General features: G+C 37.9%; 1 protein-coding gene across 1 annotated transcript; it reads left to right on the top strand.

Annotated features, from left to right (window-relative positions):
• Positions 1 to 20,400: 20,400 nt before the first annotated feature.
• RASSF9 (Ras association domain family member 9) lies at positions 20,401 to 48,277 on the top strand. Its single transcript, XM_074901481.1, has 2 exons — positions 20,401 to 20,511; positions 44,621 to 48,277. Exons 1-2 carry the CDS (start codon positions 20,465 to 20,467, stop codon positions 45,894 to 45,896), a joined length of 1,323 nt encoding a protein of 440 aa, XP_074757582.1. The 5' UTR covers positions 20,401 to 20,464; the 3' UTR covers positions 45,897 to 48,277.
• The last annotated feature ends 23,812 nt before the right edge of the window (positions 48,278 to 72,089 follow it).

Genomic DNA, 72,089 nt, shown 5'->3' on the forward strand with positions numbered 1-72,089 from the left:
CAGGGGCGGGAAGCGGCTGCACCTAAACCTGCGCACCGCGCGTAGCGCCGCCGTCCCCGTGCGGTCGCCAGCTGATGCGCTTTGTCTGACATCTGTTTTACCATCCCCTCAGCGAGGGGGAAAAACCGGGGAGAGAACCGCACACTGGTCACGGGCAGGGGTGTGACACCGGGCAGGGGCAGGGGATGTGTGACAGCGGTCACGGGCAGGGGTATATAACGCAGGGCATGGGTAGGGGTATGACACCGGGCATGGGTAGCAGGAAAAAAACAAAAAAAAAACCCAAAAAAACCCAAACAAACCCAAACAAACAAAAAGCCCAAAACAACTGTGTATGAGAGAGAGAAAGATAACGGGAAAGAAGGAAAGTAACTTGATAGAAATTTTTCATAGATGCGCAAAAATTTCTGCTACCCGACACGGCGAGGCTTCCTATCACTTCTGAAGAGCGCTGGCCATAAGCCAACAGCTGTGGTTTCGAGAGAGTCCGTGCTCCTACATTTGCCTTAAGATGTACTTTTCCTGGTTGAATTTTACAATAGATCTCTTTCCTCAGCGACCAGCACAGGCCGGGCTCCGTGACCACCGTCCCGAGCTCAAGACCCAGTAACACACGCAGGGGACCCGAGGCGGGAGGCAGCTCGGCGGCGGAGCGGGCGCGGAGCGGGCGCGCAGAGCCCCGGGGCGGGGTGCGGCGCCGGGGGGTACCCGGTCCCTTCCCCGCACGCCCTGCCCTCCGTGCGTCCCCGGGAGCCCGTATCTGTGCCGGGCTCGCCTTCTGCCTTTTCCATCTCGGCTCCTGAGCCGTGAAAACCACGGACATTGTCCGACGTGGTGGGGAGGGCAGGGCGATCTTTGAGTATATAAACGTAAAGCTGGAGACTCGCATCGGCCTCCATCGCGCTACTGCTGTTACTGTGATTTTTTCTCTCAGATACAGGCAAATGCTCCATCTGTTGAATACATATACTACAATGCAGAACATTCTGATCTCTGTGAATACATTTAAGGACAGATACACATGCCGCACATAGCAGGAACGCACTCCCTGAGCGGTAGATTCTGCTGGCGTGGATGTTCTCTTCACTGCAGAAAGTTTCCTTTAAAATGCAAAGAGCAGGGTGCTGCTTTCCTCCGGGGCCCTCTGTGCCTATCTATGTGACTGAATAGATGCCACAGAAACAGAAAACACGCAGAATTTTCAAAATCATGCCACAAGGAACACCTGGTGAGAAAAAATTAATTAAGTGAATTCCTTCTTTCCTGAATCAACTTTTGCAGCACAACAAAATTTAAATTAGAATGTTGTTTTGGTTTATGGTCCAAAAAATACATCCAGAAATAAAGTTGAGTGCATTCCGGTGATATTAGGTGTTTTAAGAACATGGATTTTTTGCATACAGTTGGGAACACATCTTTCTTTCCTACTAAGAATTTAAAAAGAAGCAAGCAAACAAACAAAAGCCCCAGAACATGTTTATCACATTGTATGGGGTGTGCTAGCCTGCCAGAAAGTTTCAGCTGTCGCACATCTGCCTTAGCACAGAGGTTAGATTAGATAGCCACTCACACTCCCCTCTAGTCCTATTTTCTATTATTTCCATGATAGAGAAAGATCAATCTGCAGCTGATTTTGCTCTGTGGGTGTTCTGCAGTTTAGAAAGCTCTATGAATGAGAATCATATTTCATAGATATTTTCTAGTGCCTACTCTCTGTCACAGATTTCTTCAATAGTGTAATTGCCCATATTCTTACATAACTGGAATTTATAGGAACGAAGGGGTTTTTTTCTCACAGGAAGAGAGTAATGGCTATTTTTCCTGACATTAAAAATCTGTGATCACCTAATTGTTGCCCATTTCTATACATATATATATATATATATATATATATATAATGCTGAGATACTATTTATTACTGATTTCAAGAGGATGGTAGGTTATGGGCCATAATCTTTTTTATCATTACTCTGTTTTCACCTGTTTTTTGTGTTGGTTTAGGTTTTTCGGGTTTTGTTTTTTTTTTTTTTTTTTTTTCTGGAAAATGACAAGGCAGAAACTTCAGTGTTAAAAATCTTCTTTGCTTTCTTATCACGTTGAATGCTCTTGACATATTATCGTCAAGTCCCCTGGATCAGGCGCAACAGAGCTTGGACAATTGTATTTTTTTCTCAGTAGAACTGAACTGTCTTCTTTCTCAGATGCTCCTTTACTTACTTTTCGTAACTTTTTCCTACATCTGTAGCTTCTACTGCTCCATTAAGAATTTCATACTAGGAATGTTAACCCTTTCAACAATTAATTCCCTACATCACCTTGACTTAAGTCATCTTCATGTCACGTTTCTACTAATGAGAAATGTGCTCCAGATAAGCTTTTATAAGCAGAAAAAAACCCCAGACCACCTCTTTGCAGATGGGTCTCTCTCTTTCTTTTTAAATATTCCTCAGCTAAAGAAAACATTTATAACTATTCATTAGTTCCAGTCAGCTTGGGAAACTCAATTTATCTTTACTTGCCCTCATGTGATCTAAACAGCCTGTCCAGGCCTATAAATCAGCTCCATTCACAGCTGTGAGACATGAAGATAGTGAAACAATCAGGCAAATGGCAGATTCATGAAAGAACATATACATGAACCTCCATTTACTTTGTCATTGGAACATAAAACTACCATCATAACATATGGATGACAACCAAACACAAAAGCTGTAATCACCAAACAGACGGAGAAAACCATTCTGCTAATGATCCTACAGTAGAAGGTACTGGAGACTATAATAAGGAACAGTTGATGTTCCAGTTTGCAGTCTTATGCCTTGGGAACAGAAATAAACACAGTGAGAATGAATGGAAGGCAATTCAAGCTGTTCAATCTTGTCATTAAATATATTAATGTCTGAGATTTTTTTTGTGGATTTTTAAACAGTTTTTTTGCCAAACCTTGCAGTAGTTATAGAAGTATGGAAACTAGAAGAGGAATCATTCTGGAGATGGTCAGCAAGACAAAATTTCATGGAGCGAACTGGGCCAGGATGCTCACTCACAATCTCAAATTTGAATTTAGTTGTGATGTTTTGCCCTTACAACAGTTTGGTTATCAGCAGTTGAGGTTAACATGCTGGGCAGAAAATTGGTGACTCAATTTGTATCATATCAGCTCAAGGGACAGTAAGCTCAAGCTAAGCAACAGGACAGAGAGAGAACAGTATTTCAAAGCACATTTTAAAACATAAAGCATAGTCAGAAACTGCAGTTGAATTTCCTAGGCATTAGAGTTCTCAGCATCTCTTTCTCTGAGCTTAAAATATGTCTGGGGTTTTTGTTCTGTTTGGTCAGGACAGTGATGCTCATAAATTGATTGTCTATTCAACTGATGAATATCCTGGAGATCATCTGTGCAGCAGAGCATATCAGAAAAAAAAAATCAGAAGTAAAAAGGAGATGAAGCTTAACACACTGGATCATTCCTAAGTAAAACATTAAGCATCCTCTCTACTTGAAACCCAATCTCTTTTAGCCATTCTGTGACTCGATTTTTTAGATTTGTGAGGTTGTGCACTTCAAGGAAAACTTGAGGACTCAACTGAATAATATTCAGGAACTTACTGCTGTAGAAAAAAAAACCAAAACATAAGCAAGCACATTACTATCTGAATCAAAAATATTTTTTAATAGGCAGCAAATCTATAACACATTTTGTAAGGAGCTGCAAATCAACAGAAACTTTCTGAACATCTGATGAGCTATTTTCTTTATGTTTTAAAGTTCCAAAGTCTGAAACTGAGAAAGTGGCACTCTGTGTAGCCTATGAGGTCTACATGCATGGCAGAGCTTTTTTTCTTGATGCTTTGACGTTTCAAAAAGCAACAACATCTCAGTACCCCAAGGGATCATGATTCTGAAGTCACAGAAAATTTTGAAGTATCATCACAACAGAATGATCTGAAGTATCATTTCTTCTTTTGAATTATCTTCTCTTTCCCATTAAAGCACAATTGTTACATTTTTCTGGACTCTGAGATTCTTTAACTCTTCTCATGAAAAAAACAAATTCTCTATTTCCATTACTATAAAGCAAACACAGCACATATGCACCTACACACCTAGAGTTAAAACAACTAAAAATGTGAACCTTTTGGTCATATATATATATATGTAACTCTTTGGAAATTGTTTAGGAAAAGTGATTTTGGATTAAAAAGGCCGTACAAAACAATCTGCTCTCCTATTCCTAATATCCATTTCCTTTTTTTTTTTTTTTTTTTCTTTGACTAGAATCCTCCTATCTGAGAAAGCAAATAGTGCAGTTAGAAGTGCCACCACAGTGTGTCATGGGAGATATGCTTTGGGCACCTCCTCCTTACTTTCACCTCTCAGCAAATGCATTCCCAGGCCAGACTGCATCTGTCACATTTCTCTGATTACATATTTTCCCCAATTACCTAAGTTAATCAATTTTTCATTTCTCTCCAGTGAGCTATGAATATTTTAATTTAAGTTTCAGGATCTAATATATACAATGGACATGGGTGAAAAGCCTGATATAACTTTCTTGAAGACTGCATATTCATGTAATCCACTGTTTATCAGAGTGATCATGTGTTAAACAAATGAAATAGTTACAAGATGCAAAATTACTCTTTTAATAGTGTTACTGTTGGACTGATCAGATAACAATGATTATCCACAATTCCTGAAAGAGCAAAATGCAATTGATCTGAATTCAGAAGAGTGACTCTCTTTTCCCCGTGATATTCAGTTTTTGTGTGCAACTATTCTTCAGTTTTCCTTGGAACATGGTAACTGAAGACATGCAGTATGCACGATTACACTTGTTTAATTACATCACATACATAGGAATTGGACTCCACACTGAAACCCTTGAAATCATTCTATTTTGTCTTTCCTGTCACCTTCACAAATTTCTTAAACAATTGTGCTGTTTCCTTGTACCCAAGAGACAATTTCATTAACTAGTCATTTAAAATCACATAGACATGAAAATATTTTGAGTTAAAAATACAGAGGAATATTTCTTCAGTGCACAGTAGAGAGGCAACATCTTATTAGTACTGTAAATCACTGAGATTATGCTGAGACCTTTATTTTGGCCAGATACAGGTTCTTCCCCAGGAGTCCTTAAGAGGTTTCCTATCAATGAGTAACCGCTTCTATTTTTTATTTTATTTTTTTTTTTTTTTTTAATAAAAGGGAGCCTCACAGTCATGGACAGTCTTCCACAGTTCTACTGCAACATAAGACTAAGAATCACTGCTGCATTTCATAGAAGTGTTTCCATTATTCAATTTGTTAGTTATTTTTCCTTCTTTAGAAAATTTCATTAAGCAGGACAGAAGCACTAGTTTTAAATTTATTCTTCATATACAAAGTGCTCTGTTTGACCATTTATGAGTAGGCCATCTAAAAATAATTGTTAAATCTGACTGGTTTTGATTTAGGAGTAATCCTCAGAGGCAAAATATGAATTCAAAGAGCTGTGGTTTCAGTACTGTGCCAGCATGCACATTCCAAGTATACACCCCTTCTGCAACTTCCAGCCTTTTACCTATGAGGGATGGAAAGCATCTATGTAATTTGCACATCTGTAAACTGAAATTTGCATGCATAGTATTTAAGAAATTCCTTAGAGATTGAAAAGCAGACATCCCAATAAAGGCAGACAAAGTGGTAATAAGAATACATGTTACAACAGCAAACACAGGCAACCAATCATTTACAACATAAGAAAAACATAACTGACAAACAAAGCAAGCACCCTTTCTGAAAAATAAGGGTTTGCATCTGAAGAAAATTTTGCATTTGCATAACACCATTCAATTTCAGTGCTTTACAAACATTAATTAACTATAGCTATGTCTAAATGAAAATACAGCTTATAAATATACACTGCTCTGGAAAAAAAAAAAAAGTTTGTCATCTGTGGCAACCTACATCAGCCTTGTTTTTACTGGTAAGGCTTATCCCACGGAATGCTGAAGAGCTGCAATCTTTACCAAAACCATCCAGAGCAGTGCATCCTCCTGGACAGGTGTCATGAACAGTAGTTCCACATCTGTGATTGCCATCCATATCATAACGGCATCAAGTCTTGGTTTGCTCACTTCTCTCTCTCTCTCTCCCCTCTCTTCCTCCCAACAGAAATATGTTAGACTGGCAAGAGAACAGTTTGCTGTTATAACTGCAGGTAAACTAGGGGATTCAGCAAGCACAAAGCGCTCACACCCCAGATTAACATGATGATGTCAGCCGTGCCTTGTGCTGTAGACATGATCTCAGCTTCAAACCACCCCACTTGGTGCATTGATTTGTGCTACTGGAGCCATGTTTAATTGGGACCCAGAGGGGAATGTTTTCTAATCACTTGATGATGTAGCCCCAGTCCTGCAAACACCTCCATACATGCCTAATTTTAAGAAGATGAGTAGCATGACTCAAATGCTAAAACTTAAGCTTGTCTGTATCTGTATATTTCATGTACCTACACTGAGAAACATGAACAGTTGATTTAAACAGTGAGGCCTGGGTTGCAACTCTTGATTTTAGTGAGATATCTATGGAATACTTTAGGCATCAACTGAAAATATGTTAGCAGTCAAAGATTACAAGTAGGTTTGAAAGAGATTTACCTGGTGGTGCCCTTGTTGATTTAGGTAAAACTGAAATTTTTTGAAATCAGGAATAAATTTTTAGGGCAAAGAGACAAACTTCAGTTTCTTCCTCCTTTGCTCCTCATTGTCCCCAGTCTCTCCTGGATGAACAAGTGCTCCACCTGTATTCACTCGTAACTGGTGAGACTGCTTGTTATTCACTGATAGGGCTAACAAGTTGTGGAGGTTTGAACTCAGCAGGCAGCCAGACACCACATGTCCGGCCCTTCACCTCCTCCTCCCCCCTCTGGTAAGACAGGGGAGGGACAAAAGAAGAGAATTTGTGAGTTGAGTAAAAAGAAAGAATTTACTAAATATAAGAAGAGAACAACAGTAATAATAGTGAGTTCAAAAAGAAAATGGGTAAAATGCAGCAGTGGCTTACTGAGCGTGGCAACCACCTCCCCCAGCAACAACACGGCCTGACGAGCAGATGCCCCGTGCGAGCCCTCAGCGAAAAGCCAAGAGAGAGCGAGCACTCCGCCTCCTTGGGCATAACATCCCATGGTATGAAATACTCCAATGAAAATTAACTCCATCCTGGTCGAAACCGGGACAGTCTCCACCCCTTATTCCACACCATTGACATTAGGCTCAGGTTTCCAAACACATACTAAGGAATCATCACCCACTTTTTTTTTTTTCCAGGTTTCACAGATATCATTCCCTTAGTCTATGGGCCATCCTTCCACAACGTTTGCTGAGTTCATTTGACCATAACTTCGTGTTCTATCTGTTATGACAGTCTATAAGGCTGAGGAATGAGGCAGAGTTGGCTCAGTCAGTGGAGCAGGAGGCTTTGGATGTGGCACGGGGATGCTGCAAGGCACTAAATGCAGTAACAGGGTTATTGACAGTCTGGTTCATTGGCTATTCTCACCTAAAATCAAATCTCCCTGAGGCACACATCGGACCTCTCCATCCTTCTGCATCACCCACCAAGTGCATCCAGGTCCTTGGGCAAAAGTAATCCCACGCATGGGTTTACCTTTACCCAATGCAGGGGTAACCCAGACTGCCTTCCCCAACATATTCCTAATGTGCACTATGGGGGCTTTATCCCCATCCATGGTATGTAGGAGATTTGATTGGGCAGGGCCAGCTTGCTTGGCAGATCCTCTGGTATTGACTAACCAGGTGGCTTTTGCTAAATGCACGTCTCAGTGTTTGAAAGTTCCACCACCCATTGCTCTCAGTGTCGTTTTCAGCAATCCATCGTATCACTCAGTTTTCCCAGAGGCTGGTGCATGGTAGGGAATGTGATATATCCAATCACTGCCATGTTCTTTGGCCCAGGCATCTATGAGGTTGTTTCAGAAATGTGTCCCATTATCTGACTCAATCCTTTCTGACGTGCCATGCCACCATAAGACTTTCTCCTCAAGGCCTAAAATAGTGTTCTGGGCAGTGGCATGGGGCACGGCACGAGTTTCCAACCAACCAGTGGCTGCTTCCACCATTGTAAGCACATAGTGTTTGCCTTGCCGAGTCTGTGGGAGTGTGATATAATCAATCTGCCAGGCCTCCCCATATTTATACTTTGACCATCGTCCTCCATACCAAATGGGCTTTAACCATTTGGCTTGCTTGATCGTAGCACATGTCTCACATTCATGGATTACCTGTTAATGGTTAAGTCCACCCCTCGGTCACGAGCCCATCTATATGTTTCATCTCTTCCCTGATGGCCTGAAGAGTCATGGGCCCAGCAAGCCAGAAATTGTTCACCCTTATGTTGCCCGTCCAGATCTACTTGAGACACCTTAATCTTGGCAGCCTGATCTGCCTGTTGGTTGTTCTGATGTTCTTCAGTGGCCCGGCTCTTGGGTACATGAGCGTCTACATGCGGTACTTTCACAGCCAGATTCTCTATTCGAGCAGCAGTATCTTGTCATAATTCAGCAGCCCAGATGGATTTGCCTCTGCACTGCCAGTTGCTCCATTTCCATTGCTGTAACCCTCCCCCCAGCGCACTTGCCACCATCCATGAGTCAGTATAGAGGTAGAGCACCGGCCACTTTTCTCACTCAGTGATATCCAAGGCCAGCTGGACGGCTTTCACCTCTGTGAACTGACTCGATTCACCTTCTCCTTCAGCAGCTTCAGAAACCCGTCATGTGGGGCTCCACACAGCTGCTTTCCACCTTTGATGTTTCCCTAGAACACAACAGGACCCATCGGTTCTCAGGGCATATCGCTTCTCATTATCCAGTAGTTTATTATATGGTGGTGCCTCTTCAGCACATGTTACCTCTTCCTCTGATGCCATTCCAATATCTTTGCCTTCTGGCCAATTTATCACTTCCAATATTCCCGGATGTCTGGGGCTCCCTATTCAAGCCCATTGTGTGATTAATGAGACTCATTTACTCCATGTGGCATCAGTTGCATGGTGTGTAGAGGGGACACTCCCTTTGAACATCCAGCCCAGCACTGGCAGTCGGGGAGCCAGGAGGAGCTGTGCTTCAGTCCCGATCACCTCTGAAGGAGCTCGGACCCCTTCATATACTGCCAATATCTCCTTTTCAGTTGGAGTGTAGCGGATCTTCTGATCCTCTGTATCCCCGACTCCACAACCCCAGGAGCTGACCCTGAGTTTCCCCTGATGCTCTCCGCCAGAGACCCCAGGTAGCGCCATTCTTCCTGGCTGCAGTGTAGAGCACATTTTTAACATCTTGCCCTGTCTGAACTGGCCCGAGGACTACTGCATGAACTATTTCCTGATTAATTTGTTCAAAAGCCTGTCGCTGCTCCAGGCCCCATACAAAATCATTATTTTTCCAAGTCCCTTGATAGAGAGGGCTTACAATTTGGAATGTGCAGTCTCCAGAAAACCCACAACACCCAAGAAAGCTTGCATTTCCTTTCTGTTAGTCAGTGGGGACATAGCTGTTATTTTATTAGTCACCTCTATTGGAATCTGATGACGTCCATCTTGCCATTTCAAAAACTGGATCCCTTGTGCAGGTCCCTTGAATTTACTACGCTTTATGGCAAGATCGGCTCTCAGAAGGATTTGGAATATTCTCTCCCCTTTCTCAAAAACTTCTTCTGCTGTATTACCCCATATAATGATGTCATCAATGTACTGTAAATGTTCTGGGGCTTCACCTTGTTCCAGTGCAGCACGGATCAGTCCATGGCAAATGGTGGGCCTGTGTTTCCACTTCCACGCAGCTAATTTGTGGGTTGAATAAAAAGAAAGAATTTACTAAATATAACAAAAGAACAATAGTAACAATAGCTCAAAAAGTTCAAAAAGAAAATGAGTAAAATGCAGCAGTGGCTTACTGAACGTAGTGACCACCCCCCCCCCCAGCAACAACATGGCCCGTGTGAGCCCCCAGTGAAAAGCTGAGAGAGCGAGAGCGCCCCGCCTCCCTGGGCATGACATCCCATAGTATGAAATACTCCAATGAAAATTAACTCCATCCTGGTCGAAACCAGGACACAAGTAAAGGATAGCTTTGCACAGATGTAGTTGCAATGGTCTCACTCCATAGGGCCATATCTTTACGAGCAAGGTAAATCACTGGAGTTGATCCTCTCTGCCTCTATTTCAATGAATATCACCAAAGGGGAAAAGTTTTTTTACACAAACAAGGTCTCTTTGCTGTGCAAAATGCCAGTTGAGGTCTTAATGCAGAAAGAATAATGTTAGATAGCATACCTATAGAGCTAAGGGGTATTAGAAGGTGTGAAGGAGTTCAAAAACTTAGTAGGTATGGCGTGTTATCTGTGGAGGCTTACACAGGTACATCAAGTGGAGCTAGCTCCTACTCCATACAGTCTAAAGCCGCAGAAGAAAGATGTGCATCACAGACCAATGCCTCAGTTAAAGTGGCAGATTCATTTGATTAACCCTCTTTATGGGTTTTCAAATATTCAGCTCTTACTGACCTTAGTAGAGAACACCGAACACTGACCAACTTTATCACTCTCCAAAGTTTCTCAGAAACATAAACATTAGAGCTAAGAAGTCGGCTATTATTTACACATTTGTTTATAACCGGTATTTCAGATACACTTCATCAAATTGCCTGTGCTGGGTGATCCTGTATATCTTATTTTCATTGAATAGGCTTGAAGTTGCGTTTTAAAATGCTTACAGTGTGCACACACCAGCCCCATCATAACACAACCTACAAGCCCTTGTACCAGGGTCAGATTCAATATGTGTTTCTAACCGTAATTTTCACTATGGAGGAGAGAAGACAATAGGACACTTCTCTGCCTTGGGTAACAACCATTCCATCTCCTCTGGCCATCACACACTGCTGCTAGATGTCATTCATATTTGCAGTGCTGAACCTGTGCTTTTCAATATACAATTCAATGGCAGCAGCTTCTTGCCAGATTATACCCTTTGTAGTTACATAGCTGATTGTATACCAGTCTTGGCCACAGATTTATGCACCCAAACAACTAACATGTTTTTTGAGTAAGGCCTCCAAACCATCACACAGGCCTGCAGAGTCAGTCACAGTCAGTCAGGGATTGACCATCTTCCCCCTAATGCTACATCTTCTAGCACAGTGTAACTAGGCTTAAATAGTGGAAGTATCCCTATGTATTACAATCAGTGAGAATTAATTATCCAAACAACTTTGCGAATTTGGACTGAGTCAATGCTAAGTCAAAAGCTGCTATACCTTTTTATTAGATGGCTATATTTTCTTTATAGTGCTTCAAGAACTACGATACTAGCAGCCAGCAGGATGGGGTAGAAACCAATGGAGTATATTCCTTTTATCCTCTAGAGTTTAGGTACCTGGGCCTTGGGCAATTTTCTTGCTGAAATAATAATTAACAGATTACCTGGGAAAAAAATAAATACTTGACCAAGAGGAACAAAAAAGTTTCACATGAGCAATCATTAATGAGGAGGCAAGTATCCTCCATTGTGAGGAATTATATCCCAGTTTAAATCATGATAACATCTTCAGGAGATGTGTGTCTTGATATACGTACCTCTGCTATGCAAACTGTCTCATCCTGTTGCTTCTTTTTGGTCTGTCGGATGCAAGCATGCATCCCATATGGCTTTCTGCCCTTTGAAAATCTTCCTGATATTAGTTGGTCTGGAATGACATCTCTGGCATCTCTGTCAGAAACATTCAGGCATGTAAAATCCTCCTAAACTTTTCATTAGAGACTTATATTCGTTATTGAAACTAATGCTAAATCTGTGAAAGAGCAAATGTGTCTTAGAGTTCTGAAGGACTCAGACAGTTTTGATTGTATTGTTATATTTGAAATAGACAAAGACTCCAGAAAATTCAATATAAAATATTCTGCCCCACCTGGAGAGTAAGCTCAATACAGTTTTATCTTTTATTTTATTATTATTATTTCTGTCTTAAATTGGTCCTATCTGAATTGCTTTATTCTGAAGTTAACACCAGGTTTATTCTTAAGTTAATGTTCTGTGCAATAAATCTGCTTTCCAGCTAGGATGAAAGTAAGAAATTCTTTTGAGTATGAATTACTAGACAGTCTCAAGGGGTTTTTTTTTTCTTCTTCTAAAGGAGACAAAACACTTGTGATTCACTGTCCCAGAGATCAGTCTTTCCTAACACATTTGCAGTTGTTCGTTTGTGTAAGAAGGCCTTGATCAGACAAAACTCCCAGTGGCTTCAATGCAAAAGCTTCAAAAAAAAGGACACAGAAATGTGAATTTAATTGTCTCCAGGTATTACATCATATGCAGATTCCTACCCTGCCGACTTTTTTTTAATAAGAAATGGAGTGAGAGAAAGATTTAGAAGCTGCTTCAGCCTAGAATTTTCATATGTTTTGTATTAGAAGAATTCTTATTCATGATGCCCTAATTTCCTTTAAAAGTAATTCATGAACTGGCAGCGTGCCAGTATAAGATTATAAACCAGCAGCTTTCTGCCACTGTGGAATTATCTGTGATACTTTCCATGTTCTCCTAGATGAGATGAGATGGGGGTAGGGGGTGTAAACACTGGTTTCTGTCCTTCACAGAAACAGACTACAGGGATGGAGTTATTGTCCCGTTTAGGTAGGGTTTGAGTATTTTCCATGCATGGCTGGAATATAGCAAGGGGAGAAGACTTGTATCTTAATATGTGTCTGGTACATGCATGAGCCAACATCTGGAGAAGATCTCTCTGTGCAGGAAGACGAGAACAGGCATGCTGGAAGCATACATCAGGAAAGCAATATCAAGGGTTTTGTTGTAAAGTTGAAAAGTGATAGGTTTAATGAGTGCAGGTACTGACAGGATCTCAGGGACTGGCATTAAAGACAAGCATGAGAACTGTCTCTGTAATGACTGGAGTAGTGCACACCTCCAGGGGGCATTTGTTTCAGATGTTTATTCTAAAAGATGTTCTTCTCATTCAGTAGACAAGAGCACAATCAGTCTGGTTTCTTTCTGAAAATAATTTCCAGAAGCAAAGGTCCGTTCTTCTAAATACTTTAAAATCTACTTAAATTACCTAAAAATGAGTTCCTCTTTTGAAATATTAAATAATGACCTAAAGTTAAATAATGAACCAATCGATCCAGCTCAGTTTAGCAAGAGACTTCTGAAATACAACCACAAGAAAAATGTAATATTACCTCCATATATGTGTGTATTTGAAGAACCAAACCTGGCCATGAGCATGTAAACAGTTTAATTCCAGTGAAAAGGTATCACTCTGTTAAGAAGCAATTTGAAATAAAACATTCAAAAAAAGAGGTAAAATCTGTAAATAGGGCATGAAGACTCCTTATATCTAAGACTGTCTGGTGGATAGATGATCCTTACCCTTAAAGCTTACATGATTAAAATTTGGGTAGGAAGAGGAAGAACAATAATGTTATTCTCCAGCTTGTGCTTTGAAACCATTTATTCTCCTACTGAGTGAACCAAGGTCTTGGGAAGAGCTCTAACTAAACATAAACCTCAGAAAACCATGAAATAGGAAATGAATGAGACATTATCATTGCACACCACAAGGCATACGCTTAATATTCCCTTTATTAATCACATAATGGAGTGCAAAGCATGCCATCATTAACTGAGGTTAAAAGTCAGGAGGACTGTTTTGAAAATATTTCCATAGATTCTCCGTGTACTCCTTTACTTTCTATGTGCTTAAGTCTTCAGATCATTGAAAATAATACTGTCAGTTGCTTATCTACAAATCCTATGCTCATCTTTTCTCATTTATGGGGCATTCTCATGCTGCAATGACTGTCACTGCTTATCCTCGGATGGTAGGCAGCATAAGAATAAGCATCTTTTTTCAGAACATGTGAGTAGGTTATAGCACATTATGCAAATTTAGCATGACTTCTGAAAGAAAAGATTGTTATATAGAAAAAGTCTTATTAAAGGTATTGAGAACCCGATGTTATATTTGCATCAGGAAAGTATTTTTGTCATATTTATAAATAAGGAAAATTATTTTAGTTGTTTCTCTTCTCTTCAACTTCTAAACCCTTCCAGTAGTAGGAAGTTTCATTGGTGTACCTGTATTTCCAATGTGCCTTTCACAACGGATGCAGTTTGAGCTAAGGCTCCTGGAGGTGTGCTCAGATCAGGTTTAGGTTTTGTGATAAATCCTCTACACCAATTATTGGTGACTGAGGTATGGCATTTTGGAACACAGCAGTTCATCTAAACTGCTCTCTTTTACTTAGATGACACAATAGTCAGAGCTGTTACACTAAAGTCAGGCACTTAACACTAAAGAATATAGCCACAAAAAACTACTGCAGTATGCTGCAAAAACTGTTAGGGAAAGTAATAATATGATATTATTTAAAAAAGAGAAAAGGAGGATATTATATAGATCATTTAACCCTGTTTGCTGTTTCCATCATTACTGTGCAAATCTGTAGGAGCTGAGAATTTAGTCCATGTCTCAACATACTTTACTCAAAATTGCAGAGCGAAGAAAAAGGACTGCTAGAAAACTGGAGAAAAGACACGAGGAGAGGAGTAATTGTCATGTTACAGCCAATCATTAGCAGAAGAGCTGCTCTACTAGATCACACCAAATGCCTTGCTGGCATCATATCCTGTCTCTGATAGGGAGCACTACCAGATATTTGGGGAAGAGTATAAAAGCAAGGAAAATATGAGGTAGTGTTTTTACTCACAGCATCAGGTAATCAGAGATTCAAAGATTTTCAGAGCTGAAAGCTTATTTGGGCCATTATATTTAATAGTCCGTGTGATAAACGAAAAAGATGTTCTTTCATAAACCTCGATTGCTCTCTTAATTACCTCCAGCCTCTTCATTGCAGACTGTTCAAGTACCTAACTGACAAACATTTACACCATTACAGAAGGACTGTGAACACACAGGGAGGAGAATGTTGGAAATGGAGAAAACGGTAAATTCAGTAATTAGACATTGTCTCGGTACCTAATGTAAACAAGGAGAGAAAGGGATTTGGGGCTGGATGAAGAATGTGCTGACTGGGACAGTCATGTGCAGACAAAGAACTTGACTCTGAATCCACAGATTTGCTCCTTGCTTATGCTTAGGAGTACTTGGGGCTTCTAGAATATAAACAATAGCTCTGTATCTGCAGTATGGAATAAAAATCTGCTTACAGGGGACAAGCTGCCTGTTTTGTTGTGTTAAAGCGCAGGGAAAATCCTTACATGGAAGTCCTCTATAGAAGTCACAGGACCTGAGGTGATGCTACATCTAGACACAGTCTGCAAGTCAAAAGTAACCTGTGAGGTTTACTGTGCTTAGGGCTATGCCAGCAGCTAGTGAGCTGTAGGGGAAGGAAAGAAAAAGAGGTTTGATAAACAGCTGAACTGAGGTGATAAAGACCCAAGAACACAGTGATTTTGGTGACCTCTATTTGCCATATGCTCCAGGGTTTTACCTAATCTCTTTTTTAACTCATTCATACTTTTGTTCTCCCTGACACTTGCAGTCAGAGGGCAGTTTAGTCATTTACTTACAAGTACAATCTTTTTGTGTGTGTTTATTTTAACTTTGCTGTCTGATTATTTCTTTCAGTGGGCCCTTGTACTTACACTGTGAGGAATTATTTTCTCCATGATATAGATTATTGTAGACCTCTCTTATGATGATCAGATATTAACCTTTCTTCAGATTCAAGAGTCTTATCTCTGTACTTAATTTATCTTTGCATATTAAGCTATTTTGTATATTAAAACTCTCTTGCTACCATTTGTCCTGCTCCCATTATATCTTTTTTCAGATGGGGTACCGGAGTATTCAAAATGTAGTCTCAGAATGAAAGTTTACAGTGGCATAATAAGCTTTTCCGCTTCATAATGTATTCCTTTCTCATTAATTGTTAAATCTCTTTTTTGTTTGTCTGGTTTTGGTTTTGGTTTTACCAGTATAGAACAGTGACCTAAGGCTTTTCATGAACTGCCCCAAATAAATTATGTTTCTGAGATGTGACAGTTAAAGGTTTGGCTAGAATTTCTTCTCAGTGTATTGCTCTGCACTCATCAACATGACATTCACTTGCCAGTCTTCTGAGCCCCTTCTGCAAATCTTCTCAAGCAAGTTGAGCATCACAAATCCACAACCTTCCTGAAGATGGATCACCCAGTTTGCTGCCTTTTAACCAGTTATAATCCCAGCACTGACCTTTCCCTCTTAGTCTATTGGCCCATCTAGTCTAGTGCCTTGTGTTCATATACTTGGCTGCACTTAAAGCTGACATAAATATTTATGATGGTTTAATGAAGGAGCCAAGGTACCAGAAGCAGACTATGCACAGTAATACAGAGCAAGGAATGGGCAATTTTTCCTTTTCCTAAGGTAACTTTTGTTGCCTCCATCGAGCTGCTCACTGTTGCAGCCAGAATGAAGTTACACAACATGGCTGAGCCAATCCAGCTGCTCAGGGCTGCTCAGACGAGACGTCTTCCTCCCACATCTCTCTACCCACACGGTCACGGTTCTCTCCTCACGTGCCAGTCCTGCCAATTGTCTGACACCTCAATAAACCAATTTAACTTGTCAGCCCAACAAAAAGCTGTTTATTCACCTTCCTATGTCAAGTCCATTTTTCATCCATTTAAAAAGTTGAACGGGGTGAGCACAAAGACTGTTGACAACCAAACCTGGCACAAGGAAAGGGTCAGGAGTTTGTGGCCAGTGGGAGAGGGATGAGACCTCCTCAATTTTAAGGACAGCAAGATATTAGATTAGATGAAGTCATGTCATATAAATACACTCAGAATAGGTTTCATTGAGCTGCCAAGCTGCCTGACCACACAAAGGAAGAGGTCTTACTCCCTTCTCCATGTCCTCCTTCCACTTCACTTCCTATCTTTCATTCTCTTAGTCCTGCTTATAGTAAATTCATCTCCTCCCTTGTATCAGCTCTGGAAATCACACTGTCTGACTGATCTTGTCTGCTCCTGATGTAAGCCTAATCACCTCACCAATCAGCTTAAAACAGAAGGAACAACTTTTGTTGCTGGGCTGGAATTTGAATGAATTAACGTCAGTTTACCAGGATCAGATGAGATCCCAGAGACTGTGTAGGCACTGGAACTAAGTGGTGGGTAAGAGAGGTAAGAAAGGGAAGGAGAGAGCAGTAGCACACCTGCTCCTAACTAATCTGAAACATGCCCATAGAATGCTATAGTTAAATCTGGGTTTTAAAGCTAGGTTAAATTTGGGTTTTAAAGCATAGCTGTGCTGCGATATTTTTGCCAAAGAGATGTATACAACACAGTGTGAGCTGCTTTGGAAGATGGCAAATCAAACATTTTAATTTATTAAACTTAAACTTTCTGATCAAGCACCCAAGATTTGCATCCAGATTGATTGTTCAGTAGATTACCCAGGTGGTAGGTGATACTCCAGTGTTTATAACTCCATTTCCTTCTCCTTTAAATACCAGAGTGAATTGTTGACAAATCTTTCTGATGACCTAAAGTTCATTGCATACATATTGTATGGAGTGTTTTGAAAAAATGAGTCCTGCATACTAAACTATCTGCCATTCATTCATTACTTCTCCTAGGGGAAAGATACTGTGTCAGAGAACTATTTGGCTGAGTTTAACAACTCATGGGTGAAAAATGCAATGTTACCAGCCATTTGCCTTTTAGATTTTTGCATGAAGAAACCATGATTAGAAGGTGATCATACTCAAAAAACTTGAGCAGTGGTTGCTTTTTATGTCCACATGGCATGCTGGAGCGCCAGGGCCCTGATCTGGAATGTTGGCCCAATATTCCTGGAAGATCAGAGCTGGAGCTTAAAGAAAACCAAAGACGTGTACATACAGATACAGATAATTTGAAGCACTTTGGAAGTTTAAGGGCAAGCTAACTGAACTGTTGTGTCAACACTGCCTACCAAATTAAACCGTCCCTCTGAAATGTTTTGCTACCATTTCTAGTCTATTCTGAGACTGGTTTATGTGCTGAGGAATGGAAATTCTTGTCCCTTCTGTTATTAAGAGAAATATCCATGTATTTTTATATTTTTTGTGTATGTGTTTGTAGAAACTCAGTAAATCTTTCTGGCCCCTATAATAATTTTGTTTGGTTTCTACAGATTAATTGAATACCAAGTGAAATATTCACTTCTTTATGGTATACTAAATGTCCTTTGGTCTTGTTTTTAGTAAAGAGCAATGTTCCTCGTTCTTAGGATTCTCTCCTTTATTACTTTGTAAGACTTTATCATACACCCACTAGCCTAATTGTGAAAGTGCATAGACTGAAAACCTTCTCCCTCAGCTGTGGGCAAGATTATCTGCTTATTAAACTGGAGTCTTTCCTACAGTTCTTTGCATACCTACATGAATGTAACAAGCATTTTGATTTACTCGCATAGAGGGACTGAGTTCCCACATTACATATTTTAAGTTGAAAATTATTTTGCATTTGCTAGTAGAAGAGGAACAGTTTACATGGCATTCTAATATTTGAATAAATTAATATTGTGAGATGACTATTCAGAAGTAATAAAATCAGCTACAAATATCACCGAGTTCCCATTTATTTTCATAATGAAAAGTGAATATTATTCGTAGAAAAAGGTATTTCATTTTACATCTGCCAATAAAAATAGTTATTTGTATATTAATTATTCTCTAGAAAATTCTACACTGGTTTGATTTTTATGCCAAATACGCATTGAACATCTCTCAGGGACCGAAAAATTTTCCCAGTCCTTTAGATAAAAGAAAATCCCCTCTTTGAGGTATATATGACCTGATTCAAAGCAAAAGGACAGACTTCTATGGATTTAATGTGTTTGTGCTTATGTTCATAATACCAAAATCAGACTATTTAAAATCTACCCTGGCAGCAGGATAAGGAATCTAAAAGTTGTTTCGCTTCAGCTTCCCTATTTTTGTGTTATTTGGATGATTACCCAAACAAGGCTTTTAAGAGGCTCCGGTCCCTCTCTTTGTAGTTACAGCTCAGAGAATTTAGAGGCGTGGGACTGAACTGAAAATATGTGGGGCATTCCCAAAGCTGCCAGTAATAGGTAACCCATGGAATGGGCCTTTGCTTTGTTTTCTTCAGGCTGCTGTGACTATCTTGACTAAGGGAGGAAGAGGAATTTTAGAAAAAGAAAAAGCCTTATTTTCAGATAAGCCCTTACTCTTGTAGGCTCCTATTTAATCATCTCCCTTGGTTAATAAAACAATTCCCTATTGTGCTGCACCTTTGGGCGGCCACATAAAGAATTTCCCCTGTAATATGTGAGAAACAAGGAACAAAAAAGATTTTAAAAAGGAGTGATTTACATCTAATACATACCTGTTAAATTAACTGCAGAAAGTAGAGGGCTTTACTGGGGTCTTCCCACTTGCCCACCAGCCCAGGACCTTCACCCACCAGCATCAGCCTTTGGGGTGCAATCCCTTTCCCTTGCTCTGTTGTAGATTGGGGAGGGGGGGGGGGGGGGGGGGAAGTATTGTTTGTTTTTTTTTCCCTGAGAAGCTTTAGAAAGTTTTCCCTTCTGAAGCTTTACTCCAAATCTCTCTCTCCCAGGGGGTTCCAGTGAACAGGAACTGTAGTGTGCGTTCATTTCCCTTCTGGAGAAACCAGCTTAAAATCATAACAAAAAGGTCCTGCAGTATGCACTGAGCCTTTCATGTTGCAACCTCACTTGTTCTCTGCTAGGCCACGCTTAAGAGATTTTCAGAGGTGCTTTTAGCGTGAGAAGGCTTTCATGATGGTTTACTTAAAAATCCAGGGAGGGTAGAGGGGCCACAGTGGTCTGACTTTTTCCCTTCATCTTCCTATTACTTGTCCAACACCTTGTAAAGAAGTACTGAAAAAGGCAGGTTACTATGTACTGAGAATTGGTGTGGCAACTGTTGCTTGCCCTTCATTAGTGCTGGCGTTTAGCTGAACGACTTGACCTGAAGTGGCTGGAGCCTCCCGGGGAAAGTTTTAATTCCTTTTATTAGGTGTTTTTACAGAGCTCCCCACCGGAGCAAAACCCCTTCTTTCCCATTTGCCGGCTGGTGCCCTGAGGGTGACGAGGCTGAAAATTTAGCAAGTTCTGTGCATAACTTCACATCACAGGAGCAAGTGCGTATTTCCCCCCCCTCCTTTCTTTTTCCTGCTCCTAAACGCCTCCTTCAAGTTTGCAGCCGGGCAGGACTCCAAAGGTGCAGCAGCAGCAACAAGCCGGAGTTCAAAGTTAGCAGTAAATTGCACAACTTCCAGCTCATCGCTACGCTCAGTGACTATTAACAAGCTGGAAGGCGCTCAGGGGAAAAATAGGGGAGAAGGGAACACCCTCGAATTGTTTGGGGATCGCTGATGTTATGCTTCTGCCGCTGGGATCATGGCTCCCTTTGGAAGGAATTTATTAAAAACCCGGCATAAAAACAGGTAAAGTGCGTGGGTACGTGGAGGAAAACGGAGGGCGATATGGGATGGATTTCTTTTATACTTTTTTGATGTTGTTTGGTTCTGGGGGGAGGACGTGTTGCTCCGGACAGATGCCGCTCCCGGGCGCTGTAACTTGGAGGCTCACCTGCGGGCGGGAGCCCGGCCGGGGGGAGCGGGTCGGCCTGTGCGGGGGGAAGGGGCGCCCCTCCACCCCCCCAGCCCTCCCCCCGGCCTTGAGCTCCCCTCTGCGCGCCGGCTCTTTTGACTCCTGGGCAATGTTCTCAGTGAGGGGAAGATACAGCTCTTCCTGACTTTGAACCTCCCCCGTCTAAACCCAGGCGAACATCGGAAGCCCCCCCGCCGTACCGAGGGGAGGCTCGGCCGGGGGATAGAACAGGCTGGCGGCCCCGGCCTGCGGGTCCTGCCGGCGGCAGCGAGGGCCGACGGCCGGGGGGTGGACCTGGGGCCCGACGGCCGGGGCGTGGACCTGGAGCCCCCCGCCCGCCCTAGGACAACAACTCCCCGAGTTTCTCACGGGAGGACTGCGGCGGCCGGGCCGGGCCGGGCTCCGGGCCCCTCGCCATCTGCTTTTCCCCGCTTCCCTGGCAGGGAGAGCCGCAGCCTGCAGCCCCTCAGGATCAACCCCGTGCCTTAAGTCGTCCGCTGGCTGTAAACCTGCGAGGTAGGAGAGCAACGACCTCCCAGCATAGGCGGGGGGGATGCTTTTTTTGGTTAGCCTTTAGTCTGAGATGGATTTGACTGCCTATGATTTTGTTGCCTGGAAGAATATTCAGGGTGACAGCTGTGGTCCCTGGGTTGGCTCTTGAGAAGTTTCTTTATGGAGACTTTGCCCCTCACCTTGTGCGTGCTTCCACATGCCATGCACACCAACTGTAAAAAGAAGAAAAAGAGTTATGTAATCATTTTAAGTGCTAGGATGGCACTAGACTTTTTAGAGTAAATGTGCTTGGACTGGAGTAAATTTGCTTGGACCCCATGGAATTTACAGTGGTCGAACCCGTCTAGCTAAGACTGAACAGAAAGAGATCACTGAAATTTTGGCTCAGCGAGAAACTCAAAAATCACTTGCAATCTCTTCCCCGCTTTGACTGGTGCTCTTCACTGAAATTCAGTTCGTATTTAAGGCTGCGCAAGGGGAAATCTTTTCCAGGGCGAATATAATTGGACCCTGAAAAGTCTTGTAAAAATGTCCTGATTTTTTTTCCAGGTTTGTCTTCTGATTTTCACATTCGATGGAAGTTTTTTGGGTGGGATTGTATTTGTTGGGATTGTGCGAAAATATTATTTTAGCATATTATATGGACTATAAATAGGAAAGACTGTAACAATCAAGGTTTAAAAAATAGGATACTGTTTTAGAATTATTAATATTGTAGGTTACTGATTAAACTGTATTTTGCTAATGTGTCTGGAAACAGGAAAACTTTGTTATACTTATCATGTGGCCATTTTATGTTTAGAAGATCTGGAAAGGTGGATGTGAACTTTTACATGAAATTGCTTTTATATAGAACTGTAAATATATTACCATTAAAACAGAAGGTTTTTTACTTCCATCAGTAACCTGAGTAACAGTTAAATCACAAAGCACAGTTCCACTCTGTTCAACAGTGAAAGTGTTTCCTTTTTGGAAGTTAAAAATATCTTTATATTAATTGGATCAATCTCACTGTGTCTGTTGATGTGCGATTTTATTCCTCAGAAAAAGCAAGTCATAAGCCAAAGCTTTAAATAGGCAATAAAAATTAAAATGCAGAAAACCCCCATTGCTGTGAACATCTAGCTTTTTTAGCTTTTTCTTCTCTTTGCAGTCTGCCCTTCCCTCCCCCCCCCCCAGTAAATTAATGCCTTTAATGCTTTAATGGCAGAGAGGTGTTGTTGCAATAAGGGGCTGAAAGTCTTGAGACTACAGAAATTTGGGGGGGGGGGGGGGGGGGGAGCTTCAAGAACAAAGAAGACTATGTAATTCTTAATACATGTTATCTATAAAAATATTTAAATTTCTGTGTATTTAATATTAGCTTTTGGTACTGAACTTTGATAATTAAACTTTGCTTATGCAGTTAGTAAAACAGCCTTGTAGTATGGTTTAAGAGCTATGTAGTAACTCTTCTTTCATTCTAATTGGATATTTGTGAATATATCCTTGAAAACAATACTTGAAAAGGAAGTCAAGTGAGCTTAAAATCCTTGACTGTGTTTAGAGCATCTGGGGAGTCAGAACTTGTGGCTCATTACCTTGTCTTAGTTTGCCTACCTTAATGAGGGACAACATACATAAATGTATGTATTTAATCTGCTGCTTTGTTTCTTATGTCTAGTGCTTGACCACCTTTTTGAGAAACTCAGGGTTTGGTTTTTTTCACTGAAAGTTTTTAATGGCTATTTACTACATATAAATATAACTCCTAAGGGCTATAAGATAAGCAAATCAGGACTAAAATCTGTGTTTACAGGAGAAGGACATAAAGCTAAGTCAAGGCAACAAAGGTAGTTGGAAGAAGAGCCAGAAGGAAAATTAAGGTGTTACACTCATTTGCTGAGATAACAAGATGACATCCCTGTAATTAGTGCTTGTCTTGCAGCATTGCCCAGAGGTCCCAGATCAGGGCCCTTTTTCATACTAGACTCTTCACATCCAGATCATAAAATGTCAGTATCTACCTCTAAGACCTCAGAATCAAAGAGGTTACTCTTAACTGTATCTGCATGTATAAGGTATTTGAGCAAGAGGCAGGGGATGTTGGCTGTGATGCCATGAGCCTTTAGAGAAAGAAACAGATTAAACCTCAGGAAGACAAAACCTGTGCTGAACTGCTTCTCGTATTTGAAAGATTTTCAGTTGGTATTACTCTCTCAGGCTGCTGAAATCTTGCTCATGCAGAGACACAGGACAAGGCCTAGGTAACCACTAGATCACTGTAAACCCTGATTTGATTTCAGAGGAGCCACTAGGAATGTGGCCTCAACATATTTTCCTTGTCCAGAAAGAGAATGAGTGATATCTAGATATATTTTTCAAGAGTTATGAGGAGTTTTTATATGATTCTTCGACCTCCTGTGACAACCAGAAATATAGCCCTCAGAGCATGTTTGTGCTTGTCAATGTGTCCCCTGGAGAACAATACATCCAAAAGGTAACAAAGCCATGCCCCACCCACCTGCAAATCCGAATGTGTTCAGCAGGACAGGCGCTACCCTCTAAGGCAATAAAGAAAAAAGGACAGTTTCCTGCAGGACTAAGCCTCTAAGTAACATCAGTAAACTCAAAGGGATTTATTTTTCTGCAGATCTCTTGAAGATGGTATTCTTTAGAAGTGTGAGGAACGCTCAGCTCACATCACACTTTGGAAGTGTGATGATGTAGGAAATGCTCAGCCAAAGATGGAATAAAAGAAAGGGCACTGAGTTCTTTGCAGATAAGGTCTAGTATTGATCTAACACATTTCAGTACACAGAGACAGAAAACCTCCCTATTCAAACACGAGCAACAAATATACAGCATATATACTTGCAGTGTTTATGTACCAGAGTTTCACATTGTATACAATTTCCTGGTTGCTAAGTAGAACAGATATCTATGCCCCACTGATTTTCTGTAAGATTAGAACTTCTTTGCTTTTGAGTGCTGGATTTGGTCACTTCTGAGTGAAAGGGTCTTTAGGCTTATTTAAATACTTGAAACGTTACCCATCACCTCGATATTTGGAGCTATAATTGTCATATCCACCCAGTGAGTGATCCTACACCAAGAAAGCCAACTCTATTGCTATTTCTCTTTCATTGAGGCCACTTGGGTTTTTCACATAAACCTTACCCAAACATGTCAAAGCTCTACTGTTCCATGCAAATTGTAGCCAGGGAAGTAGCAAACTGAAAGGGAGAGGTACAGATAATCTTCTTCACATAGTTGTCGTTGATGCTGTAGGGCTGTCCTTTTAGGCACAAATAGATTTAGAAATTTTTTTTACCAGTGTAATTCATGCTGGTCTTGAGTTTACCACAACCATTTGTATGCTCTGTTGACATACAACACAACTGAACCCAGAGTACTGTTTGATGATGAAACAGTTGTGTTACAAATCTATTATTATTTAAATGTATTTATTGCTTTTGTTTTTCCTCCTGTTCTTTTCCACGTTTTACTGTCAATGTCTCAGTGCCACAGCAATTAATGTAGTGTTTCTGTACAGGAGGCAAAGATTTACTTTGCCTGTTCTTTATGTCTGATCACCTCTGGTTCAGAGGCAGAAAGACAGACATATATATCCATTCATTTGTATGGATATAGAGGGACTTCTTCCCATCCTGTCAGTCAGAGGCCCCTCAGTGAGAGAAACATTCAATTATTCTCTCAGGTTTTATATTACAGTGCAGGTTAATGAATTAGAGACTTCATGTCTGATACTAACCTAGCATTACCGTGTTTTCTCCCTCCCTCCCTCCCTCCCTCTAGTAGTTTCTCATCGCACCTAGTTAGCACAGTGATTTGGGTATTACTCTGAATATGTCTACTGCTCTACGGTTGAGTACACTGAGTACATTTTAAGCCTTGGTGAAGCAAAACTGAAAATGCTCAGCATTTAGGTTGGGACTGGAAAAGCTCTTGGAGATCAGCTGCTTATCTAAATGAACTGTGTGTGACCCACATTGTAAGTCTCAGGGGATCATGTGAGATGTCTAATGCTTCTCTTGGATGAGCATACCTGGAGAAAAGTCTATATGAAGCTATAAAGGTGCTTTTTGATTCAAGACTACCAGGCATTTGGTATGTATGTTGGAGGGGGTAAACAAAAGCTCATTTAGAATCAGTGGTGCTGTGTTAAATTTTTAGATTGAAAAGATGGTGCTTGTTTGGTAGTGGTGGAACACATTCTTCTCCATATTTTTACTTTTCCTTGAGTGTGAGATGTATTAGTGAACTATCAAAGTTGTTCCTTTTTGAGCCAGAGTTCATACACTGTAATTTATTTTCTGGTCTGGCTTGTCAGCTTTTCTCAGGGGTCAAAATGGTTGCATACATTTTGTAATAATCTTTGTACATATTTGTTCACTTCACTTTCAGGAAGAGCTTTTTGTCTACCAAAACACTGACCTTATTTCTAAAGAGTTAATTATCTACTATTCCAGGAGGGCGGACAGCAATTTCATTCCAAAGGAGTAAATAAAATGAGTAATAAATGTGTGTAATACTACACCACCTAAGGAGAAAGCATTACTTAGGTTGACACTAATCTGGAACACTAATATAATGTAGAGTCAGGCTGAGGAGAGAGCTTTCAGACAAAGAAACACATTTTTAGTAATACAGAGGATGAGTCTTGCTGGTCAGAGGTGATTTCCTACTTTAATGATGAAAAATTGTCATTTTACAGGCAGAGAAAAGACTCATACATGTTGCTAAATATGTAATGATTTCAGAAGAGAGATGTAAGATTTCAGAGATGGGGATTTTTAAAAAATTTTAACTTTAATAAAAGTGATAGTACCTCTTGATTGACCTATGCTCAGAAAATCTTATTTTTTGTTTTGTTTGTTTTATATGATGAATAATAGCAATTTTAAATTATGGTCTTAAACATTATTGTTTGCAAGCATTAATAGCACATATGCTGTAGAAGCCTTAATTAGTTTGTCCAAATTCTATATTTAGTATGTAGCTAAGTCCTTGTTAGTGGTGACAGAAAGGATGATGCAGAATAAAGCTTTTGTTTAAGACCACACACTAAGTGAAGCCTAGAACTGAACGTTGGACATGTTGGTACCCAGGGCATTTCTCTTACATGTTATGATACTCTCAAAATGGTGACTTTCTGTCATCTTCTGAAGAGTTACCATGCTAACAGTTCCCTAGTTATCACACAGGACACAGCAGATAAAAGACAAGTCGTTTCAGGATGAACAGGAAGAAAGAGTGACCAACCCAACAGAATTAGAGGGGAAAACAGATGACTAAATTAATTTTTATAACAAAGGCCAGAACCATCCTCTACAGAATGTAGGCGCTAAACAAATACAGTTCAGTTTAATTTTCAGGTAGGTAAAATACTGTGCGACAGACAAATATCATGCAGAGTTTTCTGAAAATATCTATCGGATTAGTTTGCATCTGGTCTTTTATGTAATCAACTATTCTATGTCTATGTGTCCCATTAGAAAAATTTACTTAGAACTGAGTGCAGGACAGTTTTCATGCAAATTCTGGTGATGGCATTTTACCTTCCAGGACTGAAAACTTACCATGGACCTGCAAAATTCTTGAAGTAAAAATGAGAAATTTTCATAAATCATTTCTTGTGCTTATGTGTTACATATAAATACAAAAGTTAAGAGCTAATTAGTGATTTTGAAAGTTCTTTTCTTGGGGAACCTTGTCCAAAAGAAAACTTTTTTGAGCACCTTTCTGGAACTTGCCTCATATAGGCACCAGAAGACCCACTAGTTGCCTTTTCCTGTCTCGACCTATCCAGAAATGTACTTAAGGTGAACGTGTTGCAATAGCGGTAATGATACCAACTTGTTTGTGACCTCAGACAACTGATAAGCATACGTAGTTTTCCTTAGCTGTAATTTAGGTGATAATATTTACATGCCTCAGGAAAATAAGTAGGGCATGACTAGACAGTGTAAAATCTGTGGAAGTGCAGAATGTGAAAGCCAGTTAGTGGGAGAAGTATGAATAAAATCTGAGAGTTCCTTCTTTCTGATTCTTCTACAGTCCAATAGAGCTGGCTGCCATGCAGAGAAGTAGAATACACTGTGGATTGTTCAGGTTTGATTTCACATAATTCACTGAGGAATTTTCAGTAGTCTAAAATTTTTTCATAATCTTAAAAATGGCTTGTGAGGAGGGTTGTAATGTCACACAGAGGGAAATAAATAAAGAAATGCCACGTGTATCTTAAAAGATTTTGAGGTAGTTTTGTGAGGTGGACATAAGGAATGAAAGTTAATGTTTGAAACCAAAAATAAGAATGGAAAGTTTTCATTGATAATGATAATAAAGTTGTCATGTAATTATATTTTTAATACTATGAAACTTGATTGCTGGTACCATGCGGAGAGCAATAAAAGACACTAAATGTGAAAAAAAAATTCCAGTGCAAGTTTGCCAAACCTTTCAAATGCACTTTATTTAAAGATATGTTTCTCTTTCACCAACTTAATCCTATTTCACTCTCACTCCTGTCTGCCTGAGTACGTGTTTACCTCTGTCAATTTGAACCATTTCATTTGTAATTTAGGTGGTTGCTAGACATACATTTTTTTGAGCATTAGCATTAGAAGAAGTCAGGCTACCAATTTATTTCTTATGTTGTAATCTTGGAGGTGATGTAAACCTCTGTTTTCCTGGGTTGGGGTTGTTCTTTTGTGTTTGTTTTTTACTTTCATATTTATCAGGCAGCTGCATGGTAATGATAGAAGGAAAATATATTTGCACAGTGGGTAGGTATTTGATGTGGATGAAATATCTAAATATAAAAACTGTCAACCTGATTAATTTGCGTTCTTGATTTTCAAACCCTATCTGTTCTCATTAGTATAAAGAATTCTGAGTTATGAATTTCCTATCATAATGGAAAATATAATCTCTCTTGAAAAGCACAAGGTATTTATTTTGTCCTCCTTTTAATAACACAAAACTAACAAAGATTTAAATAAATATGCAAAAGTGTAACATTCTCACGTTTGGTGACAAAATCAGTTTTATAAAAATGTAACAATCTATTAGATCAAGTTTTATTTTGGTCAGGCATAAATACGTTTACTTTACTTTAACTTGTAAGGATACCTCAGTGGGATAATGTAGTTGAGTGAAGACTACTAATTTTTAAGAGAGTCTGCCCTTGGGTCTTGAACCTGCAATTTGCTCTGTGTTAGTAGAGTCCTTCATCCATGTGGAACACCTTACCTACTTTTCCCAGCCTCCTCCAAATGAAAAGGATTATTTCTACAAAGGGTAATTTCCACTGTGAAAGCACTTTTAAACTACAAATTTTTTCAGAGCAACAGTTGGGGTACTGTTTTGATGACATAAAGGATTCCTCATTTGTCGTAGGAAGTTATCAGATTCTGTTCACTAATCAAAGAGTGACTTAGTAATATTTATGAATGTGGGATCATATGCTGATCTTCAGATGCTCTTGTTTCTGTTGGCTTCCTAATTGGTAAATTGATGTTCAAGAACTGTTGTTTCACTTGGACATTACCTGTTGACAGACTTCCTCTGTACTGATTGCTAAGGCACTAAGTATACTTGTTTAACTTGATTATTGCCTCTTATCTCTCGAGGCCACTTTGCTGTTAGTATCCTGTTTTACTGAAAAGCTTTGTACAAATCCCGTTTTCTAACAAAAAATTAGGATTAGTATTGACTTCACTTTCCCAAACTTCTGGTACTTTAAGGTCTAGGTAGATAACTACTCATGTTTGTTTACCCATGAAGGCCACTACAGGTGTCAGACAAAGATCTGAGTTATTTTTGAAACTGCAGTTGTGGATGGTCACAGTATTACTTTTACTGACACTTATACTGTTCATAAGATTCGGGTACACGTTAAAACACAGAAGTTGAGCTTCATCTTACTCAACTTGAGCCATTAAAAATTTAGGTATCTAGTCATCTAGGTACTCTCTGTAGTTAATGGATACATCTAAACACTTCCAGAGGGCAGTTCATTCAGCCTTAGACAGGCTTTCAGTATGGGATTACTCACCTTTTGGAGGTGCCTATCTTATCCCACTGATTACAGAGGAAGGTCGGAAAATAATCTTTGACTACACATTTGCATTTTAAATAGCTTAAGGTAGATGACATGAGCTCCACCCCAATCACTTTCAAAGGGAATGTCTTCATGGAGCATGCTCAGACTTTGTAGAGCACCTAATTAACCATCTTTTGTACCATTCATTTTAGAAATTAAAAAGGGAATAGTGAATGGAGAAGTGAATTACAGGTGGATAATGTATGATTAAGGGAGAACCATCCTAACAACATGGATGTCTTCCCTGCCCCTGCCACAAAATTCCTATGCGATGTTGGGCAAGTCAGATAAACCGCAGTTTACAAAAGTGGTTACTCACTGCATGTTCCTCAATTGCTAATTCAGTGTCCTGTAATCTGTTTTGCACAAGGGCTAAGCAAAGGGAGTTTATGGATGTCCTGCTTTGGACATATCTCTATAGATATAATTTCAGTTAGCCAGAGTAGGAACTTAAACAAGTGGATAGCTTTGGCCTAAATCTTTTTAAGCTTTGGTTTGTAAAAGGGAGTTATCTCCCTGCAAGAATATGCGGAGATAAATTCAGTAATGTGTCAGATGGTGAAGCAATTGAATATCTGGTGATAAAAAGTGTATAGCAAAAGATTAAATTAAGGAATGTCTTCTACAAAGAGTAGTACTGTACATAGGAGAGAAGATATAAAAGAACACATACTGAACAAATACAAGTAATGAGGACTAGTTTTATGAAGGAGACTTTGGTACCTAAACAACACTGTAGTCACCTAAGACAAGCTTTAAGAACTTCTGATGTTCACAAAATTATGATTAAATCCTGATGTCGTAAAATTCTGACTGGCAGTACTCCACAGCCACCTATACTCCTGTCATGTCTTACATCAGTCCTGAAAACCCTGCAGTTGTGTTCTTCCTTCACACCTTACCAAAAATTAAGAAAAAGGCAGTCTTTCAGCTTTTTCAGCTGTGAGGTCCCATCTGATAGCCCTATTCAGAGCATGTGCAACAACACATAATGTGCAGTCAGGCACCCTGGTGGCCGCAACACTCCTGTGAGATGCCCACATTGGCGTCCTCAACATCTGTGTGTCAGGTGAGTCCTGTCAGGTTATTCTAAACTGAAACTCTCTCAGTATTTCATGTTGAAGCTATTCCATTTTGTGATGACTCGTATGAGTTACGATAAATGTAGAGAAAGACAAGGATTTGTATTGAAGGCTTCAGTGGGAGAAGAGGATCAGGCTTTTGGTTCGTGTTCTAATTAATATTGTATTTTTTATGCAGTGAACATTTGAATGTAGTCTTAACAGTACCTAAGTCCTGCTCTTTTGTTCATGCATCTGACCAGTTCAGTTCTTGCTGAACTTGCTGGTGTCAGCAAATCCCACTGTTAGGAGTTGAACTCTTCTGTAGCACTTTACGTGGAAATTTAGGTATCCACAAGGGAATTATGAATTTCTGCAGTGGGGAAGACACTGAAAGTTCTAACACTTAGTGTCTGGAATGCCTCAGTGCCTTCTGTGGCTCCAAGTATTGTCTCTTATATCCATTCAGTTGAGGCACAGGCCCAGTGTAACGGATAGAATGCACCTTGCGATGGATGTGCTGAATCAAGTTCATTTTCATTGAACTAAGTAGCATGGAAAACTTTAACACCAATGCTTAAAATTTTTGAGTACTTGACTGCAACTTAAGCATATTTCTTTCTGCTGAAGTCTTTCTGTGTGGTAGGCATATACTTGGTATTATAAATGCATATATGACGGTTTGTAGTGAGTGTGATCATGTAATGCATATGTATATATCCTATTACAGATCTAACCTGTATCATCTAATGTACAATACAATGTATTGCAACCCCCAATCATTGTGTATATAAATAGTCTGTGCAGAAATAGCCATGTCTGCAGATTGCGTACCTAAGCATTTACATAGTAAAAACTGGCTACATACAAGGGTTATTTGAAAGTCAGAAGTGACAAACAGAATGTGAACATGTCATGGAAGAATGCTAAATATGTTTATTTCTTCAAATATCACAGAGCAGTTCACATGGCAGAAGGAAGAATGCCTTCATTCAGGGGTGTGCAGTCACTGTGGTATCCATTCAGCTTATGAAGTGCCTTCTTACAAGTAAACTGCCTTTTTATCCTCTCTGAGCTATGAAGTCATCTGAATTGCTCATATGTTGATCCCCACCTGCAAAGACATTTGGATATGTGAAATAAAGAAACATCAGATTAATTTGAGTGTTGACTCAGTCTGACTTTCTGTGAACTGAAGACAACAAGTAGTTTGCAGTGTCTTTCTGGTGTCACAGCCCACTTAGGATAATCACTATCCTGCCATAGATGTGTCTTGTAATACTAGCCCCATTATTTCTTGGGCCTGCCTTGATCTTTGGCCACAGACACCTGGCCTTGTTTGGCTTCAGCTGTGCCCACTACAGGTTTTTGGCCCACACTAGCTCTCACTGTTCACCACAAATCTTTTGCCAGGGGTTTCCATCTTTTCAGCTGCATCAAATTTTTGAATGATTTCTTCCCAAACTGTTCAGTCACATTCAGGTGGGTTATGTTAGATGGTTTAACAAGACCTTTATCTTCATGACTCCTGTTGTTTGGAGGTCAGACAAGCAGCTCAGCTCCAGGGGAACTGTTCTGATGGACAACTAACATGGCTATGAGCCTATTCAGGTGGCCACAGCTGGAAACTCATTATCTCTGTTCTAGAACTGTTTTGGGTCTTAAGTCAAGATCATTCAAATATTTTAGGATTCACCTGTCTTTTCATCTGAATCATGGAATGTCTTTCCTCTGCAGTCATCTTCCTTCATCTTCTCAGAGCTAAAAAGTGTGTGTGTGTGTGCACAACTGGACACCATCCTCTGTAGCTCCCTCTTGCCTATTCTTTCTTCTTTACATTCGTGAATTTCCCATTACTCTTGATCTTTATGATCCAGCATTAACCTTGCTTTCAGACAGCAGTTTCTCCCTTCTTGCCTTCCCTATCTCTGTTGCTCAGCTGGCTAGAACTAGTTTTGCAAGCTCTTGTGCTCTCCTTAGCATATCCACTGCTAGGGCACAGCACAGTTGGTAAAGTAAACAATTTCTTTCATTTGTTCAGTAGCTTCTTCAGAGAGGATGTGATGATATTTCAGAGACCCTATCAGCCTGTGTCTGGCTAACTACATATTGAAGCATTCATTGATAAGCAATTCTAGAAAATTGCTTGGAAGCATAAACTGCCCAAATCTCTTAGCTTGTCAATGGACACTAGAATGCTTCAGGTTTCTTTTTTTAAAATTTACGTCCACTCTTCTTGTTAGCATAATTATGTATCTAGTACTCAATTTAGCTCTTTAGGGTGAAGATTTATATAAGAGTCCACTTCATCATCTCATCTTTTTTTCCTTTCAGCTCTTCAGATACTGCAAGTAATGGAACATATTTGTCACTGAATCATCCTTCAGAAAGTTTGAGGGAGAACAACAGAAAAAAAGAAAAGAATTGATTGTAAATGAGGTCTTGATACAACCCCCTTTGAGGTGACATCTTCAATATAATTTAATGAAAGCAAAAGAAATGGGGGAGATCATACAGTATAATTTCTAAATGGGGCAGTTTACTCTGCAAAATTTATTACAATAAATACAGAAGAAAATTAAAGTACATCCTGCCTTTCTCACTTCTGGCAAACTGTAAAGAGAAACTCAAAGTAGGTATTATGATATAGAAAATAAGCTATTTTGAAAAATCATTAAATGTCAAAAAGTTAATAAAGGGTGATGTTTGATGAGATGGCTGAACAGACGTAAAGGCTTGCTGTTGCACAGTTCTGTGTCTCCTTTCCAGGGTCCTGGCCACTCTGCCATTTCCTCTGCACTGGTACGCCTTCTCTCCTGAACCCAACTCAGAGAACACTACTCAAAAGAACAAAAAAATTTTTCCTCTTTTGTTTTCCTTTTTTTTTTCTTTTTGTTTTCTGGGTTAGCTGCCAATTTATCAAGCTGGAAACCCTTTGGTTAAAGCAGAGCTGGCACAAGCAAGGAGATGGAAATGTCAGGTAGACATCAGATTGCCTTAATTACTTAATGATCATACAACTGCTAAGCTGTAAGACTAGATTTAGCAGTAAAAACAGTATTTAGGATGATCACTTTCTTAAGGTGGTTATCTTGTAAATAATTTTGTATATTTTGGGGATGGGTCTAGGGAGAGTCGGAGTGTTTAAAACCCAGAAGATAAAAATACTGATTCCTACAATGTTCCTTTTCAGAATCACGAAGTGTCCAAACTGTGACATTCACTACAGGCTGCTGCTAGAGCAGCTACAGAAGCAGGTACAGTTGGTAGCCATCAGGAAAAGACTATAAGGAAAAGAAGAGATGCTTTGCTGAGTCGGAGTTCAGCTTGAGGGTTGGTGGAAAGAAACCAAGTCCATCTGGACTTTCTTTCTTTTCACTGTGAGTGAGGTTAGTATCTGTCTCACATGGTGCCACCAGGAGTAGAGAAGAGATACACTGAACGTTTTGAGCCATGCATTATACACAGTTCATGGTTTATAAGCCCAGCTTCCTTTAGCCCAGGGAGTATTGGAAAAGTGGCGTGAAATCTTATTTCCTTGTCTGTATCTTGTTCCTTTATTCAACTTACCTTATTATCACTGGTCTACATATAGTGTGCTTTGTTCACATTTTGACAATCCAGATGCAATCTCAGAATGCTTTGTGTTTATTTCTTCACTGGCAAGATGTCAACAAACCCAGGGGAGAGAAATAGTATATGTTTACCTTTCAACAAAAGCTAAACTGAATTTCATGGAACAACAACAACAACAAAACTTGTGCTTTCAACCGTTGGAATTCCCCTCACTTCTTTGATCTCAAAAGCTCATAAACAATCAGCATGCTTCTAAAAAGCAGTTATAAAAATTCTAATGGGAGAATTTAGATATTCCCAATTTCTATTAGCTGTAATAGCACTTCTAGCTTTATTGTTTAGAAGCCTATGTTCTAAATGAGCAATAAATTATTTTTTCCTCTGTATTATTGAAGGTGATGGAATTTTAGACACATTCTGTAAATTATTAATAGGAGCTTCATAAAGTTTGTATAGTGAAACTAGTGCTTAAATATTCATAGGCGCTTAAATAGACACAGGAACAATGTAGAGAATTGTGTTTTTGCAATGTAGCAAAATTCTTGTGGTAGATAAAAAGTACCAGTGGCATCTTTATTTGTCAACTGGTGAGAACTACACACTGGCCAAAATCAAGATGCAGCTTCTGCTACATTGATATACCTAAACTTTGCATGTTGCTTGCTAACACTGAGGAATTTGAAAATGCCCATCTTCCGGTCCTCATCATGGTCTAAAGTATTACTACCACTGAATATGTCAGTGTTTGTTTTGGCTCTGGAGTTTTTCCTGGATCTTTCATTCCTGTATCACAGCTGCTTCCTCAGTAGCAGCTGCAATATACACATCAAAGCAAGTTTTCCCAGTAAAACAAATTGTAATTGTTATTGTTGCTCATCTTGGAAAACATTTTGGTGGACAGCTAGCTAGCTCTCCCCAGTTCTCACGTCTCCACAGTGTCAGGCCACCACAAATACAGACTTGATCGGATGAATGTGTTATCATGGCATTTTAATGTACACAGCACACTTGCTGATGGTACTCACTGCAATTCCAAACATTTTTTTTACTAATACCCACTTACCAACCATATGACTTTGAATATACAATGAAGAAATGATGATTTGTCTGACAGGAAGGCAGATTTAAAGCATAGATGTAATTTATAGAGAATGTGTACCCTTAGGGGGAGAGGAATAATTTGAGAGGTAGGACAGGGGCAGATGCAGTCTTCATCTGAATGGAGACTGCAGCCTTTGCACCTGCCTGTAGGTTAAGTGATACGAAGTGTAAACATAGTACAGGGCAGAGCTAATAAGTGAAGGGGAGGGCGTAGTAGCCTTTTGGTCACCTTTGCTGAAAATGTGCACTTGGACTTTGCAAATGAGATTTTGCAAAACAGTATCAGCCACTGAAGCAATGACACAGAATTATGTCATTATTAAATGGAAGGGTGGGGGAGGAGGTTGTTCAGGATAATCCACCATAACTATCACTCTTGTCTAGAGAGCAAGGTGTTGAATTCCTCTTACAATGTCTTTTATTTTTTTCTTTCTGTTAGTGCAACATTCTGAGTTAGTGCAATTTCTTGGCTTATTTTCTTCATAGTACAAAATCTGCTCTCCATCTACTTACCAGATGACAGAATTATTACTGTCAGTTCCTGTTGGTTCTTCTTGTTGTCTGCTTTTATTTCTTTTATATTTGTTTTAAGAAGTCGGGGCTTTTTTCCCTTTTTATTTTTCTTAAATATTGCTCCCTATTGAGACACCTGTGTCCAAGCAGTACAGTTATTAGAATGAAGTGTACAATTTCCCATGGGATTTTTACTGGTCTGACATTTCAAGTCAGCAAGTACTCTGGTATGAATGACATATTTGCAGTAAAATAATTATCTTAGAGAATTATTCTTTCAGAAATGTCATACCTTTCATGTTATTTATTCTATGACAGAATAGTACTATCCCATTTCAATTCAAAATTATTTAACTGAAATTTGTCATAAAGCACTAATGTAGTATAAACTGATTGGATAAACAGAAATTTAAACCATAGATCACTGCTGAATTATAATGTATGCAATTTTGTACAGTAGCTAACAGAGGTCATGGCATTCCTCTACAGAAGGGATTAAGGAACTAGTTACCAATTTACGTGCACAAATGATAATTGATATAGGACATAATTTTCAACAGCTGTTGCTAATTAAAATGTTTCATAAAGACTTCCTGACAGTATGGTAATCTTGTTGAGTTAAAAATTTATGCATTTAAAAAGGAATTACAAAGTGAACATAAACTTAACTAGAAATGTGTTGTACATGGCTAGTTAAAATAGCTGTTGTAGAAACCATTTTTTTTTCAAATATCTGAAATATTTCAATTAGAACATCTGAATGCCTGTGTATATGTGTATGTCTGAAAAACATCACATAAGTATCTAGATGCCTAATTTTCTTTTATTTTTAATAAATGCCTATGTACACTTCTGTAAAGGAGGAAGCTTCATCACAGAGCAGCATTAAGTCGATGCAGAAACAGATGGTAGAGACAAATTGAAGTTATTTTTTGAAGTAATTGTTTTGTTTTCACAAGTTCTATGGTATTCTTTCCAAGTCTTCTTGCAGTATTTGGGCTACGCTGGTTATCCATATTGAGGGGTTTTATTATTATTAAAGTACCAGTCCTACCTTGTCATGATACTTTTTAGCTAGACATTGCCCTGACTTTCATGTGATGCAGAAAAGAAGGAACAAGTTTCTGACATGCCATGTGTGGAATTTCTGTCTCCTACATGATTTAGACATTAACTGTTCCTCCATTAATATTGTTTTTTTAAGGGTAGGTGAAGGGAATGGGAATGCAGTTAGTTAATAGGTTGTCTTGAATCCCTAAGGTTTTGGACTAATTCCAGCTTCATTGGGTGGTGAGAGAGTAGGTGCTTCCTCATTGCTGCCATTAGGAAACTCGGAAACATGTAGTCTACTTAGCAGGAGGCATACTGAGTGTAAGATTTTGGCCTTTATTGCTTTTTGAATGACTTTACAGGAGGTGACAGAAAGTTGAGAAAAAAAGTGGATTAAATGTGGATAGTCTGAATAAATTTAGTATGAACTTTTAATATAATCCATTTGTGCCTGAAAGGTTGAAATAATTCTGACCTTAGTTTTCATATGGGCTGTGTATTCTTCATAGCTTTAATGTTTAAACTCACTGTTAAAAATCTATTTGGATCAACTTAAGTTAGAATTTCTTCCAAGCAAGGGCTGAAACACATGGCACCAATAGCTTTACTTTCTTGCAGATTTCACAGATAAAACCCACAGAGACAAAATATGTTTTGATATTTTATTTCAGAATGAACATCCACTGTCTCATAGATGCTTTTATTTTTATTTATGTGGTACCATACTAAAATTTTGAAAGATAAATAATAAAAACAATATTATATTATTAAACTAATTAGCCTTTATATAAGCTGACATGTAAATGTCACCGGTATCAGAAGCTCTCAGATGACATGTAGCGTGTATCCTGTGCTACAAATGAAGGTTGTTTGTATCAAGTAGGTATCTCTGTAATATTGGCCTCTCCTTATTTCCAGCAAGTAAATATAACTAAAAGCCATCAGATTTCTTTGATAGGTGGTTATGGCTAGGGTCTGAGACACAGAGATAACAAGGTTATTAGCGAGTGCTTAACCAAGGCGTGTGTTCTCTGGGCCGTTGCACATGGAAGAAACATTTATGGGTGCAGAACAGAGAGAAGACCATAGAACAGATGCACACTTGCCAAAATCCAAGTGGGCAGATTTATGTGCCCCAGCAGAATGCTCAAAGACCATCCCCTTGAAAATACTGGATTATTAAATGCTTTTGTGGCAGGTGTCTGTTGTTTTTCCAGGATGTTTTATGCCATTGTGTCACACAATTTTCAAAAGAAAGAAAGTGGCTCAGCAATGGAGCATGCTTGGCTGGGAGATTGTTCCCTACTGTGCAGTGTGGCAGGTTGGGGACAAGGCACGGAACATCTTGGTGAGGAGCTGGTAGTGTACAGCTTGAGAAAGAAGGGAGAGCCTGCTGAGAGGCACAGGGAGCACAGCTCTGCCTGGGTCTGTCTGAAAGTTTCACGTTTCTTAGTGCACTCCAGGAAAGCACTGAGACGGCAGACACTGAACTGAAGTTCTAGGCAAGGACTTTACTGCCAGGATGCAGTAGGCAGCCAGAGGGTTGTCTCTTACAGCCTTTTTTTCTCCTGTTCTGTCACTTAGCCGCTTTTGGTTTCTCCATTGAAGAAGTGAGTTGTTCTGGGTGGTATCTTGATATAGTGTAGGGGTTTGTTTCTGAGACATTTAGAAGTACATTGGTCTTACTCTGAAGAGGTCATGACAACAGCCTACCTACCTGAGAGCTCTGGTCGGCTGAGAACCCCATCATGGCAGCCAGTCAGTCATAAACCACAATTATTTTCTCATTTGCTGCAGATTAGATTGTATGTTCAAATGCACTATTGAGAGGGTATATGCTGTCAATAGGATTGCTGTTCATTGTTTTGATACTTTTTTTTTCACTGCAAATTACAGTTGTGTCATGTGGCTTCCTGGGTGTTCTGTATGTTGAAATATATTTATGCAAGCACAGCATCAAAAAGAAAAAAATAGGTGAAGATATCAAAAGCACAAAATTTGATTCATTTTCTACACTAAAATGGACTAAATTAGTTATACCATCTGCTAGCATAATACTAGAAACAATCCTTCAGACATAAAAAGTAATTAATTACAGATTATGTGCCACTTGCAGATGCAATGATGAAAAAAAAAGGTGACATTATTACACTAAGTACAAGAATATTCCAACCCACAAACATTTGTACTAACAGATACAACTTTATGACATCTGATTAACAGTCATTTAATTCATACATAATATATAAAAGCTCTTCCATCTCTCAAAATTAAGATTATAAAATGTCATTTCCCCAATAAATTGGTGAAAAAAATAACTAAGCTATTTCATGCAAACAGTTTTCCAGCATGAACTCTTCTATGGAAATTTATAAATTATTAAGAGTTGTATACTTTTCAAGCAAAGGATTAAGATATTGTTTTGTGTGCCATTTATTTTCACCTGCAGATTTTTTAGTCTATATAAATTATTTCAGTGACAGGGAGGAGAAAACTAATATCGTTTTTGATCATAATCTGAAGTTCTGAATTCCTTTCCTAACACCAAAACTTTCCGTTGGTTGTTGATGTTGACTTAAAATTGGTTCAGTTGTTCACATTGAAATAAAATTAGGAAAGCTTTGAACTAACAAGGGGTTCACAAAAGTGTCCTGGCTGTGAAATTTCTAGCTATTACGTAGGTATTTCTTAGTTACTCACCTTTATGTTTCCTTGGGGAGGATGCATCAAGAAATATAGTAATGTTGACAAAGAAATTCCATTTTATTTTTCTGTGAAAGTCTACAAAGAATTTACTACAGTGAAGGGACAGAAGGGTTTTATCTATGCTTTTTTCTCAACAAAGACAAAATATTCTTTTAGTGTCTTTTTTAGTGTCAACGGTATTTCAGAAACACTGAAAGTATTAAGCTGCTAACGATATGATATATAAGCGATCTAGTCCCAATAGAATCTGTGCTGAAATTAGTAAGGAAAAATTAGCATCTTGTAGACTTCAAGGTGAAATTCTAAAAAGGGGATCTCTTTATTTGATTGACATGATTGGTTGTAAAACTATATATTGCATATTAGGGAAGAATTTTAAAATTTTCAGGAAAGCAAAAACTTACGTGTTTGATATGTATGTTTTTGTGCCGGACATCCTTTAAGGTTAGTGAATATCAAAAATGCTGCTGCCAGCAGTTAAGCCATCTCATATTTTGACTTTGTGCAACATAAGTACATGTTTTTGTTTTGTCTATACCTTGTTGCAATGTATTACCTTTCTTCCCCTAGGCCTGAATAATAAATGAATGAAGCGTGTATCTGACATGAAAAGATCAACTTGTGCTGACACAATCAACACTTTGTGTGAGGTCTAGAACATGATTAGAATAGTTTTCTGGGTCCTCATGAAGAGAAGCAAAGAGTGGAAGGCATGAAACTAGCAATCAAACAAACAAACAAGTTTAGAAATGTACTTTTTACTATTCCTAAGCTTAAATTCCCATCTATCCTGAGCAGCTAAGTGACTTTCCAAAAAAAGATAGACTTGCATGTTGTTATCATCAAGGTTTTAAAATCGTAGATGAATAAGTAGAACGTTTCAGTAATCGTTCAAAGAACAGAATTCAAGCCAGAACTGAAGCTTTAAAGCCTGTTTACAGCAACAGCAATAAACTTTTGAAAACAATTAAGAAGTTGCTTAGCTAGTTTTGAAGAAGTTGCTACTGAAACTTTTCTTCAAGAAAGCTAAATATTTAAATTGGATAAACACTTTAGCAATTACAGTCTTATTAATTGATAGGTTATCAAAAAGCTATAGTTCTTTTGCTTCCTTTACAAAACTGCAGGATATGAAGGCCAAGGAACCAGTAAATTTGAGAATCTTGCCTCTTTATTAAGATGACCATCTAAAAGCAGATCTTGTTGCTGAAAATTACCAATTTTAGTATTATATCTCAGAAGAAAAAAAGAATCGTGTCAACCACCAACATTTATTCACAAGAAGTTACAAACTGCATTGTATCTTCCTTAGTATTGAAATGACTTAATGGATTTCCTTATAAATGATAGTAATAAATTGAACAGTGAATTGCATAGCATCTAAACTGTGAAGTCATAATGTGTAGGTCCCATATTTAGTTATCTTTATTGAATCTACTGCTGTCTGAAATATTCTTGTTATATTTCCCTCAGACTATAAACCAGAATCTGACTGGATTACTCTCAGCTGCATTTAGCTACCTGAAAATGAGCTATTTAGTTGAAGGTGGCCACACGGGTCTCTTGTAGTTAATGAAAGAGAGAAATAGCTTCATTTGAGGATTCAGTCCGTAGATGTTTTAGGCTGTGGTGACTTTCTCCTTGGAGGTGCACTCTCCTCTCATGAGAAAGAGGAACTTTGATGGTGAATTTATAATGAAATCTTAACTTTCAGATGCCTAAGTGGGATGAATTCCATCTCCATATATGCAGAATCTGCACTCCACTTCTATGAGGAAAGCACACAGCTTTCTAGACATTTCCTAGTATTAGCATCTTCTTGCATCCTGAAAGCAAGTCTTTAATAATTGTCGTACTACGACTGACATGCTGAAGCTTCATTTTTGTTTGGCACTACCTGAATTAACTATGATTAAAGAATTACACAATAAATTTTACTTAAAACATCCATGATAGGCCACATCAGTTTACCATTTTTAGTAGTACCATTTGACTTTTTAGAAGATAGTAGGATTCCCTGGTACTGTAAGTTTATAAATGACTTGCTAATTCCTTTTCATTAAAAAGAAAGATCAGAAATGTAGTGAGGCCGCTGAATAAAAATGAAGATAATATATGTTGTGACAAGCACATGGAAAAAGTAATGAAAGAATTTGCACTTTACAATTCTGTTTTGATCCAAGAATTACAGCGATGTTCAGAAATTTTTTTTCCTGTCCTTTTCTATAAAAGGTGACTACATAATTACAAGGTATATGTTATATACGGTATACATACATATATATATATATATAAGTATATATTTTCGTGTATAAGCTACTTGAGTTCTCTGTGTACCTGCATGTGCATACATTATCTGTTCATGCGGTACTACTACTAGTTATGGACTTCAGTATATTAAATACTCTATAGACAGAGTAAAGAAGAATCCTTCCCAAAAAAGCTCAATGTAAAGTCTGTGTAGACAGGTGCATTGTAACTGAAAAATTACAGGGGGTGATAAACAGCTAAATAATGATTGAGAACAGTAATTTAAAAATGTTATTTTATATCCATATTGTTTGCAGAGATCCTGTAGAGATGGCTTTACAATAAACAGTGTATTTCTATCAGAAGTTTGCTTATCTCCTGCTGAAGTCTGTGGGAAGTCCATATAAAAAATTGATAGAGCAAAAGTAGTTGTCAGTACACTAATACTATGGGGTTTCAAATTTATCTGAAGATTTACTAATATTGCGAGAGAAACTATCTTCCTAGAAAAACTTTAAAGGAGCCAGGAGGAAAAGAGACAGTAAGCTTCTGCTTAACTCACATAATCTGTTACACATTGAAAATATTGACTAGGAGAAAATATGGCAATCAACCCAAAACAAAATGAGAAAAAAATAGGAAGAGTTTCAATGTGCAGTCAAATTGCCTAAGATTCTCAGAAGAATCCTAAAAGACTGAGATAACGCTCATTCCCTGAAATGTATGATTACAAAAAACCAACAGGAAAGACACTGAATTTACTGCCTCAAAGTCCCAATCTGGTATTTCTTCTATTTTTATGCCTTTTTTTTTTTCTATCAGTACTTTTATAAACTGAAATTCAATGACCGGCAATAAGCTTTTTTTTCTAGATCAATTGTTTATGTATCAGTAGTGAACACTGATACACTGTATTTTTGAGAATTAATTTTGCATAATTTTATGCTTAATATATAATGTAACTGTAGTTTATCTTTTTTCTTTTTATGTCTGTAGTGTAAACCAAATACTGAGTTATTTTACAGTCACAGCTCGCTTATGTTGCAATTGTCTATTTATGTAAGTTTCATTTAACTACCAATCTGTCAACAGACAAAAATCTTTCTCTAGTATCCTGTATTCTGTAAACCTAAAAACACTTACAGATGCTGACTGTATAGCATGTGACATACTTAGCAGTGATTCCATTTAATCTGATACTGTCTTTCATTCCTTCCCCTCCCATTTAAACTTGAATATTTATGTTTCTTTGTGCCATTTTGCCGTTTTCTGTGTCTGTGACATATGCTTTCCTATTTTGAGAAGTAGTCTATGAGAACATTATTAATCCTCTGAACACCAGTTTTAAAAAATAATTACTGAAAAATGCTGGTCTGTAAGAGGGAGCTATTGAAGTGGGAAAATTACGTCATTACTCAGAGTAATCTATGAAAACATAGATTTTACAGAGAGATGTTCCAAGACCTGGAGCAATGTCGTTGGACAAAGCTCTCCTATGCAATGATACTAATAAACTCACTCTTGTAGGTTTTATTAGTATTCATTTGTAGTCTCCTGTCTTTTGTGGATTATTGCCTTCTGGTCAGAGTGGCACCTAGAGCTGAGTCAATCATAGTTCAGTTTATTGGATTGCAGTGTGTCTGTTGTGTTGTGTAATAATTAAGAAAAAGTAACAAGTTGGATTGCTTTAATAATCATAGGGTATAAGCCTAATGAAGCCAAGTAAAACTCCATTTCTACTACATCTCAGAAGACTAGAAAAGTGCTGCAAATAAGTAGTCCCAGATAGAAACAAATGTCATTTTGAACCCTTTGAATATTGTTCAAATTGTAATTTTTGTTTTCAAGCTTTCTCTGTCAGACCGGGTTAAAACTCATTCATTCAAACGAACTGGAAGGGATACAAGAAAATCAGAGGAATGCATTTTTCCTCAGGGAATTTATTGTTTTATCATTTTATGCAACAGGCCAAATCTAGGTCTGGGCAATCAGCAAATTATTCATATGTAAGCTAGAGGACAGGAATATCCTGGACAGGTTCCACAAGGCCACTCTGTCAATGTAGACCCATGGCTGTCCAGAGCTTACTCAGATGGGGACAAACTGAAGAGTTAGCTGTAAAGTAAATTTCTACATTTGGTCAGGTGACTCACTCTCTAGGCTCCACTGATTGTATTGATTAGATATCTACATAAGTCATAGTGGGATCTTAGCCACCTGAAGGTAGGTATGTCAGTGTATGAGGAGGTACCAGCTGCTAATGTCAGGTTAGTAGCACATTCATTGGAATTCATAAATAAATAAAAATAAATTAAACTTTTTACATTTTCTGGCATTTCCGTATCATTACAAAGATTATAATATATGAACCTATGTATGTATTCTCTCGCAGTTGGTATTCTCTCACAACTCACTGGAATTCAAGCTATTTGGTACTTCAGGAAAGGCAACAAATTCCTTGAGACTCGTTAAGGAAAAATCACAGTGTAAAACAATGGTGTTTATGCTTGTGTGGGTGCAGCTGTGTCAAAAAAAGCTATAGACCTATCATCAAATTCTGTTAACTTAGTTGATGTTCAATCATCTTTTCTCAGTCCATCTATGTTCAGTGTATATTTGGAGCATGATTCTTCCCTTCAGAAGCCTCAGTGATATTAAGAGCTTACAAATGTTTGTGCAGTGTTTGTGTGATGAGAACAGATAGGCAGATCTGAAAGTAATGTTATCCTAGGAGACTTTGGAAATGTAATGCAGATTGCCAAACTTTATCACTTCTTGTTATTATACACATATTATGTGTACAAAACCTATATTTGATAAAGGACATTTTGTGTGAGATACCCATTCAGCTGGACTAGTAATAATATTAAAGCAGTAGCTGACATGGGTGTGGTTTTATGTTACTTAATCCCAAAATATTTCTTCATGTAATTTCAACAAGTATATTGTCTTGTACAATAATAAGGGAATTTTTTAATATGGTAGTCATATCAGAATTATAGTTATTATTCATGCAGTCTGTGCCATTGATATGTAATTTATGTTTGGTCTCTTCTTGTTTTCCAGGTCTCCCAACAAGGACATGGCTTCAAATGAAAGAGAGATTGTGGTTTGGGTTTGCCAGGAAGAGAAGATTGTATGTGGCCTGACAAAGCGCACAACTTGCACAGAAGTGATTCAGGCACTGCTTGAGGAACATCAGGCAACATTTGGAGAGAAAAAGGTCCTTTTTGGAAAACCTAGTGATTACTGCATTGTAGAAAAATGGAGAGGTTCGGAGCGAGTACTTCCTCCCCTGACAAAGATTCTGAGACTTTGGAAGGCCTGGGGAGAAGAGCAGTCTAATTTGCATTTTGTGTTGGTAAAGTCAGATGCTTTCCTCTCATTTCCATTGTGGAAGACAGCTGAAGCTAAGGTAGTACAAAATGTAGAAAAACAGTGGGAGCTCAGTCCAGCAAATTACATGAAGATGTTACCAATAGACAAGCAAAAGAAAATTGTGAGGAAGACTTTCCGGAAACTGGCCAAGCTTAAACAGGACAGTGTTCAGCAAGAAAGAGATAATATGGAGACACTGATTCATCTGATCATTTCTCAGGATCATACCATTCATCAACAAGTCCTTAGAATGAAGGAACTAGATATGGAAATTGAAAAATGTGAAGCGAAATTCCATCTAGATCGTGTGGCCAATGATGGAGAAAATTATGTGCAGGACTCCTACTTAACAGTTAATCCAAGTGAGGCTGAGCAGCAAGGTAGTAGGCCAGATGATCAAAAAGAGATGCATGACTATTTGAGCAAAAGTGAGGGAATTTTACAGGTTGAAGAGAGACTGAAACATCACAAACAATTAATAGAGAAGCTGTGTGCTGAAATTGAAAAAGAGGTACATGGTATATGCACAGAAAAAAATGGAGATGATGTTCACACAGAGGGAGCTGCTAATGCTGAACTGGAAACCTCAAATCTGGAAAGTGTAAAATACGAGCTGGAAAAAAGTATGAAAGATGGTCTGAGAATCAACTCATACCTGAGCTGTGTTCAGAAAGAACTTACATACAGGGACTCACTGCTTCAAAAGAAGGAAAAAGAATATGAACTTCTTACAGAAGAATTTAATTTACTACATGTTAAAGACAACACTGAAACTGGGCTTCTATCAAATGAAGAACCATCGACAGGCAGTGGCATCTCCAGTAGCAGCATTGCTGTTCCTGACTTTGTTCATAGAGTGACTAATCTGGACATAAATGATACAGACTCTGACACTGGAATCAGCTCTACGCACAGTCAGGACTCTGAAACAATTACAGGGGACATGGTACTGTTGTCAACATAGTTGAAAACAGTCATGCACTTATGAAAATTCATATTTTGGCAGATATTTATAAGAATTAGTAAACACTGTTGTCTTGAAAGTTTAGCCCTTCAGAATGTTAAAACTGGCACTGCTTTAGCAAAGTAAACAGCGTCTATGTGCTTCATAATATACTTGTGCTTAAATGCATGGGAAATCTCATGGGTTAACTGCTAATAGGTGCAAGGTTGTTGGCTTTGCTAAATCAGGACGGACTGTTTAAATCTTGTAATGTTGATACTCAGTGAAACAGGAGCGTTCTGACCAGCTTGGACCAAGTCTGGAGATCTGATATACCCTAATCTTTGTTTCTACTTCTGCATCTCTCTAACTTTATAGGAATGTGAAACAGAGATTAGACCAAACTAGACAGAGAGCTTGATTTTCTGCTCTGTTACATTAGCTTTATTCATCTGGACTTTCCCTGCCATGATGCTGTTGTAAAGGAATATATAATCAAGCATATAATCTGTTAAAAAATAGTTTTTATGATATTGTAGGACAACAAAAAAATGCAATTGCATTTATGCAATTTAAATTTAGTTTTGAGTTATCAGGGTGATACTTTCAAAACCACCTAAGTCCCATTTTAAAAATTACCTTACACATACATGGTTTTAATTTCCATTCTCTTTCAGCAGCGTTTAACTGCTTCTAAGATCCTTAAACCCCCTACTTATTTGCTCTTACCCTGTAGTTGCCCCAGTGATGCTTAAATCCACATAGTTCCTGCCAGCAGGCATGTCAGAACTGCCTACGTCCTGCTTGTGCGAGACGCTCAAATCCAAAGCTCACACCTAACCTCAGGGGCATTTTTAGCAAGGCTTTCTTCTGCCTATCTCACCAGTTGGATCCAGTGTCTTAGGCCTTCTCAGATCATGACTACCAAGAAGGGACAGGCAGGAACCAGACATTTTTGGCTCTGGCTAGACACTCCTTCCCAATGGCCAGGTAGTTACCATTTTCACATAGCAGGTAGGTTGTCAAATCCCATCTCATGCTGTTTTGGAGCTGGGATATGGACCTCTAAATCCTACTTCCTTGGTGAAGACTTTGGGATACAGCTAAAGGTGATCCACTTCTATATAGCTAATTAAATGTTGGCCCCCAACAAAAGAAGGAGCACAAAACATGAGGATTTTACAACTGTGTAGTTAAGTCACATTATTTCACTTAGGATGTAGTAGTTGATCTCAAATTATTCTCCAGCACGTTGCTGTAAATCCAAACTGAAGGTGTAAAACTGAGGTGTTCTCAGTTACTGAACACAATTTCTAACTCTGACCCGGTTAACAGAGAGTACATGAGTAGTTTCTGGGTTGCCATGTTTATGTTTTGCAGATCAATCTGTTTAACACTTTTGATTAAATGAATTGAACGGAGAAATAGTTACAGTGTTTCTAAACAAGTTTAGCTCTAGCAAAATTCAAGCAGATCCTGGAATTAAAAGCCTACAAAGTGAATGAATGGACAGTACCTAGAAGGTATAAATATAAGATACACTGGTTTCCCTTTCTGTATTTTTCTTCCTTAAATATCTGTTAACTATCTGTTTTCTAAAATAACCAAAGTGCTAGGACTGCTGATTAGTACCTATTTGATGCAGAAAAGAAAAAAAAAAAAAAGGCCTTTTCTGAGTTTTTTAAAAGTTATTTTTAATCCTGGATATTATAAATAGTTTCTGTTCCAGGAAAGTGTGCTAGTTGCCTTAATATATGTTGTGTTGTTTTTGTCATACAATATTATTTGAATACTTCAATAATAATATGTCATATTTAGACACATCAGCTCCTGATGGAAATGCAAGTATGTATCAAATATATTATCTTGTAATAATTTATTAACGCAACTCAGCATCTTTTGAACTCTGGAGTATCACTCTGAAGAGTAGTATGCACAGAGCTCTGAATGTTGAGAATAGACTATTCTATGAGTTCTTGTGAATTTAGTTAACAGTTATTTCTAATGAGTCATTTCTTAAGTATAAATACTTAGGGGATAAAAAATTCAAACAGAATAATATTCACAGCTGTGCAGGCTAGTACAAAGACCTATGGGGTAACTAATTTCCACTCCTATCAGATTTATTTCAGTCATAGGAACTTGTACTGGTTCTCAGAACTGATCTTTATCCACACTATGTAGTTGATTGTACATCCCCTGCAACGTGTAGGTCTTAAGAGTATTACTGTGTTTTAAGAAGAAAATAGGAAAAATAAGTTGGGAGAGAGTATTTCTTAAAAAATAAAACAATATTAAAAACCCCAGTGTTTTGAATCTTATACTTTGATATGTCAAACTTGTTTCTTTTAGAACTCAGATGAATGTACCAGATGATTAAAGACTGTGTGCACTCTGCTGTTTATCTGCCTCTGTGAAACTTTTTGCTCCTTACTTAACTATTCTTCCTTTGTCTCTACTGCCTATGATTTCTTTTTTTTTTTTTTAATTCCCATAAGGAAATGCCCAGTCAAAAACTATGGCTAATTTCCTGTCATTCTTTTAAGCCAGTTCCCTTTCCATCTTCACATTTTTGTTTTATTTTATAAAATTTTCCATGAACTATGTTATGCTTACTGACAAGGAGGAAGATCAAAAAAGTCCTGCGTAAGAGGAAAGAAAAATTCTACCCAGGAAATGAAAATGTGAAATGTCAAAGTAAAATGAAAGGAAATTCAGTCCATTACACACATCTGTACAAGAAGTTTTTGATAGAAAGACACATTTCTTCAGAGTGAGAGGAATATTGTGGCGATGGCGAGTAGGTGCCAGACTCAGCCTGTTTCATGACTGTTTTGGGATGGGATAGGTTAGTCCCTGATATGAATTTAGGCAGAGATCAGTGACTGTCATCCGGGCTAACAGGACTGAAATGAATGGACTTGCCTAATATAAAGTTCTTTGGATCCTACATACTTAAATAGTTTCACATATATATTTATAACCAATATAAGTTCAACAGTTTCCAGGGAACATAGTGTATACCCCAATCTCATGTTTCTGCCTGACTTTATTATATACCTTTACAAATTTCATGAAAGCAGATGAGTCAATTTAATTACCTGCTTTAGTTCCTTGATGACTCTTTCAAATATAAAACATAATTATCATTTGGCTATATATAAATTTACAGTATTTACTATCCATTTATGTTCTTCAAAATTACCACATAATTACAAAATTCATAGAATCATAGAATACCAGGTTGGAAAGGACCTCAAGCACCATCTGGTCCAACTTTTCTTGGCTAAAGCATGGTCTAGACAAGATGGCCCAGCACCCTTTCCAGCTGAATCTTAAAAGTGTCAAATGTTGGGGAATCCACCACTTCTCTGGGGAGATTATTCCAATGGATGATTGTTCTCATTGTGAAAAATTTTCCTCTCGTGTCCAGTTGGAATCTCCCCAGGAGTAACTTGTACCCATTATCCCTTGTCTTCTCCATGTAACTCCTTGTAAAAAGGAACTCTCCATCTTCTCTGTAGCCACCCTTTAAATACCAGAACATGATGATGAGGTCTCCCCTAAGCCTTTTCTTCTCAAGGCTGAACAAACCAGGGTGAATCCACCAAAGTGATGTATATTTTATTTTCTTTCATAATATGTGAGCATTCCTTGCTAAATTTTTAGTATTGTGACTGTTCATTCTTTAAAAAAAAAAAAAACCACAACACTTATTATTTTCCATTTTCATCTCATGAAAACACTGGTTTTGTAATAAAATATCTTTGGTAAACATTTTCATTAACAGTGCAAGTGGAACACACACTTAAGAACAGAAGTCTTTAATCCAAAAATCTTTTTTCTACACCTACCTTAGACCCTATCTTTCTGTCTCACCAGTTTAGTTAGCTTGGACATAAATGACTGTTTTCTTCCAAGAGTAGCATGCTCATAATGATTACACAGATAATATTTTTCTTTTCCTAGAGTTGTGCTGTTTATCCTTTTTGGGTATTTTACTACACTATTTAAAGGACAACTAGGTTATTTGGCATTTTATAACTTCCAAAAATAAATTGCTGCTTGCTATTTTTCTCAGGGCTACATCTGACAACATAAACATACTTCGAAACAAATACGACTACATTTCCCCTGTCCATAACATAATCATTTTTTCCATCTATTAAAACCGTTATTTTTTTCCTGAAATATGTTTAAATGAATATAGGGGGTTTTTTAATATTATGTTGCCTTTGTGATATAGTATTTTGTAAATGTAATAGTCTCATTCCAAAGTTGGTTGTTTTTTTAATTTAACAAGCAACTCAGAATATACTATGTCAAAATCTCATAGTCCTTTCTCAGACAAAACTGTTCATGACTGAAATTATTATCTTCCAAAGAGACAAGTGCTGGTATATAAAATAGAGATATCAAGATTTTATTTCTAATACTTAACAGATTCTAATATTTAGTTAATATGCCTTACATCAAACGTAAGTTTTCAGGCAGATGACTGATTCACTCAGACTGAATTTTCTGGAATCAGTTTTGCGGCTGCCTTGCATCTCTGACAGATCAGGTCCAACTGGAATCCAGTCACTAATTTCAGTGGGAGCTGTTCATATTACAGGCCTTCAGATTCAGTTCAGGAAACATTCCCTAATAAGAACCTATAGTTACATTTGGGCACTCTTGCACTTTTCCTGAATTATGAATAAAGTGTTTACATTTAATGCCACAGTCATTTTTTCAGGTATAAAAACAAACAAAAAAAACCCCCAAAAAACAAAAACCCAACCAAAACCCACCACCTCCAAAACTTCAAATCTGTCTAGAATTTATACCAGTTTTCTATCTTATTTGTCTGAAATTTGAGGATTTTTATATCACTGATTCATTCAAAAACCAAACATTCCATTTTCAAAAATATTTACAGTAAGAATGTTTGACTGTGCTAGCTTTGTCAGCTGAATCCCACATATGGGTGGGAAAATGTAGTCTTTGTGCATGTAAATGCAGGTTTTTGCTTATGCAATGTCTATATGCATATTTTGCTTGACTAGCCTGTTGGTTGAGATTTTAGTTCACTCAAATATTTGTAAACTTAAATTGCGATGTTTAATCCATTCACTGACATTCATTTGTCAGGAAATAATAATTCTTTTTGGGAAAAGAGGAATTATTTTAAGAACAATATAGGGATCATCTTGCCAGGATCTAGTTAAGAGAAAGTAAAAAACCCAGGTGGTACAAGAAGTTCACTGTCAGCTGGAAGTTCAATTTAATCCTACGAAATATCGAGGTTAGACAGATCATATAATATTAACTGTGGAGAAACTCATGCAGTTACTTCCTATGATAAAGAATTTGTGTTGTTCCACAATGGAAATCATTAGAGGAGTATACAAGAAACAAAAGTATCTGAGCACTTTACCAGTGCATTCCTGAGAATACCACATGTCAGCAACTCTGCAACAGATTATCGGTGGAGTTATTTGCATGAGGAAGTAGCTGTTAATTCCTTTCTGTCTGTATTCAGAGGTTTTGCTAGGCACAGAGAGGAACCTTTTGATTCAGAGAGCTTTCCTCATTCAAGACCTAGAAGTAGTGTAGACTCCTTTTGTATTACACTATAGTGCCAGAAAAATGTATAGTGTTCATGGTAAATTTGATTCTTTTGCAGGTTGCCACAGATTGTGTGAATGTAAAGCTTATTTGATGATTTTCAGTGATTCTGATATGACTCATCTCCATACTTTACCTAAATAATTACCAGTTTTATGCATCTGTAGCTCCATGGAATTTCCATTATGTTCATATCTGCACTTTTGTGGGTTTTTCAGTGGTTAGATCAGATTTTATGTAGAATTTTTTCCAACATCAAATATTGTGCTCTTTTATTTTATGTTTGTTCCTATTTTGCTTTTGATCAGCTGTATTACAAGTTCTTACTTCTGAGTGCATCTATTTGTTTTGAACTGCAGGTTATTGCTTCATATTTTATTTTGCTTATATATTCATAAAATAGATATACATACTTTCTTGGGGAAGGAGGTTGCTGCTAAATCTCGGTTCACCAAGTTGATTAACCTCTTAATAGTTTACATATAGTAAGTTGCCTTACTTTTGCTCTTTGAAAAAATTTAAGAGGATCAGAAGATGCTTTGATGTAACATAGGAGTGTCTTGATTAAAATTTTTTCTACATTATTTATGCTAATTCTGACAGCAGAGGAGTTGTATGAAAAAAAAAACCCGAACTGGTATTCTTTTCAGGTATTTTCATGTCAAAGAGGGCCAGGTCAATCATAAACCCAGGACTGTATTGCACAGTCACACATTTCTAGAATAATAGATTAGCAAAACATGGATTAGATAATGTTCACTAAACTGTTCTGGTACACTTAAAGCTAAGAGCTTGAAACAGTTGTAATGAACGAGTTACTGATGATGACCCCAAGAGGCATTGTCTTCCTCTTAACATTTACCATTTTAAGCATTGCTTATTTTTGCTATTTGGATGATTATTTTACTATGCAAACAATTATGTTCTGTAAATTTGAACCCTCTCTTTCTTTGGAAAGAACTTTGTATTAACAAGCAGATCTTTAGGTGGTTTTTTTTCTTTCATTTCTCTTTTTTTGCAAAAGTAGGTTATAAACAAATTTTAGCTCAACTGTTAAAAAAAAATGGTACTATTCCATTTTGTACAGACTAGTTACTTGCGTACTATTGCTGCTTTCAGTGTTCTTTTTCAAGGCGCATTTCATATATTTGGTTTTGATGTCTAAAATTACAGGCTGAGAGTGTTTGAGTTAAGTCAATATTTGAGCTATGCAACACAGGCATTTAGAGAAAGGCCAAGTCCTGTGCTTGTGTAACTGTTTCATTGCTGTAAAATTCCGTGAGATTCAGGAAAGAGAATTTGTTTATATGACTATGGAGTAGAAGCAGAGCCATCTCACAACATCTGCAATAACACAAGTGTTCTACAACTACATCTTGGTGAAGATGGCAAGAGAATGCTTTGTGAACTGTGATTTCCTGATAAGGTGATTTCTTGAATTTTGTGATTACATGAGACTCTGCTTCCACTAGGAGATGAGAGGGGAATAACTTCCTGTTCTAGCTTTGCAGAAGACTGCCTGAAGTGATCCACATCATGTAATTTTTTCTTAAACACAACAAGCTATTTCAAAACTAGCAAATTTTTATGATCTTTAAGCTAAATTCATGGTCAGGTGGACTTGATAATGTTTTTTAATTGTTGAGTTGGTAAAACTGTAATTTTAAATCACAGATTTGCCTCAAAAAATTATTCAAACCTGAATTTACTGAACCACAGAAGAACCTCAGAGTAGTATGCAAGAAAAGCATCCATCAATACAGCATTCTGACATCTGGCATTGGAGCAATTGCTTTGATTCCATCATTGGACTCTTCTCTAAATTGTACACAAAAGCTTTAAGATTTTCCTCAGAAATACATTACATACCTTCTTACATTTAATGAGTGACACAGTAGTTCAGATTCATGCTATAAGTAAATTCAGTGGAATAAGGAAAGAATACTCTCATCGATTTTCTGAAAGTAGATTAATATCTTTATAATTCTGCATAAAAGCACAACAGTTTCTTGTGATTCCCAGTTAATTTTCCACTGTTTTATAGCATTCTCTACATTACTTCCTTTTTCTTTTTTTTTAAACATACTGTGTTTCTTTTATATAGTAGTAGATTAACTAATCTTTTATGTTGCTAAGTAATAATCTTACAGTTTGCTTGTATCTATACTTTGTTAAGTAATATTTGCTTTTCCTTCTTTTCAGACTGTGACTCTTAGAAAATAGCATTTTGACCCATAATGAGTACATACAGCTTTAGATGCTTCAGTTTGTTAGTGCAGCTACTATGCTTGAGATGACAGACTTCTTATCAATACTTCAAAAAATGTATTAATAAGGCAAATACATGATTTTGGCAACTGCAGTATAAATTGACACTAAGCATGGAAAATCACCAACATTTAAAGAGCGTAAGGAAACTCTATCTGTAGGATTTCATTATGGGAGAGGTTAGGGGGTTTGTTTTTGGGTTTTTTTTTTAAGTCAAAAGAGTATGGAACTAGTCTGGGAATGAACTTGTTATGATTTATGCATTTGTATGTATCTTTCTCCAATTTCAAGTTTCCCTGTTACAGCACTAGTATTTCTGTCATTCACTGTGCTGACACTCTCCTACTCCATCATCCCATGTGCCCGATGCAGTCAGACATGTTTAGATATGATCTGTTGCATCTGGTAGTTGAGGTCCAGTGTGATTTATGCAGAAGTTGGTAAGTTTATGCTTGGCAGATGCTTGGCTCACAAGGCAGGTCTCACAACTGAATTGTGTTAACATAGTTTTATTCCTAACACATTATCTTATATGAGTAAAAAGCACCATCATCATACAATCCACTGTCTTTTACATCCCATGACATACCAGATAATTCCTACCCTCCCTTTTCTGTGGCCTGGGACAGCTTTTTTGAGGCCTGAGAAAGGAATGGACTTAACTGTTTTAACATGAAATAGGATAAAAGTAAAGGAAGTGTTGAACTGGAGACATCCATAACTTAAAACCCATAAAACATAGTTATAAAGGGCCAGCAGAGCAAGGACATATGCACAGATATAAAATATTTTGTCCCTTGTTGTGGGCATTACAAACTCTCAGGCCATACCCACCCATATCATATGACAGCTCTGTATTTGTTTCTGGTTCGAAATGAAGATTAGAAACAACTGTTCTGCAGTGATAGTAATCATACACTGCCAATGAAGAAGGAAATTCATCATCTGCAGGATTCCTTTAATTGAGACAGGATGTTTTCATGCTCTAGTAAACTGCAAGTTATTGGGCTTGACAGTATTCGCTTACATTTTAGTGGAAGATGATATGTTCCACTACAAGAATTATTGGTGAAATTTTATGGCCTGTGTTAGGGAAAGATCAAAACAGATGATCCTTATGTCTTAAAATCTGCCCTTAAAATTTAAAGCTGCTCAGAAAAAAAAACTTTGTCAGAAAATGATGAATAGAAAGAGGAGGGCTGAAACAGTGCTCTAAAATGTTTTCCTTATAATAAAGCACTGTTGTTTCCACAGTGGGCAAATCTTCTTGTTCTGGATTTATTATATCCCCAGACTTGTTATAGTCACAGCCTAACTGAAAATCTCTTACACAAAAAAAACCCTAACTATGAGTTGTCTACTACTTTCTCTTCTGACAGTTGGAAGAAGTATTGCCTACCCCTCCATAGTGTATATCTCTCATGTCAAGCCATGTAGAGATTTACCTGCCAGTGCAATGACTGTCTAAGCAGACAAAAAACCCATTTCCTTACATGTGAGAAACTAGGGTCAGAATGACTGAGTCACTCAAATTTCTGAAGTTTCTGTCAGAGCCAAGGAATAAATAGGCATCAATCTATCATACTACTAATGCTAAGACTTTCTCTCCTTTCTAGTTTCTGCCATTCTGTTTCACATCATGGAGCACTTTACAGGAGCAAGAGAAGCAGAAAGGTCCTAAGGAATTAGACTGACAAAGTCCTGGCACACAGTCATTCTCTAATTCCTCCTGCTGAAACTGTGATACTACACAGGGCAAAAGAGTGGAAGTACTCTGTGTGCAAGACAATGCCCAACAACAGGTGAAAAGAAGTTTGGGACAATGGATTAATGCAAAGGTAGAATAATTTGCCATATGAAATAAAAAAGAGGAAGAAATTTTGGACTCTTCTTCACCAGTGCAAAACAGGGAGAAGGGAAATAATATAGCCCAAGGTATTAATTCTATCTCTGCTTTAGCTTTTCGCTTTACGTCACAACCTTTCTAGGATGAGTTGTTAATTTCCAAACTAATTCAACTTGAAATATTAATTTTTCATTCACTGTTTCAGTTTAGGTTTGGGACAGTTCTGCTGCATGTGAGTATATGAAGTAAAATTCTAAAAATTAATCTTGGTCTTATTTTATTAGAGTTAAAATCAGAGCTGGTTTAGGCTATTTAAACTTTCTGTCATGTAATCACAGTTAAATTGCTTTAACCTATTTCTGTAAAACTATAGCTGCAAACATGACTTCTGCTTTTTTTTTTTTTTTTCCTTCATCTATTCACTGTAAATCACGAAGTGCTGTAATTACGTTTGGCTTACACTGCCAGTTACATAGCTTAGTAAATCCTTAGAAGTTGTTTGTAAGATTAAGGAATAAGAGGTACATTATATGTACTTTGAACAGATGTCAAAAACATGAGAACACAGTGTCATAGGGCTTGGTATTGACATATACCCTTTTAAATCACAAACTATTGATCTGCTCTCTTGAGCTCACATGGAAAAAAGAAACCTTGTGCCAGCAAGGGAAAAAGAGTTTTTAATCCTTTTTTCAGTGTTTCCAGAAGTTTATACACAATGGACCCTTCAGATGAACCCATCCCAGAAAAGCGTAGGAAAAATGTTCTTCCATGCCTTCTTCCTTTCCTTCCATGTATCCCTACATCACAATCTGGTTATGGTTGAAAAGGCATCTAAGGTGTATTTCAGAAGAATAACACCTGAACAGTGATTCCTGATAAGAAAAGTGGCAGATCAGAGCACTTAATATATATCTGACCTAATAACTGGGTATGGTCAAAAACCTGAAAAAGTGATAAAGGATGAGAAATCTGAGGTGCCTGCATTCACAAAAGCATGAAATTTGAACATCCCAAAAAATCATGCTTTAAAGATGCCTGATGGGGTTATGGGCAATGCAAGTTAGTCAACAAAAGAAACAGATTGAGAAGGATCAATCTCTTGTTCAATATTTTTGACAAAAATATTCTGTCCTATGTGGTATTCCTCACTCATGACTTGCAAAACATTTTAGGAAAATGTTTTCACCAGTGATGATTCAACTGAAACTCATTCAATATCAATACCTGATCTTACTTTCTCGGTTTTCTCAACTGATAATTTATAATATCTGTATTGAAAGCAAAAAGCTGTTAGTTAAAAGAGACAAAGTGAAGCAAAACAAAGAAAAAGCTTTTCCATCAAAGTATCACTTCCTTGAGCTCAAGAAACAGGTGTTAACAGAGTATACCCATCTTTAAATTGTCAGCAGAATTTCAGTGGGACAGCAGGTTTTAGTATACGCTTCCTGATGTACAATTATGCTTGCACACTGAACCACAACTCATTATGTGTTGTTCAGATCTAACACATGAAGGATTCAATACAATGGCAGTTCATTATAAGAAATTTTCAGTACAATTGCATTTACCTTGATTGACAAAACTAAGATGAAGGATCTCCTCTCTAGGTGTGAGATCACACTAAGTAGAAATGCTTCTGTCCATTCTTCAGCTTTAATTTCAGCAAAAGCATCAGCTAATAAAATTCATATGGTCCTGTATGAGACATCATCTAATTGCTGCACTCCATCTGTTGTAATGGGAATTGTATAATTTACTATATAACAAAACTACTGGTGCAAATGTGCTTTTATGATAGCAGCGTCTGGAAAGTAATTTTTCAAATAGCCTTTTATTAAATAAAGTTATTTGAAAACAACCTGCTTCTCTGCAGAACTGTGTGGATCTCTGAATATACACACCCATGCTGAGCAGCAAATTACATGTGAAAGCATAAGAACATCCGCAATTTAAGTTCCATTTATTCCTTAAAGAAATAGCTATTTCATATGGAGTTGCATGGTTTTCCTCACTAGTAAGTTAAATAAACCTTTTCTCACCTAACTTGGCAAATGACACAATATTCTTGGGAACAGACAAGTAGAGACCAAAGAACTGGAATTGCTGCTTTGATAGTCTCTCAAAGCCTAGATGTACTTGGAAACTGTACCATGAGGCCTGCAAAAGCCATGAGGCATTGAAAAAAAGGAAGAATTGCTCAAGGGTTGTCAAGGTGGAAATAGTGATCAGCCTTCACATAACTGTCAGGGGACTTGGTACGCTTAGTTCTCAAATAGGCAGGGCTGAATCTTCAGCAAAGATTATGCTGCATCTTAAAGCAATTTCTAGGCTGATACAGGAAATACAGTCATGCTGAATTCTATGTGATGCTACCAGCATCAAGAAGCAATTTCTCTGTTATTCTGTGTGAAAGCATCATGTGTTTGTGCAGGATACAACACAATGCTCTCCCAGATTCAGATGGGAGTAGTCCAGAACAAGTAATTTATGAAATGGTGTCGTTCACAGGCCTATGCTATGGACCTCTCTCTACAAATGGAAAAATCTGGTAACTTTTTTCTTTTTTTTTTTTTAATAATTAGTTCCTTGTATTTGTATAGACTTGGGTTTTTTAATAAATGTCAGAGAATTTGCATGTGACTTAGAAGTGTAAAATTTTGCAGGAACATTGACAGTGAAGTCATTCATAGCAAACTATTGCTGCCAGGCAAAAGAATTAAGGAGCATAAGGTATTTTATAAATACATCAAAGGGAGGAAGTGCTACAGAGAAAACTGATCCCGGAATAACTATTCAAAACTAGTTATGGCAATGCAGATTTCTAAGAAAAAACATTTCACAAGGCACAGAAGTAAAAATGGTAAGATACTGAAAAATACTTACTCTTAGTTTAAAGTCTGACTGATCTCTCCAGTTGCTACTCACTTTAGACGTACTCATCTCATCTTGTGGAAGAAATTTGTTTAATAACAAGGTACTGTGCGAAGGTTGATGTTACAAAATCTGGATCAGTTATAATCCAGATACCCAGCAGAGTAGACCTCTGTTTGGACTCTTTGGTTGAGAGTGAATTTTGAACTGCAAAGAAGAAATGAGAAGGAGAGATGAGGGAAGATGCAGCAGTAGTGAAATTCCCTCTCGGGAACACTTCCTGAACACTGTCCTGATAGCACGAGGATGTGGGAGAGGAAGGGAGGATAAATATGTTGCACACGGATTTATTTCTTTAAAAATGGACTCTCTCATCTCACAAGAGGCTGTGAAACTGTGAGTGAGACTTCTGTGTAATGTGGCTTGCAGTGTCCTTGGTTCAGAGAAAGAAGAATCACTCTCTTGTCTAGTTTGCTTCTAGGGGTCTGTCGTGGTTTAACCTGGCAGGAAGCTAAACACCACACATCCGTTCACTCATTCCCTCCACCCAGTGGGATGGGGGATAGAATCGGGGAAAAAAAAAGTAAAATTAATCGGTGGAGATGAAGACAGTTTAATAGAACAGAAAAGGAAGGGAAAATTAATAATAATAATAATAATAATAACGAATTAGAGTATACAAAACAAGTGATGCACAACGAAATTCCTCACCACCCACTGACCAATGACCAGTCAGTTCCCAAGCAGCGGCCCCTGGCCAGCTTTCCCCCTAGTTCACATACTGAGCATAATGTCATATGGTATGGAATATACCTTTGGCCAGTTTGGGCCAGTTGTCCTGTCTGCGTCTCCTCCCAACTTCTTGTGCCCCCAGCCTACTCACTGGTGGGCAGTGTAAGAAGCTGAAGAGTCATTGACACTGCTCAGCAACAACTAAAACATCAGTATGTTATCAACATTATTCTCATCTTAAATCCAACACAGCACTATACAAGCTACTGGGAAGAAAATGGACTCTATCCTGGCTCTAAACCAGGTCAAGCTCTAGCTGGCATTTCTCCATGCATGGAGCCTAGTACCTGCACCATGACTGATCATGGGCCCCAGGAAAACTGTGCATTGAGTAATAATTAAGTATGGAATAAAACATACCTCAGCTTTACAGCAGATCATTGCTTCCTCATGCCAAAGGCACTATTGCACAAAAATTTCAGTTTTTTACCAACGGTCATTTTCCAAAAACAATACCAGGCTTTTTGCCAAGTGTGCAGAAGTTATGCAACAGCCTCTTTATTATATTTGTAGATCTGCTTAGCTTTGCACTGCAAAGGTCATGCTGTGTGTATGAGTTAGGAACAACATGTAGGATTCACTTTGAATTTTCTGCATTGTGATGCATCATCTGGGACATTCTTAGGAGTTTCCAGCTGTGACAACAAATGACATAGGGCCTACCATTGCTACCAAATATAATATGATGTCATGGCTTTTGTCATCACCATAGGATCACATCTTGAAACATTTTCAAAGCAAAAGCAAGAGACAAAGCTACTAGTGTTACAGTCATTGCCACTTGTGGCTGTGACTTGGGTCTATTAAGCAGTGACTCTACGGGATATGTTCTGAAAACTTTACTTCTCATATACTAGCTAAACAGAAAAGCCATGTTGTTCAAGTGCCTGCTAAGAGAGCTGAGTTCTTTTGTAGATACATACTGGGGAGGCCATCTGACCCATAGGATTGTGAGGATGGATTCATAAGCATGGTTTTAGATATGCAAAAATTATGTGTAGGTGTACATTGGGGAGGAGGAATGAGGAAAAAAGGGTAAAATTGAGAATGCCTGAATTTTAGTATAGCATGCAGCAGCAATTACATCTGACCATTTCAGTAACAGATTTTAGGGAAGTATAGCTCTTCTAATGCTTGAGATCTTACAACAATTTATGAAATATGTTAGTATTACTATTTCCAAGGTAAAGCAAGGCAGAAGAAGAAAATGGAGTTGGCCAAGATCACTTAGCTAGTCAGTCAGTGGTAAAATTGGGATTTTTAATGAGATCACTGGGTACTAGAATAGTCCTCTCTCCATTATTTTCTACCTGTTCCCGTTTAGGTGAGTGAAAAGATCCACAGGAATATTTACTGTAGTGACCAGAGGTTTTTCTCTCCCTTCCTTCTTGAAGGTTTTTTTCTTTCTAATCCAGTGACACAGCTATTGGGAAATAGAACAAAAATAGCTTTGGGGGGATTTCTGGGATTATACAGAATAATAAATAGTTGTCTGTAAAGAAACCCAGGATTTCAAACATAAAAGTTTCTTTTATTTTTTAGAAAATTATTTTGTGCATTTTTAGCAAGAAACTTATGTTAAATGCTAATTTATAACATCCATAAGAAAAACAGTGTTGCCTTTTCCTTCTGTCGATGTGCAGGTACTGTATATGGAAAAAGATTTGTAACTCCTAAAGTGACATTTCTCTTTGTATAATGGAAATAGTTATTCAATCATTAACATTTTGGGTATTTAAATAACTTCCTTTTTTTTTTTTTCTTTTTTTTTCATATTTGTGTTATTTCTGCATGGAGATTACAGAGGCATAGCTTTGATTTTAAAATATGCTATCCCAGAAAACTACCTTAAAAACATATAATTTAACTGTGATATTAAGCACTCAAATGTCAAGATTAGTTTCTTTTCACAAAATGAATTCACTGCCTTTGACTTCATGCATTATAATATGCAGGCACCAATCACATTAACATATGCTATTTTTCAGCAGGACCCTCCTTTATGCAGTGCAGGAAAAGTTCTTATCACATAATGGACCACTGTTTCAGGCATTATTCTCTCCTGTTCCCCGTGTGGCCTTCTGCTTTATGCATTGCACACTATTCAGACATTAAGAAGACTTACTAATTCCCTTCTGGATTTCATTGTGGGAAGCATCTACGGAATCAAAGACACAAAAGATTCACAAAGACTTACAAATTTCTTGTTATAAGCCACTCTTGGAAGAGGGAGGCTGAAGCAGAAGGAGCTTAAGGTCAAACATTTCCATTAGTATTACATGTTTAACAAGAGCTCTTTAGCACTTGACTCATAGCATTAGTATACAGCCCTCAATGACAGGTACAAGTTCAAAGTCCTGGCTTCCTCTGCTTTAATTTACATTTCATTGAGTCTTCAGGATGCCCCTCAATTACACATTGGGTTCTCAGTAGAAAAAGTGGTTCAGCTGGAGGGTGAGGAGAGCAATGCAGCTACACCACTGCAGCCACGTGTGATACATGGCATGGGGACTAGGGACTACATGGGATGGTAACGTTTGTCAGGGAGAAAATAGACTTATCTTCTTCCTATGCCTGTTTAGGAGTCAAGGAATGCAACACCGGTAGTTGTCCTTGAAATATTTCTTTCATTATCATGTCAAAACCCCAGATTTGCTGATCTTTCAGCCAACTGCTTAGACTTTTTGCTTATGGTGAGCTTCCCAAGTTTTTTAAAGTTAAAAAAAAATAAAATCTAACCAAATCAAAAACTCAGAGCAACCCAATCAAATCTCTAGTTATTTTAGGATCAGATATTACAATGCATATTTAAGAAAAAAACAAAAAACCCCAAAAAACCCAAAACCTGAATAGAAATAAGAAAGGCATATTTGCTGTGCCCTTGAAGACAGATCCTGGCTTGCTGTCAGTCAATAGTGCAATAAATGACACAGTCCCTGCTGGTCCCTAGGTATTTTCTCTTTCTATTGTATTGGAGTTATGTCTGTCCATTCCCTGATCTTCATAGTGGTTTGGGCTCCTAGTTTCTTGCTTTCATTCCCCTTCTTTCTTGTTCTGCTCCTCTCTGCAGTCTCTGGGAAATTTTTCTCCTTGTCCATGATCTAAGGAGAAATCTCTTATCTTTCTGAGGAGTTGACCTGACCCTCTCACTCTGTGATAGGAAAGACAACATGCAGGTTGGAAGCAAATAAATCACACACTTTTCTTCACAGTTGTGTAGGAACTTCTAGGAATAATCTGGGTTACAACCCAGAATTTCAGTTCTTTATTCTTTTCCTGAGGTTTCCTGTTTGTTTCACAAATTGTCTTTGTTTGTTCTATTGTTGGTCCCTCTTTACTATATAATTAGTCTTCCTCACCAGAAAACATTTAGTTAGCAGCAGGAAATGCATAGTCACAAGGGGACAACTTCCTGGATCTGACCCTAAAGCTGATATTTCAAAGGTAAAATAATGTCTTTTTATTAGGGAAGTCAGGAAGCAAGTGAAAATTTTTTGAAGAAGGAATTGGGAAAAATTAAGATCTGTGATTTGGTTTCATACTGACACCTATATGGGTCGTTGAATTTGGAATATTTATATCGCTCATTTAAGCCAGTGGAATGAAAGACAGGATTTAAGCTTATCAAGCTAATGAAGTCAAAGGAATAATTTTTATCCTCTGCATGGACAAGCCATAGAGGAGAATGTACTATTTTGCTAGTTGCTTTTATGGCTATTTGCCCACAGGAGGAATGAACAGTAAGATTACAGAGCTCAGGTCTCTGCTCCAAGTTCCAGAGGAGGTGGTGCTGCAACAGCACAGGATATTCCAGCATTATAGTGCATCCTTATTTCCCAGCTTCTCTAGCCTAATGCCTGTTCTGCATCTCTGCCACTTACAGTTTCTTGTGCCAGTCATATTGTCCTACCCATAATATTTTATTCCCAGCTGCTCACTGTTGTCCTTTTCTAACATATATTTTTAGACTCTCTCTCAGCTTTTCCCTGTAGTCCTAGATTACTTTGGCCACTGCCAGTCCAAGTTTCCTCTTCCAAACATTCCTAGTCCCACACATTCCCTGGTTTCCCTGTCCCAGTCTTCTTGACTAGTCAGTCCTAGCTCTTGAAAAAAGATGAATTGTTTTGTTTGGAGTTTTCCAGAAGAATTCAGCCTGAGGCAGCTATGAAGCATATGGAATTTCAGCCTAAATGGTTAAAGTCTGGCAAAGTTGTGTGCAACATAAAAGAAGGTCTTTAATAATAAGCAGTGCTACTAGCCAAATCTGTATAAATCTTAATCTGGTTCCCTTTGAAGTTAATGGTAAAAGTCCCAATGGGGCCATTAATGTTAAAACTTTGTAATACAGTAAGCAAGTAAGTACATGTTTAAAGTGCTTTTGTGGATTGGACAGCAATTACAATTGAGTGTACCTCCAGTTACTACGAACACAAATATATTATTTGCAATTACTACTTTCACTTCCTTTTTATCAGTGTATCCAATGAAATCTGTGAAATTTCTCTTTAAAATTTCTCATTGAATAATGTGGTCACACATGCTGGACTTCCAAACCCATGGAAAATGAAGAAAATTGATAAACTGATATTTCTACATATAACACTACAAAAGCCTTTCCACTACACTTTAAAAAGTACTGTTCTTTGTTGTGGCTGTATTGGGTAGCAGCATTTCAGTTTGTAAGCATTTTGAGGATGTGTTCAAAGTAGCATGGGAGAGAAGAACATGATCTTTTGCTTTTGTTTTCATTTGTTATTCTCAACAACATGAAGGACTCTTTCATGCTTTTTCTATGGAGTACAATGTTTCTGAAATTCTCATACAGGGCTGGTTACAGTCTAGTAGCCTTTGGCAATATGGCCAGGATACAAGACCTCACAGAAAAAACAAATGTGAAGAAAATAATTGATGAAGCTGGGGGGGGGGGGGGGGGGGGCGGGAAGCAGCGGCAACATGTTGTAAGGTTGTGATACACAGGCTGTTCAGACTTCAAAAAAAAAAAAAAAGGCGCAAAGCTCTGTGAGTCTCAGGGATTATGTAAATGCAGTGTTTCTTTTGAGGAGAAACCCCTCAAAGCCTACAATCCTCTGTACACATCCTATTTCCCACATTGTAACTCACACACCATGGACAATAACAGTCAAAATCTTCCCCTTTTTAATACAGTGATGACATCTGTGCTAATACAGTGATGATAGCTGTGCTATCAAGTTTGTGCTGTATTACCTAGAAAATAATCCTGTGAGCGCCATCATTTTAGGCTCTTTTGGAACTTTCCAATTAAAAAAAAAAGAAACACAAAAACCCACAAAAACCCCCAACTCTTCATTTTGCCTCTTATCACATTTACCTCAGATAACATTTTTTGATATATGTAAGTTAACATGCCATAATCAAAGTCATCATGAGAAATAAATTATGTGAGCAAAGAAACAGTATAAATAGTATCTAACAATCTTTTTTTTTTTCTCTTGATAGGAAATTTAGTTTCTCTGATGCACTTTGGGAATGACAAAGTGCCTTTAATTTTTATTGCAAATTCCATAGTGCCTCTTCTGAGTATCATAATTTATAAGAATAATTATTTTTCTTTACTGCTCATTGCTGACCTCTTCCAGGTAGGTCCTGAATTTTGCATGACTTGTGATCTGACTTTTGCACTGGAAAACTCATTAGCAAGGTTAGTCTTATTCATTCTGGTGTAATTAAAATCAGAACTGGGTCCAAAGCCTTTGCTGCTTGTTGTAGTGTCTCAGTTTCTCATTAATCAGAACAGAGGCCTCTCCAGAGCTCTCCTCAATACAGTATTGGTTCATTTCTTTCTGCCAAATGAAGTTGTTTCCAGGTTAAGTTGACCTAATTATATTAGAGAAATTGTTAATTAAATTTCTCATTCCAGTTTCTCAGGTATTGAGAACAAATTGAATTACTACCTATCTTATATAAACTGACCAGATGATTTCTGACATTTGCATACATATATTTTTAAAATATATATACGTTGCCGTGTTGGTTTTTTAACAGACTCTTTTCTCTGTTCTGTTTTTCATTGCCAGTGCTTTCATATTCCCACAAACAGTTGCTCTCTTGTTCTGTAATAGCCTTCAGATTATTTTCTTAGCTGTGTAGTAGCTCCCCTCATAAGGTGTCTGGTCCAAAGCTACACAATATACAGGGCTGTTATTCTTCTCTTCGGAAAGGCCCTATTGAAATTCAAAAGTACTCACTTTCAACATTGCTCCCATCAGTGCTACCACTGTTTAGACAGCAGTAGCTTTTTTGGGAAGATTTTTCAGTCATCATTTGTTTCTGTGATAGAATTAAATGGAATGGTTCAAAAAAACCCAGAGCCATGCCAGTTTGTCTCTATAAGCTGATCCTCCTTTCTCCACACATTTCTTTTGCCCTGAAGTTTTTTCCCAGCCATCATGATGTTCTTGTATTGCTGTGATTCTGCATGTATCTTTTTCTACCTAGGAAGAGGCCTGCCTTTGTTATGATTTTATGATGCAGGGCTAACAGTGCCTTCTGATTAAGTGATGCATAATGGAAACAGATAACTGCTCTTCACTGCAGTATAGCATATATGGAAAACATAAATGCTCCTTACACCTTTTATGGAAAACCCATCCAAGTAGCATATAAAGCTGAACAAATAATTCCCATGGCAATTGAAATTGCGACATCCTTAGTTATATCATATTACACAGTTATACAGCACAGCAATGAGGAAACAAGACTAATATCAAAACACAGTAACATAAATGGATGCAGACATATAGGAATGTATCTCACATGCTAGTGTCCTGCTAATTTACAGGACATTTATTGCAGTGCCATTAGGCAGGGAATATATAACCTATGATAGATACTGAAGAAGCATCTTTGCTTTCGCCCTGCTACACATAAGCATTAATATAGGACTGCTCTAGCACCTAATTAAGCCAACCACAGTTCTGAAATTCACTTCCCCAGAAGCAAAAGCAGGCCCAGCATGGCAATATAGATAGGTCAAAGAGCATATTTAATATTACAATTTTTTTAAAGGTAGAAACTAATATAAATCTTCTAGTAAATTACTACACACAATAAAGCCTATTAAAAAATACAGAGTCTGTATTGCTTACAAGGATAGGAAACTTGATTTCACAGTCAAATCATGCAACTAAGACTTTTAAGGCAGTAAACCAAAAAAATTTTCAAGTGTTTATAGCTCAGATCCTGAGAGATATTTAGGGACTTAAACTGACAGATCCTGAACTACTACTGTTCAGGCTAACTACTTCAGGTTACTACTAACATACCCAGCTGCCTTCATTTTCAATACATGTGCAAGTGCCTCTAAGAGAAGAGGCCTACAGGATTGCAAGACAGACATTTCTAAGCAGTTTTCTAATCGAGAGCCACCTATATATAATGAGATACATGCAGTCTTCTCAGAGAGGCAGATCTATGAAAAGTAGGCTGAGAGAGATCACGTCCTTTGGAAGCTCCCAGTTTTAGTAGAATAGTGCTGGGGTATGCAAAGATGAGTAGTGAAAATGTTAAAGTAATTGGCAATGTAGCAAAACCAGAAAAATCTGCATAGTTTTGCTTTTTTTCTCTATGGGAAGTTGATACACATTTAGATTTTAATATGTATTTGAGCATTTTCCTCATTAGAGATGCTTTCTGGTGGGGGAAAAAAAAACACCACAGGAAAAAACCAAAACACACCCCAAAACTGTTTCTATCAGTTATCTGAACTTTAAAACTAATTTTTAACTTTAAATTTGTAAATTGGAAGCCATTTTAATGAAATAACTCTGAAAATGTACCATATAGAGAGGGACACAAAACTGATTTGTGGCCTTGTTTAATCTTGGTTATCTCTCAGGAATAAACAGGAATAGAAACTAAAAAACATATAACATTTTAGGAGTTAAAAATATACCATGGGCAGAAAACCAAGGCAAGGAAAACAGAAGCAAGTTTAAAATTCTTCAGTAAGAAAAGGTGAAGAGTTTACAGATGTATTCTGTCCTTAGAGACTAAGTTCTTTTCTATCATTTGTGGTGCCCTTGTACTGTTGCCTATTGTGGTCTTTATTCAGCTCATTTACCTGGTGGTCCTGCTTTTTTATAACATTCTGTAAGCCAATCATTGAGATGTCAGGTAAAAAAAAAAAAAAAATCAAAAAATTTCTGAGCTACTTGTTTAATTAAAAAAATGTTCGCAATAAAACTCCTCTGGTTTGAATCAAGTTATTTATTGTATGTCAATATACATAGCATTTGACCAGTCCTGGGTGTTATACTCTGCAGTTACAGTGCTATGTTTGAAGTAGAAGGAGTTGAAAGGGAAAGGAATATATTAAACAAAAATGTCATTAGTGTAAATATACCAACAGAAGAGAGAGAACTGCAAAAAAGAAGGAAAAGCTGACATAGAAAGAAATCTGTAACATGATGAAAATGGACTTCTAGATGAAATGTATTCTAGCTAAGTTGTTTAAAATAAAAGTGAAAATGGCAGTATGCATTTAAATGGTTCAGTCAGCGGTTTCAATCACTGGCCAAACAAATCCACAATCTAATAGTTGTTTTTTTTTTCTTGGTATATATCTTGAAATTCCTCTTACAGTTCATTATTTAACAGTGGGGTTAAATTGATGTTAAATGTCATTGTTTAACAGTAGGGTTTGATATGAATAATTACACTGTTTGTATACAGTATTTCTTATTTGAGAGTCATAGAAGTTATGTGTTACCCTAAAGTATGCAGTGTCAAAACCAGTGTGATGTGTGTATAAAAGAGTGAGAAGTAGCACATGCAGTTTCTTAGTGCTGGGTTGCAAGATGCTAATTGTCTCTACAAATATGGAGAAAAACAGCCAGTACTTCATCTTCTAGAAAAGGTAGTATAAACATAGCATATAAAAATATATATTTATATATAATTTTTTTTTTTTTTTTTTTTTTATGGATGAGGAGCTGGCATAATGTGGCCATTTTCACAGGACAGTGGCCCAGGTGCAGGCACCTTGGTGCTCTCTGGCTTTCTGCCCATGTGATCTGTAGAGCTTGAAGGGACTCAGAGAAGCTACACACAGGCAGGGAGCTGTGAGGTTGAGGCACAAGCTCTGCAGGCTTCACAGACATTACTCTTTGAAGACCAATATTCCCAGGAGATCCTGAGGAAATCTGCCAAAAAGGACTCTTGGTAAAACTGTGTCTAATCTCAGTGACTCTGAAATATTTTGGTCAGATCTCAACTGAGATACCAGGGAAAGAAGCTTCCTTTGATTAACAATGGCTGGATTTTACATAATCTACAATAGGAAACTCCATCCTTTATTTCAGTGTACATGTAAACAGAGCAGCAGTTGCTGTTAGCTGCAGCTCATGGGGCTAACTTTTTAACACTATTGTAACCCAAAATTTTCCAAACAAATCTTCAATCACACAGCAATAATAAAGAAAATAGTACTCTTAGAAAAATTTATTATTTAACAAAAAGAAATCAACAAAGTTGGTGATTTCTGCACTGTTTTACAATTATTTCAACCTCTACTAACATGAATGGTTAGAAGTTATACTCTGTGGACTAGCTTGTGTTTATTAATTTCATTTTGAGATGTATTTGGATTTTAAGATATTTTCCTATTACAAACTCTAGCCCTTCTATACAGCCAAATTCTTGTGTAAGGTTCTCCAAACCACAGAGCTCTACCACACTGCAATGTGGTTTTTTTGCAAAGTTTTATTATTCTCCTTACAAGTTCTTTTTCAAGTTTTAATGCAATATGAAATAGGAAGCATCCTTTCTTGGTCCTACATTTTTAGTAAGTGTGCGAGTGGAATGACTTTTTTATTCCAATGTATTCCAATTTTTTCATATCAGTGTAATCTAAAACGATTTTTGAAGGGGAAAATGTAATGAAAAATACTTTCAAGAGATATTTTATTAGTAGTGTTCTATATCAAAAATATCTCCAAGTGAAATAACCACGTTAAAATGTAGAGAACATTTAGTGTATTTGTAACATTTTACTACTGCAAAGTCCATTTAGTTTTGGGTATAATGTCTGATATTTATTTTTAATAGTTACTACTGAAACACTCCTTCTGCAGTCCCCACCACTAAGCAATGGCACAGAGGAGCTGACAACACAGTCAAAGACGAAAACTAGTAGGAACTAGACATGTCAAAGCCTCGTGAAATGGAATACTAGTCAATATAGATGTTAGTGAGAAACTGGAGTCACTGAAAAGGGCAACATATTTACAACACTGCAACTTAAGTCTCAGGTGAACAGCAATGGAAAGCATAAACTATAATTTTCTACATTCAGTAAGTAAAATGAAGAGAAGTTTTATTCTGCAATCTTTTGATTGCCAAGGAAAGACAAAAAGAAGTAGCTTGGCTCTCCACCTTGAAATTCAATTTATAATCTAAACTGGATTTAGATCGCAAGATACATATCACAGAGCATTTGAAGAACAACCTCAGAAAAAAATGCCTAGCATTAGCAAAAATGTTTCAGTTTGGGTTCCAGTTGCAAACTATTTTCATGGAAAAATGGTTACATACATTTGAAGAAGCAGCCATGTGGAAATTTAAAATACTTTGGGTAGGTTTTACTAGTTATTTTAAAGGGAATGGCCTTGCTAATTCCCTAATAGACATACAGAAAAGCTATCTTACTATCTAAGAATAGAGGAATTCTTCACTTATTGGTAATAAGAATTGGATTAATGAGACTAATGGTCCATGGACACATAATAATTTCTTGCTGCCAGAAGCCAGACTGGCTTTAGCTGTAGCATTCCTGTGCTGGGCGATTCTGGCCTGAAGCCCAGCAAGCAGCTGGGGACCAGCTCCACCAGCCTTTCACCCCAAGAGCCTTCAGATCAAATCCTCTCTGCTATGGCACAGGGATGCACTTGAAAAATCTAGGAGTTGTAAATATTCTCCAGTTTGCCTTCAGTAAACTCTGGAAGGTAAATGGATTATGGACAGTCAGTTTGACTTCAGACCTGCCAGTGAAGACAGTGACTTCATCCTACTCCCAGCCGTTCCTGAATAGCTTTCCTGTGTACTTACTCACAGTTCAGGTTCAGGAATGAATCATCACTGGTGCCCCGAGGCTGTTCTCTGAAACTTTGCCAGGAGTGAATTTGCTCTGGTATGTCAGAATTTGTTCCTGTCAGGGAGGCTGATTTAGGATTTAAATGAAACCTGCAAGTTGACAGCAGCCCCTTTGCCCCTTGGCTTCTCTGTTCAAATCAAAACTCACAGATTATGCAAAGTCTGGCACAATGCTAAAATTTTTCTGGCTGTTGTTCCCCTCTTTTCCATTTTCATGATATAAAAATATGCTTTTCTATGGAATAAAAAAGCAAAAATTATGTTTAAAAATGTCAGTCATAACTATTATCATGTATCAATAGGAATATAATAGATGTTGCATTACATAAATTATCGATTGTTTCTCTTTTAAAAATGAAGTCTGAACAAAATGAATATCAGTATTTTACATTTTCACTTTTTTTTCCTGTTATTTATCATTGTTCAGAGATGGCTCGCATTATTTTATGAAGGCACGATATTCCAAATTACCTACAAAATAATGACTGATTTGATTCCAGTAAAACTGCTGGGTTTATGGTTTAGATGCCTTTTACGACCCTACCTGTCTAGTCCCCTTTGGATGATGAGTTGCCTGCCTGTCTGTTTTGCTGAAGACAGGACATTAGCATTAATGATCTGCCTGTCCACTCTAGGCAGAATGGGAATACTGCTACTCTTTTTCTAGGTGGCAATCTGTCTTCTATGTGACAGCAACACTGTAATGGAAAAGAACAGAACCAAAAAATTTTTTTGGAAACCCATGGGAATTAACTAGGATAATGCAATTTTTTCTAAAAAAATATCACCTATTTTATTGAATCTCCCAGGAGTTGTAACACTACCCAGCTCTGAGGTTAATGAATTTCCCTTGTGAATCATGCTGTTTCAACTATGTGGGGCATATCTTGATTAGCATATGTTTCTTCTAAAAATACATTTTGAAACCCCTAGGACTTGCCATTTGTTTGCAAGCTATATTAGACTTTCAGCTTGCATTACTGATTTTAGGACAAAAACTTCACTTTTAATCCTTGTGGAAGGAGGACTAACTTTGTCTGCCATTCCTGTCTCCAACAAAAGCTTAGAAAGGCCATTAGGCCCCTCCAGAACACAATAAAAACAAGGAGCTTTCTCAATGTGAAACAAGACTGTGAGCTAGGCTTGACTGTAGAGAAGTCTAATTTGGGAACTCCTGGAGAGCTGAGATTTTAACCAGAATTTTCAGTTTATTTTTAAAAAATTTCTTTATTTTTTAAACCCCAATCCCTTTCTTTGGCACCTAGGGTCCTGGCTGTAAGGATACAGGGGTTGCAATATCAGGCCTGAGTCTAAAAAAAAGAACATCAGAAGGGAATGCTGCCAGATCTTGTTCTTTGTTGTGTGTGTTGGCTGTACCCCATCCCTATCTGTAAATCAGACTCAAATGGACAACTAAGCATGCGTTGTACCTAACATAAAATTTTCACTTTGTGATTTCAAGGTGTAAAGAACAGTACTGAATTGTGAGCTCCATGCCTAATCATCCACAGAGCCTGTAGAGGCAGCAAAAGTGCTTCTCTCCAGAAAGTTCTTCAGTGTGATATCTGCTGAACCACTATGTTCTGGCCACCAGACATTCCTGGAAGGAGGGGCTATTCCCAGGACAGGGCAGTGTGGTTGTTGAGGAGGTTCCTCAGTGAAGGAAGCTCCTAGTGTTTTCTACCACTGAAAGA

Source organism: Athene noctua, chromosome 3, assembly GCF_965140245.1.
Source record: "Athene noctua chromosome 3, bAthNoc1.hap1.1, whole genome shotgun sequence".
Taxonomy (NCBI): domain Eukaryota; kingdom Metazoa; phylum Chordata; class Aves; order Strigiformes; family Strigidae; genus Athene; species Athene noctua.

What these genes read in the sequence shown, in the direction of transcription:
- RASSF9 (XM_074901481.1), top strand. Translation starts at nt 20,465, where the DNA reads ATGGCTCCCTTTGGAAGGAATTTATTAAAAACCCGGCATAAAAACAG. An exon ending in AAAACCCGGCATAAAAACAG is followed by an intron (nt 20,512 to 44,620) that starts GTAAAGTGCGTG and finishes CTTGTTTTCCAG; the next exon opens with GTCTCCCAACAAGGACATGG.